Here is a 69,981-nt window from a genome sequence, read left to right as displayed (position 1 = left end):
TTTCTGTCATGTTTTGCTTATAAAGTGCAATAGGCTGGCTGGGATGGAGCTGTAGTCTGATACCCTTACTCACGAAACCAGATTGGTAATATTGCCAATATTAATGAAATAAATTAACACTTATGGTGACCAACATTAGTAGAATTTGGCCTCTTGTTCTACATAAAACTCAATTTAGGAGGTAGAGGAGTAGAAATGCGTAAATTATAGGCTTTGAACAGTAAGTGGATTATCCTCTATGAGAATTCTGCAAAGAAATGAGTTTGAACTTGTCATGGCTCTTAGCAAACTGTTGTAATTCATGGGTCTCAGCCCAACAGATCCTTTAGGCTTTTATCGGTGTCAGTTCTGGCTCCTGTCTGACTGTCCCAGAGCAGCCTCCATGACTCTGAGCTTTGCTGTGAGCACAAATAAGCAAAGCCGTGGAGCAGGCTTTGATTCCCGCTGTGATACCTGCACAGTTACTAATGAAATGCAGAGAAGTTTATCTGGATTTTCACTAGTTTAAAGAAAACAGCTTTGGTTCTCTGCTCCTCTCTAAGCAAAAGGAGGTTCAACACTGCAGCTGGAGCTGCTGGGAAGGGTGTATTTTTCTTCTATATTCCTAGAGAAAACAGTCAGCCACAGCTGGATTTAGAATCCAGAACTGGCACCGTCCAGCATCGTGACTTAGTCCCAGTTTAAAACTGTTTATCTAGCTATAACTAGTTCAATAGATGGAGAAGCTTCTTTGAGCCCACCCTGATAGAAATGCAGGGGGCGGGACGTGCAAGGTGCACCACCTCGGCCCAGCCCAGAGAGCTCTGAAAATGCCCTTTTGGAAGAAAGGCCGGAAAAGATCCAAAGATTATGGATCTACCACTAATCAAAATCCAAGTAGAGAAATGATAGTATATCGATCCTTTGATACTGAAATATGCTGTTGTACAAACACCAGACAGCTTAAAGATACCTCCAGATAATATGCCCTTCAACCCTCCCTCCGGAGGGAAGGTGGGATTGTAATTGCTCTAATGCCAGGTTCCTGTACAGGGAGATTTCATCTGTGCCTTGAGAAAATCAAAGACAGGACCTGAAGCTTTAGGCACCTTCTGGATTGTGTTTGTACCTAACAGGTGATGTGAGAAATATATTTACAGTGCTCCTCTATACACAAGGGTTTTCTGGTATTACAAGCATGGAAAAAAGGTGGGTGTGGAAATGGGAGAGGTAGTCACCCAATGAAACGAGCTACTCTACCGCGTTAGCAGGTCTGCTGCGCAGCAGCTCTGCTGAGCGCAGTCCCCTGTAACCCTGCTACGTCGGGCTCCAGCCCGGCTGCCGAGCGGCGCGCGCAGCTCCGTGCCCTGCGGTGAGGGGATCAATGGGCAGCTCCACATTGCTGCAGCTCGAACACGACCGTGGGGAGAGCCGTCAAACGATGTCTGGAGAGCAGCTCCTCACACAGCCTCTGGAAAGGCTTCTTGAATGCTTGTTTACACTTTTCCTTAAATTTTACTGTCATAGAGACCTGTAGAGAGTCCTAAATGCTGGTTACATACATCAGATGTCTATGGGATTCCCTGGTGTTCCCTAGTTCCCATGGCGTCTTCTCCCTTTTCTGTTGCATGAGATGATATTTGATACAACATGCATATCACTTCTGGCATCTGCTGTTCACCAGTTATAGCCAAAAGTGTGTTCGTGTGTGACTTTTATTAGTTCGACCTAATGTCGGACTTGGTTACTAAAGCACTTGGATAAGATGGTTTCATCCCCTTACCTCTCTGAGCTGCATATGCCTAAAGGAGACTGTTTTAGCAGTTATCAATGGGGAAAATAGAGTATTTCTGACTGAACTGAGCTCGATAATTTGGCACATATTTATAGCACTCCATTAATATGCTTCAATATTGCCTCTAGCATTGATAAACAGCTAAGACAGATGGCTTTGGAGACCAAATTTGGATTGAATCCAAAGTATGCGGAGAGCACACAGGAAGATAGGAGGTCTTTGCTATTGATAAATGTGAATGCATTTGATATTATTATGTGACCTTTACGCTATAATCTCATATAGTGAAGAGATGGCGATGGCTGAAATGGAAAAGCAGGTGACCTGCTTGCTCCTGTCCTTCTCTGTTAAAGTTCTCTGCTGACGTGTGGGGTTTATCACCAGCTAATAGGAAGTATTTGAGGGGACTCCTTAATAAGAGGATGCCAATAATGTTGGCGTTGCGTCGCAGCCTCGTTTTTGTCCTGGCCTGGCAGTACCCGAAGCACAGCGGAGGCGGCGGGGCCTCCCGCGCGCGGCGGTCGCCGTGTGGCTCTCGGCCTCGGGACGCAGCCACGTCATGGCGAATGCGCTTACCTGGTTCTGTTAGATCCAGGGTTGAGTTGTGGGTGCCAGACTGAAACAGCCAGTATTTTGGTGCCAGGAGAATCCAAACAAAAACAGACAAGTTAGCCTTCCAAAAGAGTCCAAGTTCCAGTTCAGGCATTAAAGGAAGCAGTGACAAAACCAGTAGAGGAGACCAGGAGGGACTAGGAGACCAACTGCAGTATATAAAGTCTTAAATTAATTCCCATTTGAAGTCCTTACAGTTCCCTGTAGAAAGCTTGGGATGGGGGCTCTTTTGGAAGAGAATTGCTCTTCAGCCAGGAAAAACAGCAGTTGTCTGCCTTCAAGGTACTGTGAACTCTGCTAGGTTTCATGGTAGTAGAATAGGCGGTTGTTCAGCCTGTTGTGTACTGTAGCTTATCATAATATCCAATCTCAGGATTCTCCATATTCTTAACAAAAAGCCTGGACTCAGCATGTCTTGTACTTTATAAAGAACTTAGGGTTTCACAGCAAATAAGGCTAGAAAATATTTTAATCTGAAGACCAGATTCTCCTCCTATCCTCAATCGTTTGCAACACAAATACAATTAGAAGCCTTGATTGTTATGCATACAGGCAAATGTTCTGTGCCTGACACCCTGCAGCACAGATGGGAATAAACAAGCGGAGGGAGCGCCAGTGCCTAGAGTGCACCTCCTTCCTCGGGCTGTTGCTTTTTGGGTTCTTGTTTTTGTTTTCCCCTTCTGGCTGATGATCTGATAACTACGGTTTGCAGTAAGACCTTGTGCTGACTTCAGAGGGAGCTGCCCCAGTCCCTGCCCTCGCTGGTCTCCTGTGGTCCCAGCTGAGCTGTGTCCTGAGCCGTTTCAGGCTTTTGGTTTGGCCCTGCGGGTCACGATGGCCGAGCGTTGGCACCACCAAGGCGCAGCAAAGCGAGCGGGGCGGCTGCCCCCGGAACTGGCCCGTCTCGCTCCACGGTACCCGAGACGGTGTCAGCAGCCCTGCGTGGGCTCCACTGTGATTTTGGCATTACCATGCCCTTAGTCACAGCAGCCTGCTTTGAGATGCTGCTGCGTATTCCAGTTGGATAGAATTTAACATGTAAATTTTTAGCTGAACTTAACATCCCTAGAGGCTTTAGAGTTTTTTTTTTTTTTTTTAAACAAACTGATTCCAGACAAGCAGTGTTTTCCCAGGCCGTCTGCTGACGATGCGGAGTGCTGCACTCTGCTTCCAGTGCCCTGCTGAAGCATTGCACAACTCGGGGCTGAGTCTGCGAGGAGACCTTCACTATTACTCAGCTGGGTAATGGAAACTATTTAAAAACTTGGCTGCAACACCAAAAAACTACTACTTGGACACGTGCGTGCACGCACACACATATTCCCCAAACAAACAAACGAAAAAACAGAGCCAGATATATTTTAAGTTAAAGGCTCAATCCCTATTTATATCAGAACCATGAGTAGCCACTTGCTGATAAAGTAGGCAGGGCAAAAGTATTTTGGCTGATGTGCCGTGAGTTGGTCACACAACTGCATCTTCACTTTCTTTAGTGAGAGTCGATCACAACTATGTTTATTATTCTGAGTATGGAAGTTTTGCCCTTCAGACTCCTGGAAAACACTCAGGCTTTGCATTCTGTGCAGGCAGGGTTAAAAGGAAACTTGCTGCTTGTTAGGAACAGCCCATCCCAATTCCCTCCACAAGAAGCTAAAATCTCTGAATCATCAAAGCCAAGCTGCCCCGGCAAGGGAAAAGAGGGAGAGTGCTAAATCCTGAGAATGCACGTGCAGGATCGGCACACGCTGCCAAGTGAGGAACTGCAGCAAGCGAAACACTAAGTTCAGTGCAGAATCCCACGCTTGAGTGTTGCTGCACAGCCCTGTGGAGGATGTGTTAGAGTGTGTGGTGGGAGGTGGATGCACAGAGTCCCATCGCCCACCAGCGCAGCAGGGATGGAAAACCCTCCTGTTGTTTAATCCAGTCTTAACTACATGTTCATCCCCACTCAACAGAAAAATGTTACTGAAAAATGTCCAAATGTGCATAAAATACACAGTAAAATAAGAAGGGAGATAGAAGTTAAGGCATGTACAGAAATGCATGTGCCTGCATTTACCCAGCTCCGCCTGTCCTGATGCCATGGAGCTGGGTCAAGGTGGTGCAGTCTAGGGGAGCGTTTGTGGACAGTGCACGGTTGCTGTGGTTTTCCTTGCATCTTCCCAGGGTTGTCTGTTTGAATTTTCCCTTACAGGACAAAATGAACATTTCTGTGGGTCGTTCATTTTGATTTTAGTGAAAAAAAATCATAAGAATTGGGCTTAAACCTTCAGACTCATTGCTGAAATGCTCTGAAATTATTTCTCTTACCATTTAAAGGAAATGAGTGCAGAGATAGAAATATGCTCAGTATTCACAAAGTCAAGCAGAGTCTCACATCTTACCATATTATAGCATATTACCATATCCCATCATTAAAAACACAGGTACGTTTGGGCAGGGGGTCTCTAAGTCTTCTTTCTGTGCATAACCTCTGAAGTTTTGACAGGCAGTCATCCACATGAAAAAAGCAGGCAAACCTCTTATAGAAATAGCTGTTCTAAGTAAGATTTCCAAGTTGCAAACAGAACACACGTGTTTATTAATGGTGAAAACTAATCCAGTAAAGGTGACTGATCTCATAGAGGGCTTTCCTGTGACAGGGAGTGCTCTCATTTGGCTTTTTGAGGGTCTTGTGGAGGTGCAGGACAAACAGCAGCTGAATGTTAGATGCATTTACAAGAGACCACAGCAGAAAAACAGCTTCGGGGGTTTTATTGTTTTTCCTTGCAATATTTCTGGACAATGTGACTGGGTAAGTTTAGAACAGAACAGTCATGAAAATTCCTAAATTTGTTAGTAAACTTTCACTATCAGATTCCCTTGAAGCTCAGAGGTTGTTTATTACATAACTCACATCTTTTAAGTCAACAGATAAAGGCAATAATAAAATGCCTGTCTTTGTGGGAACCTAATCAAGGCAGCAACAGTAACACTAACTTTTGAACTTGGGCTTCTGTTTCTGTTTCATGCTGTTAGCTGAGCAGCCAGTGAATCGTGTGATTATGCCGATATGTGATCCCTGTTGAGAAATCATGGATGTTGCTCTTGAAAGTGGGACCTGAGCATTGCTCAGATTTCCTCCTAACTTCGCAGCAGAGAGTGATGCAGAGAATTACAAAAACCCACTGGTAGCTTTTTGTTTAAACTGGATGTTCAAACTGAATCTCCATTGTACAGCAACCTGGAAAAGAAAACTGGATTTTGAGAGAGAGGGAAGAAAGGAGGAGGGGGCTTATTTTATTTTGTCTGCTTCTTAAAAGGATTTTAGCAATAGCTAATCAAAAGAAGCAAATAGCTGGTGTGACAGTATTAAGTGGTTTGTCCTATGCATTCTATTAATACAGGTGATACTTGCAATAAGTTTTGTGTGTGCTGGGGAAGGGTCAGTGTAGGAACTGCAGTGTGTGCAGACCATGTCTTTCCAGCCTGGCTTGCAGATCTGCATCTTCACGAGGCACCGTGATGGGCCAGAGTGCAGGGCCTCGGGCTCAAAAGTTCCGTCCTGCTTGTGTGGGGCGTGGAAGGAGCTTGACTGCCAAGAAAGGATCCAGGACTCCTTAATGACGAGGGATCGCGGCTCCAACAGAGCTGGTGCCAGCTGAATTCATGCACTCGCGATTGCTTTAGTCTTGATTTTCACTAGGAGGATTTGGCTGGATCCCAGGGAAAAATCAGAAGCTGCAAAAGTCCCCACTGCCCTGCAAAGCCCCCAGCAGATTTGGCTGCAAGACAGGGGCTCCTGGAAACGGGCCAGCGAAGGAATGCGCGGCCGCGTGGGGAGGAAACAGGGAGCCCTCTGTGCGCCCCGCTGTCCAGCAGCGGCTCCCGCGCCCGGCCGCGCTGCGGGGGGATCGGCGAGGACAGGCAGCCCCTCTCCACGGCCTGCACATCCCTCTCCTCCCGGGGAGGACGATGGCAGCTTGTAACGCTCCCACTGGGAGAGGGCAGCACAAGGGCCAAAGCATTTAAATGTTTTATCTGCTTTGAAGAGGATTTTTAAATATAAACAATGCCATTTTCTTCAGTAGTAAGAAGCAGCAAGTGTAAAATAAATCCAGCTGCTCACAGTAGTTACTCAGATGTTGTATTAAATCTCTGAAGATACAGATTTCAGGGCTTGTGGAAACATATTGGAATATATTGCATTTGTTACCCAAAATGAAGGAGTACAAATGCTCAAATTCTTCCCTTTGTGTTCCCTTATCCCATAAAAATGAATTCTGACCTTGATAAGTTGCTTCTATATCTTATTTTTAGCTTTAAGCACTCAATCCTTGTTCTGAGTTCTTAAAAAATGCATTTTTAACCCAACACTTAAATTCAGGAGCTGACAGGAACATATTGTTTTGCTTTCATCAGTCAGTATAGTAGATTTACCTTTTAATTTCTAGGTTTGTTTATTTATCCCTCACATTTTGTATTTCAAGTAGAAGTATATTATTTGATTAGTGGAATTAAAGCAGCATATTTACTACACAGCAGCTTCTTCCAGGTGACACCTGCTTTAAGGAGCATTTAGAGCCAAGATGATGGCTGTTTCAGTGCCACGGCCTGGTCTTTTTGTCACTGGCTCTGCACTGCTGCTGTTGAAGGGGGAAAATAGACAGCAGTGATGGGAATCGCAGGACCTGCAGCGACCGGCGGCTGGAGGGTGAACCAAGAGGCCAAGATTGAAAGCTTGAAAGCACCTGAAATAGCACGTGAGTGTGTGGTAAGCCTTAAATAAAGCCCTGTTGGCTGGATGCCTAGGTGGGGACGTGAGCTGCAACTTGAAAAAGCCTAATGCTGTAAACATGGATAGATGTTTCAGTCGCTGTGTATCTTTGTGTGATTGTCAAAAAAAAAAAAAAAAAAAAGAAAGAAAAAGATGTTCGTAACTGTGTGTTGAAAAGGAAAATTCAACCAATTGCCAGTGAAAACAAATTGCAATACAGTGAGATAAAACTTCTGAACTCAACTTCCCTCTCATTAAGATTAATTAGTTGCTGACAAATACATCAGGGAACAGTGTGCATAGGCTGAGTTAGGTCTCCAGGGCACATGGAAGCATGAAGGGCCTATATTCTGTGTAATAATTTTTATTGACTGAGAAAGAATGTTTTTGTCAGAACTGTGATCTGCCCTTTCTAATGTGATGGCTCCCCATGGACTTCTGGGCAGTTCCTTGCATCAGTCTCGTTCCACCTCCTCTGAGGACAGGATGTGTCTCATTCCTGTCTCTTTACAAACATCTGGTTGGAACAGACAATTCTCACGTTACAGCAGTAGCTACATCATATTTTCCCAGTTCCACTTTAACAGTCCATTTATTGACATGTGTTCAGTGACTCCTTTGCACTATGAAAGGTAGAAACTGCTCTGTACCATGATGTTCCTCTAAAGCACCTGAATGTTCACAGCTCCAGCGGCTCATGCACCCTTCTGACACTATAAACTGGCAGCCAAGGAGAATGCTAAGCTTTGGAGGGCCTGAGTTTTGCAATAGTCATAAATTGTGGATAAGAGAGAAGCAACTGGTCATAAAGCTTTCAGTGATGAGGCAAAACTCATTTTTCTCACTTTTAAATGCAAGTTTTTTTGCAGAAGCAAGTTAAACCCAGCAGAGTTGTACCCGGCTCTCCCCTCTAATAAAACTTTACAGTGCTCCTGAAGTAAGTGGAAAATACTGGTTTGACTTTGGTTTGCTGAATATAAGAAATACTGTGAAGAATGCTACCTAGGTTAGTAACTAATAATACACTTAAATAAGGTGTCTGAGTATTGCTTTATTTAAATTGTTACCGGCATTTTTTTTACTTTAACTTGTTTGACCTAGCTGCTGTCATCTTTCCTATTAGTTCGTTAAGGTAATCCCCTATTATGCAGACATTAGCAACGGCTTTTAACTGAATTAGGAAAGAAGACAGGTGTACAAAATATTACTGCTATAATTATTACATGAAAGGTAGGCAAGGTTCAATTAGAATTATTGCAAGACCAAAGCACCATAACATTAAAAATGCATAAGTGTGTGTGTGTGTATTAATAAGGCATCTCCGTAGGTTTTTAATTTGTGGGGAGTTGTCTAATTGCCAGCAGTAGAAAAAGAGCTGCAATCTGTGAATGAGAACTCATCAAATGGGGCCGAGTCTTTGATTCTTGCTAGGTAGGTTACTTGTGGATCTGAAAGGGAAAAGATGGAAATCCCCAGGGGAACGGAGCAGGGTGGTAGCTGCAGAATTTGAGGTATGGTGGAAGGTACCTCAGTCACTCGACGGGCCAAGCTTGTGCTTGAAGCAGGGCCCCCGCAGCCGTTAGACGAGAGCGGCCGTGGCTTCGCCCAGCAGAGGCTGGAAGCCTGCAGAGACCCGAGTGTTGTTTGTGCGCGGAGCGATGTCCCTGCTTGTCTGCCCTCTGTGTGACCAGTGCTGGCTGATGCCACCCGCAAACGTGTGCGCTTACAGAGGAGTGCGGTAGGAACAGGACAGGTTTGGCCTTTATGAGGTGCAAAATACAAAGTTCTGTGAGAGGCTGGGGAACATTAACCCTACTGAAAATCATTTAGGGTAAAAGAATGCCTAAGGAAACAGGAAAATCACCCTTGGCCGTGAAGAGTTTAATGTGGCGCAAGCTGGGAACAAAAGCATGAGGGAAGGCAATCTGATAGCTAATATCAATATAAACTGAATACTAGAGAGGAATGTGAGCCACTAAACATGTATGTATGAAGTAATCTACTCTGCCTGGTCCTTGTCAGAGAATATTTCAAACAGTCCAAACTCTGCTACAGTGTGTGAATCCCGAAAAGTGGCGAGCGCGTGGCGGGGAGAGCAGCTGCTTCCATTTCTATTTCCAAACAGCAGAGGATTATTCAGCAGAGGATGTGATGCCGGGGCCTGATCCTCCAGAATACTGTAGGCAGGTGAACTTTGCCTCTTTAAAACTTCAAGGCGAAGAATTGTCAGGAAAAGGCTATTGAAAGGTCTGGAGCCTGCATAGGCATTAGATGACGCTGTGACTGCAGGAACTAGCCCAGGGAATTAACCTGTGCTTCCATCAGAGCTGTTGCACGTGGACAAGCGTGACCCCTTGGCGCTTCCCTTCCACGTTGTGCCTGTTCACGAGGCCTCGTGGCAGGCTGAACAGGAACGCTCTGGAGAGCTGCAGCGAGGCTTGTTTGCATCTCCTTTCCCTTCCCTTCTCCCTTATTATATTTTTAAAAAGCTTAGCCTATAATTGCAAGCTGTTTGGCATGTCTCAGTGGATCGGGTCTTTAGTGGGAGGCAAGCAAGCAACACGCTGTCTGTTCACTTGCAGCCCTGCATTCAGTGGTGCTTTTCATACCACCCTGGGCACTCAGGTTCTCTTTCCTCGTTAGACTTTCACAACTAAACATAGGTGCTCGGTGTACAGAAATGCAAATCTGTGCTCTACACTGGGGCTCTGGCATGGATTTACCTGTAAAGAAATTAAATGTAAATAAGACTGGACTCCATTTCAAGCCATAGAGGATGCACAGGAGAGTTTGAGATGTGGCCAGATACAATGAACCTTAATCAAGGTTTACTTTTCTGAAGCCCAACTCTTGTGTATAAGCAGAATTGATTGAGGGAATATATCCATAGATCTAGGAACATTTTCCTAACTGTCTGGATAAGACTTTTTAAATTGCTCCTGCAAGCAAACCTGATACTAACTGTGACAAAGTCAATAGTGTCAGTCTGGAAATAAAAACAAACTACGTCTGCTCTCTGTCCCTGAGCGCGATGGGTGTGTGTCATTTTGGAGGTTTTCCTGCCAGTGCTGCATTTCTGCTCTGTGCTAATGTGTATGGGGAGAGTTTGTTTATGATTGGGAAGATATGGGAGGCAGTTAGGAATGTGGCCTTGCTCTCCCAGATTCCCTGCAGAGCTCTGGCGCTTGCTCCGTATTCGCCTTTCCCATTAGTGCGGGCTGTCACTGCACAGCCCGGCTTCTGGAAGCAGCGCTCATGGGTGCGGGGATCCCAGGGGCGAAGGTAAAATTGCAGGGCAGCAGGTTGCAGAATTTGTCAATAAAAGAAATAGGCTCCTAATCTGCCAGTAGAAACACGGGAGAAGCGTTATTCACTTATCAAATGTACCTACGTACTTGCACATCTCACGGTGCAATTTAGAAGCTGATTTTGATTTAAGGCTCTTCCAGCTGAGGAACAGAAGCCCTGGGAGGGCGGTTTCCTCCGGCCTGTGGGCGAGGCAGCGCAGCTGGGATTGCAGAGGAGCGCAGGGGCCGTGTGGGATCCCTGCTCCCACCGCGGTGCGCACGGACTCCCAGCCTCGCCGCGCTCTCCGCATCCCCGAAGACCAAGCGCCTCGGCCTCCGCTCGCCCGGCTAGGGCGGCCCCGCAAGCGTCTTTTGCTGCGGGGAGGATGGTCGGGGGAGCTCACCCACTGCTCTAGGTAAGAGCAAGCAGCAGAGGGCTGCCCTTGAGGAAGGGGCCATTTCAGGCCTGCCAGGATGCAGGGGGCTTCAAGACGCTCCCGAGACGAGACATGGGTCCTGAGAGGGCACGTCTGAGTGGGGGATTCAGGGCCTGGCTGGGGTGTCAGCACACCGAGGAACTGGCTGGTATTATTGCCCTGATGGCCATTCCCCTTGGGGCTGTGCGTGCGAGCAAAGGAAATTCCCTTTGAAATACAGCCAGGGCGAGTCTCTGGCTGCTGCTTCTGCAGGGTGATAACCCCACGGGGCACCGGGATCCCCTGCCCCTGGCAGAGGGAATGCAGACGTGCGGGAGAAGGGACGATGCCGTAAGCATGAACCGATCACGGTCGCCTCTCAGCCAGGGCGCTGCTGAGGAGCTCCGCAGCTTCATGGGCATTTCCCTTTACTAAAATACAGTACAAAGTAATCTTATGTTAATGGGGATCAATGTTGGATTTAGAAGGTGATCATATATACAGTGGAGTTGTACCTTAGCTCTTAGCACTTGCATCTTCACCCATTCACACTGATGGAGTGAATACAGGTTCAGGGCCTGTAAAGACATTCTGATAGAACAGAAATTGGGCAGTGTGAGCCAGAAGCAGAGAGAAGAAATTTTGCTTCTTCAGAAGATGCTGAGCTCAAGACCCCCTTGTACTTAATAAAGCTACTACAAGCCACAGTCAGTCACATACCTGGCTGCTGCAGAGGAGCACACGTAGAGCAAGCCAAAGCAGAAGGAATCTTTTGGTTTGTTTCATCCAAGATGAATGTAGGCATAAAAGGAAAGCTTTCTAAGTAGCAAAAGTTAGGTTTTTTTGCTGAAAGTTGCAGTAACAGAAGGCTGGAACACGCTGCTCTGATCTGTGCAGCAGACCTTGTAATCTCGCTAGTGTTTGCTTGCTGAAAGCAACTTTTTTTTTTTGTACTTGTTTTTAGTTGTTGGTAGTTGTTACCTTCAGCTTTTAGAGCTCAGCAGAAGGACAAACTGCAGCTAAGGAGGGCAGGTGGCCGGCCAGCGAGGCTGCCAAGCCCCAGGTACCACCATTAGCTGGGCAGCTCTCCCAAACCTGCGCTGGGTTCAGCACTGGTCTAGCATGGGCCCTTCAAACAAATCCTAGTGCTCATTATAAATGGAAAGTGCAAATGTGGACAAATAACAGCGTTTCTTTTGCTTTCCACCTGAAAGTATCAGCCTGAGAACTTTGTGGTCACAGCTAAGCTGTTCCCCATTTAGGATAGTTCTTAATACTTTTCCCTGATGCAAATCTCTTTTTTCCTTTTAATGCATGATGTGATACACCACGGCGTGGTGTAGGGTGAGCTCTGCAGGTGGGAGATCTCCAAGACCTGTAGAATAGTTTGGTAATGTCAAAAGCGTGAAACCATCTTCAAACAATACCGATCTCTCCTCCCTCTTCCTCCCTCAGTTGTGGATTGCAGGACAGCCAAGAAAGCATTCACAAAAGCTCCCCTCAAAGCCTGAATCGTTCACAAATCTGTTTTAACTTCTTTAGCTGATTTCGAATAACTTTAGAGATTCTCCATCTGCCAAAGAATATATTGGAATGGTTCATATAATGTGCTTTTACAAACGTTTTCCACGTTTTCCTCTCTCTCTCTCTTTTTTCCTCCCCCCGCGCCTCTTTTGATCTTGCCTGTAGATCCTGCATATTTCCTGCATATTTGAGGGGGAAGGACTGAGAAAGTGATATTGTGGCCACAGTATGTGGGAAATGCCATGGGAATACTTGGGTTTTTCTCTCAACAAAACAAACCTTTACCAGTGAAAGAAGCCAAATATTAAGAAAACTGAAAACAGAGACCTATGGATAATTTGCAGTAGGGCATTTCCTGCTGGGTCTGGGTAAGGTTCAACCTACTCTAAGGATTTGATCCCTGAGGGTACCGTAAGTATAGAAGAGGATTAAGGTACCCCAAAATCTCCTGAAGTTTTGAATTTCGGTAGAAGGCAGTTCCAAACACCCCACACCGCAAAGTGTCGTTCGCCCTCATAAACCTATTGGCAGTTTTGACCGAAGGTGGGAGAGACCGGGAGAAGGAGGATCAAGTTTAGCATCGTGTCGGGCGAATTGGGTGTGGGAGGGCTTGCAGGTGCTTGTGTCTGCCCCCCGACTCGCCAGGGTGATTTCTAGCCACGCTCATGCGCGCGTGTATCTAGTGCAGCAGAAAAGGCTCCCGCGGGCAGCTCTGCGGAGGGCTCATGCCTTTGGTCTCAGCGCCGTGCGGCAGAGCAGGGGCTGGTTCCTGCTCCTGCTGCTTCCTCGGCAAAGCGCGTGTGCCAGGGAGGACGGGACGCGGCCCCGTCCGCCCGCCAAAGCATGGCCAAAACATGGCTCCCGTCTGCCTGTCTGCCGTTCCCCACCCAAGGAAGTAGTTCCTGTTGAGCCTGCCCGATAGCTCGGGACGAGAAACAAGACCTGCGAAACGCTGGCTGCTTCCTGTAGCTGGTTGCCGTTAGGAGGGCGATGGGTGATCTCGCTGCGAGGGCCGGGCCGAAGCAGCGGAGCTGCCTCAGGGCCCTGCACGTTTGTGAGCCTGGCGAGGAGCGTCCCGCGCCCTGAGCGTGGTGTGCAGCGTGTGCTTCCAAAGGGATGGCAGTCACGGAAAACGGGCAGCGCCTTCGTGAAACCTGCACGAGAGCCGCCTCCCAAATCCGCAAGGCCAGGTGAAAATCTCCTCTAAACTATCGATGGGTTTGTTTGCCAGGTGCTCTCCAGATGAGTACGGTCAAGAAAGAGAATTCTGGCTCAACACAGTCCCTTAGATTCATTTCATATTCCTTTTAAAACAAATCTCCCTTTTTTAAGGAACAGGAGGAAAAAGTTGATAAGAGAAGACTTTTTTGAGGGAAGCTTAGTGTAAACAGCATTGGATAGAAACATGGTGCATTTTAGTACCAGACAAATGGGGAAGGCTTTTGGCTTCCCCAAACCTTTGAGATGGCTCAAGGCTTTTGGAGATCCTCAAGAAGATTTGACTTTATTTTTTAAATAAAAGTGTGTTAGCTTTGCAAATGTGGAGGAATGTTCTGTATGTGAGAAGCCCGAAAATAATAAAATTGGCATTTTAACTACTTGCTTTGTGTACTTTTTTTCTGCATTTACTGTGTAAGAAGCCACTTGTTCAGTGCACTCTGGGAAGCAAAAATGGAAACAAGCTCCTACTTTGTTTTCTGTTTACACCCTGACATTTCTAAACAGGAGAAGAATGCAGAATACTTGTGGAAGAAACGGTTTTCTCCTAGTTCGCAAGAAATAAATGAGAAGTTTGATTATGATGATCCTGCCACAGTAATCATACGGTTCATGAGAAAAGTTCAGAACTATTAGAAATTCTTATAAAGCCTTGTAGCTAGAATAAAACACATTTTTTTTTCCTCCCTCTCCTGACTATCCTGAAGCATTTTCTGTGTGACAAACTGCTGCATTGGCATTCAGACTAGTGCTAAACTCACATAAATCTTGGAGGTTGAAGGGGCCTGGTGGTAGAGGAGATACAACCAGAGGGAATTTAGCTGCTCCTTTGCTTTCCCCTTGTGTCCTGGCTGGAAGTGGGACCTGCCGAGGTCTGTGGAAGACCTGCAGAACGTCTCAACCCGCAGCATCCTCGGGCAAGACTGCGGTCCGGTTACCGTAGAGAAGCAGAGAAGTAAGAAGCCAGGGAGGACGTTACAAAGGCCCTGGGTTTTGCAGCAAGGGTGCTTAGCAGGGCTGTATCTCGCTGAACAGCACATCTGGACTGTATCTCTGTCAGTGCCTAAGAGTGAAAGATGGGAATATTATGTAGCTAATGCCGTCTTTGAAGTTCCTTTGCTTTATTTCAGAGGCAAGCTGAGAAACGGAGGTCACAATTTCTGCAGGCTGCCATTGCTGCATTCACTGGGCAGCTGGAAGTGCCTGCTGCAAGAAGGAATTTGGACAGCAAGTATTACACCCTCCCCTTGGACTGCTGGGTGGGATAAGGTTGGGCAGATTCTGTTTGTTTCCTCCTGCCTCTATATTGCCAGTGTACTCCCCCTCACCCCCTCTTCTGCTCCTAGGTCCAAGCTACTCTTCCCACTTTCCATGAGGTCAGGGCCTTTCCCACCACCCGAGTCTTGGTGAGCAGCACATCCAGGTGTTTCTCCTCACGCAAGAGGCTCCTCTCCACTTTCCGTGCTCTGGGTGGCAGTCACTGCTCGCTCAGCCGGGAGCACGTGCCAGGCAGCAGCCAGGTCGTTGCGTGGCCCCGAGCCCTCGTGATGGAGAAAAAATGTTTTTTCCATGGGGTAGCAAAACAATTTGATTCGTGACTCTAAAATACTTCTGCCCTTCTGTTAAATGAGTTAGGTCCCGGCCTCGGCACCTGGAATAAAATGAACTTGCCAACAATGCTTGTGAGCAGCTGTGGAGGGAAAGCTAAGATTTGAGTCTACCTCAATGTCAGTAAGAAAACTACAATTTTAAAAAGCATCTACTGCTCTTTGGAATAGAAAAATGAATGAAGGCCAGAAAAAACTATCCAAGGTCCTTCGTAGATGCAACTCTGTAATAATTTAGAGCAGACGTGCTGTTGAGGACACTTGCTGAGCCAAACAATCTTACCTCTGGTGGTTTTTCCATGGAGAGGAAATGTAGCCAGTGTGTTGACAAACACATCTCGGGTCTGCGGCCGGCTCAGCCCTGAGCCACGGAGTCATTCACTTGTGCTTTGGGATCCTTCTCTGCTCAGGAGAAGGAAGCAGGTCAGTGCTGCCCCTGCGGCCTGTACGTGTGGATCGCTCCTCTTAGCCGGAAAGAGGCACTGCCCCAGCGAAGGGCCTCTGGGAGGAGGAGGGCTGGGCCCCTTAGGGAGAAAGGTCTCTTGCCAGCGCCGCAGCCTGTCTGCCTCGCGTTTGGAGACGTGCTCACATCTGCTGCGGTTAAACCACAGCTCTGGAGGTGCCTCAGCTGTGAGAGCTCAACCAGCCCAGGAGGGAGGCTGCAAGGGGCTGCGGGCCTTAGCCTCGCGTCGGAGCTCGTCCCGTGGCTGGGGCTCAGTCCTGCTGGAAGCTACTGCTCCAGTGCTGGGTGCAGATGGCGCCTGGCCTGCCGAGGACGCCAGTGGTGTGGGGCCACCCCAGCTGGCTCCTAGCGCTTAGTGCTGGCTCGTTTTGGAAACTCCCAGTGAAATCTTTGAATTTCCGTCCTAAGGATGGAATTAAAGTAACCTTGAATTGGGAATGGAGAGAAAAACTCTTAACCACTTACTGCAGATCTCTGACTTCTGGCTTGTTCTTGAAAAATCATTTTGTGTGGGCACAGTGTTAAAGACGGAGGATTTTGTTTGCATTGGTTTAGTCTGCATTTTTGTTGCCACGTTTGGAGTGGGGGTGTTAGTGTAGTTTGTTTTGGGGTTTGTTTTTTCCCGTTTGTATGTTTCTGGCAGGGGTGTGTCTGTGGTTGCTCCTAAAGCTGACAGTGCTGTATTCTCAAACGCAGCCTGAAAGGAAGGGTGAGAATAGGTGCTCTTGGTGATGCCCGATCCTATCCCGCACGCTGGTTGGCTCGTGCTATTATAGAGGGTCAAGCTGTAGTGGGTTGGGGTGGGTTTGGCACTTGCTTTTGGCATCTCCAGAGTTGCTGCAGACAGGCTGGGAGCAGCAGGATGCGATAAAGCGTCTGCCTCCCGATAGCAGCCAGCGCAGCCTCCTCCAAGGAGCAGGAGTCCTAACACGAGCACTACCTGGTGTGGAAAAGGGAACTCTTCTGTTTTGATGCCTACACTTTTGAGCAGAAATGCAAAAAGCAAAGAGAATCCAGACCCTAAAAAGAGCCATAAGCAGAGACAAACACAGGCTTGGAGCTCCTTGAGGCTACTGCAGCTTCCACCTTCGGAGCTGATGGAGAATTATCAGGAAAGGGACTAGGCTGTTGCTACGGGTCCACAGGCACTTCTGGAGCTCTTCTAGTCCAAACAGCCTAAGCTCAGACACAAAGAACATGAAGTTGTAGCAATGACCCGCCACATGCTGGGGAAGGTCTCTGGTATGGGAAAGAGGATACGCAGCCTGACTCTGATTAAGTGACTTCCAGGCAGTCACCCAAAACCTGAAGGAAATGGTCTGAAATCCATAGGCCAGAAGTCCTTAGTCTCTTGGAAGCAGGCCAAGGGAGCTGGCCCATTGTCATTGCGCTGCCCCACAAGCTGGTTGCGAGACGCTCTGCAAAGCCACCTCCAGGCGGGAGGTGCCAAGGGAGATGGTATTGCAGGAATCTGCTCCTTCTGTTTATCCTTGGACTTGTCACATCGAAGGTTGTTCCAATAACAGCAGAAAATTCCAGGCTTATTGTAAATAAGTGGATATCTGTCCTGAGCCTAAGACTCCAGAGCATGCCGGGTCTTTCCACATCTCCTTATCTATCGGTTTCAGCTGTCAGCACTTTAAGCCACTAGTTATTGCCCTGCAGAGGAGAAGCCGAGGTACTGAGGCCCCTCTGCCTGCACGAGTCTCTGTGGCTTTCTCCTCTTCCCAGGGACGTCATATCCAGGAATGTTCTTTTCTCAGTAGCTGGTTCTGAAGTCCTGCATATTGCTGACGTCAGAAGTCTGTACCTGCCCCATCTATTGCTGTCCCTTCCCCTTTGAACGTTCCCTGGTCAGAGAGCTGTGTCTGAAGGCACCACGTGTCCGTGCTGCAGGGCTCTGCCTGGCTGCGGCAGGTCTTGGTGCAAAGTGATGCCCTTTCAGCAGGTAGATCTGACTGCAGAAACTCTGCTCTCAGTGTCATGAGGGCAGGAATGGCGCTTCCCCTGTCCTGGGCGCAGGGAGGATTAATGGACAAGGGCATGCCAGAGAAATTTGCTAGTTGTAAATCCTAGCGCTTAAACGTGCATAGATGGAAATCAGGGAGATCTCCAGGGCAGGCTAAAATGCAACTGACCCGGGGGGAACTCAGTAGCAATTCCTGTCCGTGAGTGCTTCCAGCCGAGGTACAAAAACCAGTGTATCGTTTGGGGCTGTCTGCTTGGCAGGTTTGCTGGTTTTCCCACCCAGACTAACGTTTCCCCCTGACAATGACCTGTTCAGCAGCAAAGCGCCGTACGTTGTTGCAGATTAATAACCAGGCCAAACCTCTCCGCCGTCTTCCCCAGTGCTTATTCCCCGCTAGACGATGGAGTCTGGAGTTTTTCCTTGCAGAGAGCCGACACTTCAGCAAAGCTCCATTGTTTACTTGAGCGCTTATTGTCCATTCACTGTTCAGGACACAGGAGGCCTCCACTGTGCCAGAAGCCTTCAATGGAGTATATTTTTTGGAATATATTTTTAAAAGGCACTCCTCCACTGGGGAAATAATACATTCATGCTCAGTACTATCCACAAAACTAATCAGGCACCAAGAAATTTGTACAGATAAACCCTTCCTTCCTGCACACTAGAGGCTTAAGTCCCGGTTTGAAGTTTTGCAAGGGGATGCAGGTTTTGTGATAGGTGATCTAGGGCACCTGCTAGCAGTTAATTACTCATTCCGCTCTCTTTGCGCTTTCAGACGCAGCTCACACGGCCTCCCCGGCTGCAGTAGTGTGCCGAGGCTCCGCGGAGCATGGCGTGGTGTTTTCCAGGTATGCAGTTAAGCTGGAGAGTCCATCATTTCTGAGCGCTTGCTCAGCACGCGGGAGCGCATGTCCAGCGCACCCAGAGGAGGCCACACCAGGCACACAGCACTCGTGGCACTAGTGCCCAGCAGCTCCTCCCCGAGCCTCTGGAATGTGTATTTATTTTGCTGCAGGAAGCAGCAGTTTTGGTGTGACGGGAAGCAGGAGGGAGAGGGCTGGCAAGGACTGCCATGGGAGGGAGGTGACGTGGGGACACACAGCCTGGCTTCTGTAGCTCCCAAGGTGAGGGGCAGGGAGCACAGAGCAAGTTCCTTGGAAAAGGGAGCAGCAGCAGCCTCGCAGGCCGAGCTGGTGGCAGGCAGGTTGCAACACGGCTCTGCAAATTAAACCAAACAAGCCTGAGCCTGCAGGAGTGCAGCCAGCTGGGCGAGCGCCGCGGGGAGCCAAGGCTCCGGGCGGCTCTGAGCTGCTCTGTGGAGGGCATGGGGAGGCGGCAGCAGCAGCAGCCGGCAGTGCTGCTGCTTCGGGAGGTGCTGCAGCCAGCAGCGGAGCGCAGCGGTGGCTGCAAAACCGGTACCCAGCCCTCGGCAAACACTTAAGCGGTTGTGTTACTGCATGGGCTGAAGTCGCAGCAGCAGCTAGAGCACAGAAGTAGCGTGAGCAGCCTGGGCATTGGTGGGGCTGGAGCTGCACCAGAGCTCAGCAGAAGTCCAGGCTTTTATGGAGACCCTCCGCTGCATCGGAGCATCACGTCACTGTGCACAAACCAGGGCGAGAGAGGAAAACACGCTGAGGAGCCCTATTTCCATGTTTACTTTATTTCCCGCCTGGTGTGTTTGCACAGGCTCGCTGCTCGAACGCGGCCGATCCTGCCCAGAACGCTCGGGGTCACGTAGACATTTCTGGCGCCGTGTCAGCGCCGCGGCCACTCGAGCGGGAGCTCCCTGCAGGTTGAACACGCTCCCTCTTCGGCGCCTTTCTGCAGTGACGTGGCCCTGTTGTTTCTGAAGATGAATCTTTAGGCAATGCCCTCCCCTTCTTGCTACAGTGCCTTAAGCGCGCTAGAGCATTAAGTGCCTCAGACCCCTGCGCCGTCACCTCCCGGCCCTGCTGCGCCAGCTCCGCCCGGTCCTGGGGTAAAAACTTGGGTGGTTTCTGGAGTTTGGTGGTTATGGAGGTGCGAGACTCGCTTCTCCACCACCTCCTGGCTGCGCTTCACTGGGTGCCCTCTGGCCCGGGGATTATTTCCACTCTTTCTTTGGTTTCTGTACAGCCCAGCTCTGCTGTGCTTATAAATGCTCGTTTCACAACAGCAAGAAATTTCCCACCAGAATCTTGTTTATTTACACATATTTCACTCCTGCTTTTTCCATTTTTAAAATTCCATCCAATCCCAGAGGTTTCTGCAGTTGTAACACCCCGGAAAACACCAGCTCTCAGCTGGCCAGAAGCTTTGCTGGAGTAGCACAGGTCCACCCTGGGTTAATCACTCCCGGTCAGGATGTGTATTTTACATAAGCCTGACTTTCCCTGCTTTGCTGTTTATAAATTGTGAGAGAAAATTCAAACAGAAATTCCAACTACTGCCTTGTCTCTTCTATGTATTTGTCTAATAGTGATGCAGGAATGTTATCTGTGTTTTTGAAAATAAAAATATAGGAGATCAAAGGACATCATAGGAACACTGGATAAACAGTGATGAATTTCAGTTTAAAAGTAATCAAAGCTATAAAATCCAAATAATCAGGAAAGTCTTTCTTTCATGGAAAAATATTTAGACCATTCTGACCCGTGTCTTATTCTTACAATTAAATTTTAAATAGAGCTTTTCATACAGGATGATTTCCAGCATGCCGGAGGCCAGCGAGCCGATCTCGCCTGGTAATGCTCATAATGGAGCCGGTGGTTAATCCTTGTTTGGGGATGAACAGCAAGTTCTTACATGAGGCAGCACCGTAATTCAGTAATACTGAAATTTCTACTGTTCTCAAACACTTCAAAGTAACGTGCAGTGGAAGAAATTCTGCTAGTTTACATTCTTATAGATTTGTATTCTTTATTGTACAGTCAGAAAATACTTATCATTGGCTATATATTTCTCATTGTTAGGACTGGTTTCAAAGACAGCTGTCCCCTATGTTTCATATTCCTTAGGCATTGCTGAGGCACTCCAGACAGCTCCATCTCCAGCAGATTCACACAGTGCTAGATGGCCGGTTCAAGTTTCCATTCTTGCCTGTTACTTTTATGGGGGAGAAAAAAAAAAGATTTTTTTTGATCCATTTAAACTTCAGAAAAATTCCGAATGTTATGAAAAAAGTGCAAGTCTCTAGCCAAACTGCAATGTCATTTAAATGTAATTTTCAAACCCACTTTTGTCTCCATAGTTAATATTCCTATTTTGTCTCCTGTTATTCACTCCATAACATTCTGTCCTGAAAGCATGTGCCAGATCTTCCCCACGTGAGTAGTTCCACTGAACACAACCAGTGACGCATCTTGACTGGGAGCACCACTTACAAATTCTTTGGGACAGGGAGTCTCATCTCTACAGGACAAATTCTGCTTCCTTGCTGTGATTAAAAAAAAAAAAAAAAAAAGAAGCAGGAGGGGAAGATAAACTTCTGCTACGCTTGGGGAAAATGAGTTCTGTAATCAGTAACTTCAAGACACTGAACTGGGATTATCATTAGTGAAGACTTTAGATCTATTGTTTTCTTGTTCTGTTTGAAGATAGAGTCCATAAAGTTTTATGAGCCATAGTTTAGATAATGCTAGGAAATAGCTTGTCTGGAACTAAAATTATCTCATTGTTTGAAACAGGCAGGGACAGGTTTTAGTCTCTTCTGCATTAGTATATTTGCTATAAAGCAGATTTTATCTTTCAAAAATCGTCGTGCATCTGCTCATCAAATTTCTGTTTTCATATGTGGAAATACTTGTTGTCTGTGGTTGCGTGTGAATACGTTAAAGAATCTAGTTCATAAGAAGAGAGATCTACAAAATAAAGTTGAAAATGTTTATATTCTCATTGTCAAAGAGGTTTTCAGGTTAACCTGTGTGATTATCCGCTTTTTAGAAATATGTTTGCTTTGATATTTTCAAAAGTTCTGAACACAACCAGAATTAAGGGCTATATTCTGGAGGTGACATGTGAACGCTGAAAGAAGTGGCGGAACAAGACTACAGTCCAAGGTTTTGTCTTTTCCATCTACCTTGACTCTCAAGTAGCACACAATGACTTGTTTCTCCATCATTTAAAACTTGCTCACCACAATTCAGCCTTTTCGGGTTTAAATAATGTTATCGCCTTATTCTATGGAAGTCTCATCCTTCTGCAGGAATCTGAAGAGTCCGGTTCGTTTACTTTCTCAGAGAGGGTGATTATTATCAAACTCAAAGTGCTGCATGTCTAGATGTCATTAATGAAAGATGAGTGGGTTTTTTCACTGGGATAACATTACCTGGTATCCTCTGTCTGTTATGACTAGGGAAGCAGATGATTTTGTTCCCTGTTGTTATTTTTGTGGTGCTGGGGAGCTGCTGATGGGGAACGTTGTTCTGTGCCCACACAAGGACGGGCTGGCAGAAAGGCCCCACGCGGTCCCTGGAAGCGCCTGGTGTTAGGCGGTCGCTCCTGGCAGGTGTTGGCGCTGCTCGCGCGTGTCGTTCCCCACGGGTGTGAGCTCTCCCCCTCGCCTAGCAGGGACCTGCACGGCCCGGCCTGGCTCGAGGGGCAGCTCACGCGAGACGTGTAGCAGCCTGGTTCAGCGTCTCCATCCCCGAGCCTCCAAGGTTTCAAATGCAGGATTTCGCTTCTGACTTTTCATTCATGTTGCTGGTTCGAGGCAAAGATTTCTCATTTTTCCTTCATGTCAAAAACTGATACTAAAATTCATTGTTCTTCAAAGTGCCTCCCTTCTGCTATGTATTTCTTAATTGAGTTATTGGCATAGGAGGAGAGAAACTATGTCTAGCTATTGGAATAGCTGTGTGAACTGGGAAAGCCTCCAGCTTTTAGAAGTGTATTTAAAGATTTGAAGAAGATCCACGCTTTCAAATAATTTTTACTGCTCTGCTTAGTTAGCTGTCAGTATTTGATAAATAAGGTGAAACTATCGTCAATATTTAACAGCCCAACACAAATATTTATTCTATATTTATTGTAAAAATAATATTTGCAATGGAAAAGTGAGTCCCTTATTCTACAAAATTCTGTTTTTGTTTCCCCCATGCAGTTTCGTAGTAACGGACTCAAGTAATAAAATCTCCACACAGAGGCAAACAGGGAGGAAAATGTTACCCGTGGTAACGAGAAACGGCTCCGCGTGAGGGTCCTCCCCGCTCCTTCTCAGTGGTGGCTGGGGCAGGAGCTTGTGGCGGGTGTTTCAGAGGAAGAGCAAGTTACTGTTTCTGCCTCAAACCAGCTCCCAGGGAGGCCTCCAGGACCAGCTGGCCCGGCAACACCAACCAAGGGCTCCTCAGTTTGGAGGCGTCAGCGATGCCCCTCTCTGTGGCGGGGTAGCGCGAGAGCGGGGGCTGAGGCGGCACGCGGACATGGAAGCAGCTGATCAGGTGTTTTTGGTTTGTGTGTTTTTGGTTTGTTTTTCACTGTGTAATAGGATAGAGTCAGGACCAGAGACAGGTTTTAATCAGGAAGGTAATACATATTTCTTCAAACACTTGCATTTCTCCAGTTTTTTAACTAAGGCTTTGAAAACCTGGTTCTAGTCCCACTTCTTTATCTTTCGTATCAGTGGCAGTAGAGCAAAGGTGCCGTCTTTGTTCCTGAAACCATTTGAGACTTACTGGTGGTTAGTTCGTATTTCTGAGTAGTTAAGGCCCCCTTAGACTTGGACAAATATCACAAATCACACACAGTTCGTATAAATACACAAGAGTCTCTTCAGAATTACTTATGTGAAAGACTGAATTTAGAAAGAAAAGAGAGGTAGAGATGGAAAGATTCCTTCACCATCGGCTTTAGCCTTCGTCAGTTCAAAGCAGAGCACCAGATTTAGCACCACCAGGAAAGAGGGCTGAGCACTTATATTTACGCTTAGCTTTTCAGACAAGGATTGAAGCACAGATACCCTGAGCTCCTACCTGCTGCACTGGACTTGTTCCGTGGGGAGTACAGAGTGCCAGGCTCCCTGGCTCAGTAGCCGTAACTCACCTTCCTGTGCTGCGGGATTTCTCTGCTTATTTCCGTCGAGTTTTGTTCTCTTGGGGGAAGTCTGCTAACTCTATTCCATGCAACAACTGCAGCTGACAATGCTAAATTGTCCCAAGGACAAAAGCATGGTATTGATTTTGGTTTGTTTATTGGATTTCACTATTAAAAATAATAATAATAATAATAAATATTTCCTTCAGGATATATTCAGCAACTTTTATGTTATTAAAGAGGTGAAAGGCTATTTATTGCTTCAGACGTAGCCAACCAGCCGCGGGCTGCTGGGGAAGGTTTTGCGCATGTCCATGCACTTCTTATCGATGATGAAGGAGTTTGTCTTCACAGACAGTTCATGCTCCAGCTTGGATTTGTTGAGAACCAACATCTGCAGAGTATCGTGGGCCTCTCGCAGACGTTGCTTTAAGGTCTGTAAGGTGTCATCTATAGCAAAAACTTCATTGACAAGCCTGAAAAAAAAAGAAAAGGAAACAGGTTGCCCAAATAACTTTAGCAAAGAGCAGCTGCAGGTCTGGTTTTCAAGCAGGCTTTGAGCAGTACTCTTGGGCTGGGCCAATATGAAAACTATTCTTGGCCAAACTTGCAAGCTTAGCAGCTGCAAGAAGCGCTGATTTCTTGCTTGCATTGACCTTCAGCAGAGATTAGGGCACTCTGATCTTTTATCATTCTAATTGCAATCTCATCCGCTTGCACCCTGCCCATTGTACGGCCTTCCCGGGGTGCTGAGTGATGCCGTAGCAGCCGTTCGGGGAGGCCGTTGTGTTGATGTAGCTCGTGATAGCTTGAACCTGCGCAGCAGCATGTGCCCAAGAGTGCAGGTGAGATACAAGCACGTTAGGAAAGGCCAACTCACCCAGAGACCTGCTGAGCGTGGAGCTGTGAAATGGAGTTTTCCCGTGAGCTGATACTGGCCAAACTCGTTCCAGTGGTCTATGTAGGGAGATGTGCCAAAGCTTCACATGTTCTTACTGAGCCCTTGAATACTGAAGATTTGTGTAGAGATAACCATCCCCAAAACTGTTCACCAATAAACTCAGACAAAATGCAGTATTCAGATTCACTTTGTCAGAGATGGGAAACACTAGCAATTTTTGAAAGCCCAAATTTATTTTCTAATACAATGCATTTTCTGAGTATAGAAATCTTTATGTTACAAAATTAATCTGTCTTTTGCACTGTTTAAAATGGGTTCCTCTCTAGTGTCCTCCATTTTCCAAAAGTTATTGGTTCCAGCACAGATTCTTGCTGCAGATATCTGGGATTTCTGGAATGTTCCGGGCTCACTCGCCTTTTTTTTTTTTTTTTTTTTTTTTTTTGGTGATCTTACAGATTTTTCTAGTGAGATGTGTGAAGGAGGTCCCTTCCCACCGCAGGAGGCTGCAGGGTGCGTGTGCCGCGGCCGGGCTGCAGCTGAGCACCGCAGGGTTGCACCTTCTCAAGGATTCATCTTCTAGGATCCAGCCACTCTAACCTCTCTCAAGTTGCTCTTGCCCTGCATATGCTGCCCCAAAACGTTTTCCTGAGCTAACTGGGAAGTCTGCAGGCTTGAAACTGAAAGGTCTGCAAACTGAAACCATAAAACTGAAATCATCATTGGGCTGAATGTGAAGCTAATGTATTTAAGGATCTCAATAACAGCTAGTAATTTTTCTTTCTTGCTCTAACCTGAATGTGTTGAGTTTTACAAGTGATGTCAGACGTAGCCTCTACTTATCTACTGTTCTCTTAATTGTTCCAAGTGCCACAGACTGCAAAAGATATTGCTGTTTTTTTTTGTTTTTTTTTTTTTTTTTTTTTGCCAAAATCCACCTTAACTTGTTTTGCGGATAGTCCCTTTTGTTTCAGAACAGCACAGAAAATCCAGACTTCATTAGTTTGTTTTCTGTCCAATTCCTTCAACTACAAAGTTGGCAGCACACACAGTGGACCAGCGCCAACATCAGCACTTCCCTTTCAATAAACAGCAAAGCCAGATAACGTTTGCATGTTACAAAGAAGGGGCTCATTTGATATTTTCTTTCCCCATTATAGTTGAGCTGTTGGATTGAACTCCTGCTTGTTTTAAATACACTTAATTTAAAATCAAAAATCCTTAAAAAGGAATTTGACAGCAAATGGTTTTGCTTTCTCAGATAGGAGCTCATCATGTAAAAAAGAAACAACAACAACAACAAAAAAAGATTTTAAGGTGTGAGCTCAGCCAAAAACTGAGAGTGAAAAAGTGGTCAAATTTCAAATACCTTCTGTCAAAATTTCCATCTCTAATTGCAACAAAAGATAGGGATTTTATTTAAAGAATCTGAAGTAACCTGATCTGAATTAGGTTTGATTGCAGAAAGGACAATGTGATGTGCTCCTTATCTGTCAGTATTACTACACCTACTAGAGAGTGTACTCGTATAAATATTTTGGTTAAGATATTAAAAATATGTGATTTTTGCCCTTCACTCCAGTTCAGGAAAATATTCAAAGACATTTGGACATGCCAGTGATTTCAGATGAAACTTTCAGCCTTTTTCAGGCAGGGCTCTTGAGAGTCTTCAATGCTGAGATTAATACTTTTGCTCACCCGATCAGTGGTGAGTGGCTAGTGGAAAAAACAGACTGACTCCCACAGCAGAGGTAATTGCTCAGTGAATGCAGCAGTGGCCATATCAGAATTGTCATCTTTTTTTCACAGCTGAACTCCTGCAGCAAGAACAGGCATGATTTGTGTGATATGAAAAGCCACAGAAATAGAATTATCTAATTGGATATTAAAGACTTCAGATGCAAACCAATATTTTGTGAGAGAATGCATCTGGAGAGCAGAACATAAAACTGAAGACATATAACATGAAGATACACCAGAGGAAATGCCAGTGTCTGAACAAGGAGGTAAGAAACTGGAAAAAAAATGTATTGCATTGTACAACTTATGGGTTAAGGAATTAGAAGAAAAAGGGAAAAAAAGAGTTCAGTGAATTCTGATTCACTGGCACCTCCCTGTTTTGATAGAGGCTTTTTGAGCTAATAAAACACTGTTTAAGAGAATTAATAATCGATCTAAGCACTCTGCACCTCATTAATCCTATTGTATGTGAAGCTGTTTTTACACACTAGGATCTTGCTGGAGATGGATATCAAAGGGGAATAGTTTTGTACTTCTCATAAAAAGTCTTCAGAAAAATCTCTTCTGGAGTGGCGTTCACAGCAGGTACAGGAGGAATCCTGATGCAGTAGCCCTTGAGAACCCCCCCAGAGAATACTGTGAAGAGAGCATTTGGATGAGATGTACGCGATCAACAGGGTCATCCTGGAACCTGATACGTTCCAGACAGATAGGGAGAAGCAGAATTCCCAAGATCTGCCTTCAGTCATTAGAGGAGACTAATGTCTCAGATGTCTCCTCGTACATCCAGAAAGATGCAGCACATCCTCTGGAATGCAGCACAGCACAGGGATCACCGGCTCATGCCCGCGTGAGCTGGGAACTCCCCACAGGTGTAGAGCCAAAACCGATGCCAGCAGAGCTGGCCTATGCAAAGCTGATGTTGGAATCACAAGATAGTTGGGTAAAAGTGTTGAAAATGAGTTCAGGGAGTAAAAGATGCTGCCTTATTCTTATTTCCAGTAAATTTTTAGAGCTTCACCATTAGATAATTTTTGCATAAGACAACAGGATTTTATCTTTCTAAAATTAGGAGACTCCTGAGGTGAAGTACTGCTGTTTTATACTGAATGAAATTAAAATCAATGCAGAAAATCCAGTTCGGGCATGAGCCTGAATCCCCCTAAACATATCAACAAGCAATTGATCTCTTAACTGACCCAGGAGGAGGATTCTAAAGGGAATTAGACACACAGGACATCAGAAGTTTGGGGCCATCATTTAAATATAGCTACTTGGGCTACTTGGGTTTTAGCTCTTTCCTCCAGAATTTGTATAATCAGCAGCATGCATTGAATACAATTCTAATCTTAATGAATTAAGTAACCCCGTTAAATTTTATGCTCCTTAGTGCCTGACTGAGCAAGCACGTGGCTGTCCAGCCTCTACTTACTGAAACTGAGGTGCATCTCGGCAAAGCTCTATATTGGGGCGCTTGGTCCTTTCCTCCAGGCGGGTCTGTGCCACTTTCAGGGGACTCTCCTTGGCCATTATAGATTTCTCCAGTAACATGATGGTATTTTCCGTCTGGAAGATTTCTTGAAGTGTCTGAACAGAGCAGAGCACATTTATAAGCCTCGCGTGCATACGCCCCTGCTTTAGGCTCTCCTATAGGAACTGCTTCCGCGCTGGCCTGTCGTTTTGCTCTGGTGCAGGGGAGGGAGCTGCCTATGGCCTCGCAGCCGTCGGGGTACTCGTGTGACGAGTTGCCTCCGTCGTGCCTGTTCTCTAGGAGGCCCCTGGGAATCACGGCTCTTGGCAGGGCCAAAGGGAGGGGCCTTACGGACGTACATCAACATTAACACATGTAGTGAAGGTGTTGCTTCATAAAAAAATGTAGGCAAATTGGCATATAAATGTTTTACCACCAGCAGACAAGCACACTGTTATTTGGGGTGGGGGGAAATTCCAGCTGTGCTTTTGTGTCTGAAGCCATTTCTGAGCAGGCAGACTTTATAGCTCTGCAAAGATCTACTTTAATTTTGCTTCACTATGTTTTCTGCTTAATTAAAATTTGCTGCTTGATCAGGAAAGTTCTGCAGAGCTAAAATTCCAAACGAGCTGTCATTTTCTTTTAAACGTTCACTCAATTCTCACTTCCATTTGCTTCATAAAAACAGAAAGCCACCTAATATGTCCCCTCTGAACCTCATGTGTGCTCCAAGTGTTCTGGTGACATCAGTTCTTAAGACTGAAAAATCGTAGGAACACAGACATATTTGCTCTATATGAACCTGGAGGTAAATTTTGAAGGTTTTGAAAGTACCTCTGGGAGCTGCGAAGGGGAAAAACAACTTGCTTTAAAGACTTATTCTATTTAAGTGGAGATGGTATGGAGTGAAACACCGATTAAAAGGAGAGGTCCATGGAATTAGAATAGCAGTTTTTAGTTGCAGAACATGTTATCACAGGTTCATATTTTCCCAAGTGGCCAAGCTGTAAGAGAAAGACTCTTTCACTCAGCCTGAAAAAGGAAGGGTGAAAATATTCAGGTAATGTTTCCCAGTCAGTTGGTTGTTACATTTCCTTATCACAGTTCATTACAGCCAATGTTGAATGTGTTCAAGGTTTCCTACAGACAGATTTAGAATGTTTGTAACTAACACAGTTTCTCAGCCAAACTAAGATCAGTGCTACCTGAACTTCCACAACCATGCGAACGGTGTGACGCAGCTTAGCGTGTGCCGCTGCGTAGGTTTTGCCCACCTGCAAGGGCCTGCCAGGTTAGCTAATGCCACGTGCGGCTTGGAGGATGAATTAGGCTCTGTTGCTCAAAGGTTATTTACAGACAAACCGAAGGGTTTAAGGGTGCCAGGAGCCCGCACAGCTCTCCGGATCCTTAAGGGCTGGTCCAGGCTGTGTGGTAGAATGAAGCGGGAGATCTCCTGGGCAGCACCGTCCGAGGCGGCTCAGCCCCTGCAGCGCGGCCGCTGCCCGAGGGACGGGTCAGCACGGACCGTGACGCAGCGCCGCACGCGCCTGCTGCAGCCCGCCGGGTGTCCCCTGGGACCAGGCCGGGTTCTCGCAGAGGTGGACGCTTGAGTCCTTACTGCCTACAGGCATCAGGGAACAAAATGTCATGAAGGGAATACAGTGTGGCAGAAAGTGAAGCTGAGAGTGGGAAATCTCTCCTGAACGTTTCATTTCTCAGTGGTTCTTTCTTAACTATATAATTTCTGTAAGTAACTCATGTTTTACAGGAAATATTTATGCAGGTAATCCAGTGCACTTTGTAACTATTTTGCAGAGAAACTGCTTTATGACAAGATAGCATTATTAGATATATAGCTTTATATTCAGTTGTGTATATTTACTTCTACAGATAAAAAAACAAGGCAGAGAGACTTGATGAATTTAGCCACCCTCATTAGGCAGAAAGTCCATATCCTTCCTACACCCTTGTAACACAAAGGACTTCGTTTGGGATCTTCTGCTCAGAAGCAGAGCTTTGCTGTTGCCAAACTTGGCTATTTATAATGTTGCTGGCGCAAAGCGCACGTTGCTAAGCGGATCCCGTGTGTCTGGGGTGCTCCTGGCCCACGAGGGCCGGCTGCGGGGCAGGCTGCTCCCCGGTTCCCCGTGTACAACAGGGCAATTTCACAAGCCCCGTGCCTTGCTCCCACCGTTCACCATTGCCAAGCAAAACAGCAGCGCGCGGGGACACGGCACGGCTGTGAGGGAAAGAAACGTGCAGGGCTCAGAAGCTCCCGCCGCTTAGCAGGGCCCTCCTTTCCTGTGTTTATGTTACAGCTTCTGTCCCGGCTCTGGTGTCTCCCTTCCGCAGGCGAGCGAGCCAAGCTGTGTGCTGCAGCGCTGCTGCTGCGCCGCTGCACGGCATCGCCAGGGTGCTCACCTCTTGCAGCAATTCCTCGTGCAGGCTGCTGTTTGCATTTCCCAGTAAAAAAAAAGACCTAAAACCAATGAAAGCGGCACACATCTCTGCGCAGCAAGAGCTGTGCAAAACTGCTTAAGTTTTGGAAAGGGATGGCAGGATGTAGGTGGCTTCGTAGGGGACTTGCATTCTCAGATGAGCTTGAGCAGGAGCTCTGTGCTCAGACTCGGAGCTTTCCTGCTGGTCGCGCTTCCCTCTTGGGCAGCCCATGGAATGGAGATGCACCTCTGCACAGGGAATCCATCAGGGCAGCAGTTAAAGCAGCTCAGAGCATTTGGCTGGAAATGAACCGTGACGGTGAAACCAGCTCCCCAGGGCAATGGAACAGTTCACAAATATGCTCATGTAATGGTAGGCATGGAATGTAATCACTGTGCTGATTTTTATGTTATATGGCAATATGAATCAAAATAGTGCCTTTTGCAGAGTGAGTGCAGCTAGGCTACAGGCTCTCCCACATGCTAATTGTTGTGATTGGGTTGGAGAAATGTAAGGAGATGAACTGAACAGCTTCTGTGAGAAAACTCTTCTTCCTGCCCCCTCTGTGAGTAGAAGCAATGCAGGTGCCTCAGGTTATTCCCCACCAGGAGGAAAGCAGTAAGTTACCAAAGGGAACTGGCAAGAGCACAGAAACACACACAGGAGCATCATGCAAGTTTGCAAGAGGACCAGGGAAGCAGTTTGACAGTCATTGGTATTTCAGATAACAGGGCCGATCCCCATGTGGGCTACTGTAACCCGTGGTAATGCCAGTAGTCCATGGTGGTGTGTAATAGCTGGGTTCCCCTTACTCTTCTTCACGAAAAACTAAATTACATGTCAAATATTTTTTAAGATGTAGAGGAACAGGCTGGACCTACTAAAGACAATGCTGAACCCACTGGGAGAATGGCACATGTGAAACAAGCGTATAAAGTGTTCCCTTAGCGGCACCGCAGCGGGAGAGCGCTTTGCCCTCTCTATCTGGGAAACTGATACATGCATTTTCCTCATATTGGCATGTAACTGATACAGGAAAATAGTTGTATATCTAGAAGCTATTCAAAGTATTTAAATCTTGCATGATATGAATGTCATTTCACACAGTGCTAATGTTGGAAAGAGACCAGCTCATTCCAGCAGTCTAATGAGAAAATGCTTCTCTGTATTGGCAATCAAGTGCTCACGGATGAGGAGCTTTTCATCTAAAGGGCACTGAAAGCTCAAGCTTTTCTGCCCAGCTTTTTTTTCTGCTTGTACCACAAGCAGTAAGTGCAAAGCCCACTCAGGCCATAGGATTTCTGCAGGTGCTCTGGGGTCCTGAAGGCAGAAGCTGTCTGTAGAACAGTGTGCACAGGCAGGCCGCCCAGCAGGGCTACCGAGCAAATCCTTGGTTAGTCATTCCTAAAGAAAAATAGTTTAAATCTGCCTGTGAACTCCAAATTCAGATTTAAATCCATGCAGCCATCTCTAGGTACTGCTTGGCTACATTTAGGTGGATGTGGTTTAGGTTCATTCTGTGCTCTCAATTCTTCTATTACTTTTTTTAAAGCACTATCATTTAGGGCATACGGAGCAAAACGTCCTCGGGGGAACTGCTTCCAAGGCAGAAGCTCTGCAGGTTCCCATTACTCACCCTGGCTGTGCATTGGGCAAAACGATTCAGATAATGTGCTCTACATCGATGGATTGGTGCGGAGAATCACCAGATCGTGTTGCACCAGCCTACGTCAGCCCTGGCCGACCTCCAGCAAGGAGGGGAAAACAGGAACCCCGAGCAGCCCGTTCAGAGCACGCGGCCACGGCCGGGCTCGGGGCCAGCAGAGCGTGGGGCTGGGGCGCCCTGCAGAGCTGATGGAGCTGCCCCCGCTCGCTCGCTGCCCCGCGGCCGGGTGCTGCCAGGGCAGGAGGCAGAGCTGCCCGAACCGCTGCTTCGTCACGGTGCCGTCAGGGTAGCCTTACACACCCCAGAAGCATTTTGAAAGTGCTATATCAACCTGCAATTAGGGCATCTTTTCTTGTGCCACATAGTTTTTAACGTTTCTTTATGTTTAATTTTTAGACTTTCCATTTAATTTTTTTTTTAAGTTTTTCATCTGTTTTCACATTTCATCCAATATATTATGTGCAAACTGTCATACTTAAAATGTGACTGATTTCATAATTAGTTTTAGGGCATACGGGCTCATTATTTCAAAGTATAACACAAATCTGTAATCCGAATTAATTTGGACGTGATGGTTTTTACAATACACGTATTGCAAAGGTCTGTCCAACACAGATTCAAATGTAGGACCAGGGACCTTGGGCCTTTCATTTGTTACCAACAACTCAATGATAATCCTGGTACTACTTCAAGCTCTGAAATCAGTCCAGATAATTTCACATTTATATGCAATCAGTTTCTGTTTAACTTTTCCATTGGTCCTCAAAATATACAAATGCTTATTTTAAAATAACATTATTATTATTATAATGGGAAGACCATTTAACTTGGCCTGGATTTTGACTTAAAAAAAAAAAAAGAAATCTATATTTAGGGATACATTTGATTTCGGTTTTCCTTTAAACTACTTTGTTAACTTTTTAGTGGGTTTGGATTCTTTTCCATCACTTTGCAATACCAAAACAATTGGTTTCATGGGAGACGATTTTTATGGCTGAATTTTAAACTCCTCTGTACCTGTTTCAAAATAACTGAGGAAGTCATAACTATATGCCAGAAAACGCTTAACTCTTTGCATACCCGACTGCCACACATTTAGCTGCTAAAGAACAAGACCAAGCCTGCAGACTGCTCTACTCGCCCCACCTGAGGCGCTCTGCTGCGCTGGGTGCTGCAGGCCCAGCAATCTTGGCGCCCACTGCAGTACCCTCCAGCCCTCCTGGAGGGAGCGGGTGCCAGGCAGCAGCTCTGGCTCCTGCGTTGCCCTTTGCTGTCTGTGCCCGGTGCGGGGAGGTTTTTGCAGGGCCCTGGCCCCAGTTCCCCGTCGCAGGAAGCTGGACCGGGGCTGGCGCAGAGGCGGTTTGCCTAGGCCACCCGCAGGGCCTCGTCACGCCGTGCAGGCGGGTCCCGGGGACGGCGCTGGCCACGCGCAGCCCCGCACAGCCAACCAACCAGCTCGGCACACAGAAATCCACTTTGCTCTTCACCTTCGTGCCTTAGTTTGCACCTGTAGTTTCTCTTGGTTTGTAAGTAAAACTCTAATGTTTATATATTGCCAACTTAAATAAATATTTCCTCATTCAGACAGGTTTTTCCAGGCAAGTTTGAGCTGCTTATACTAGCACACACCTTCACAACTACTTCTGAGTCACTCTTCATTAATCACCTGAAAACACTCAATAGTGTTGAAATAAGTTTAAATATTAAATAATAAGATTAACCGTATGCTCAGGCACCTGGAATGGGCATGAAAAACTGCAAATGACCAAGAGTTTAAGGCAAACAAAGAAGAAGGGGGGGAAAAAAGACAAGTTTTATGAGGGTACCTTGGGGTTATAAACTAGTTATAAACTTAAGAAGGTTCATCCCCTGAATTTTATAAAAGTTGTTTAAGCATAAAATGCATGCAGTATTTCCTACAACCACCATATAAATATATTCAGTAGTTAATAATTTTTCAATATTACAAATAATTTAATAATAATTTGGGGTTAGCGAGGGCATGAAGGATGGAGACTCTTGGGGACTAACTTAAAAAATGGAGTAACTTGCTGTAACATAATTCTGTAGGTTCTGCAGGTACAGAAAATGAATGCTAAATTTCCACCATAAATTGATGAAAGATATTTTTGCACCCTAGTGGAAAAAAAAGAAAAATCAGAGCTGTTTCTAAAACATGCCTGTCTTCAGTGAATTCCGTGGAAAGTTCGGAATCATAGCTGCTTGCTGATTGGAGCGCTGGCTGTTTTTCCCTCGTTCCCTCGGCACGTGTTTGTTTTTCTAACACGTTTCTGGCCCGTTTGCTCAGCGGAAGGGCGGTGCTGGGCAGCTCTGCCCCAGAGCGCGCGGACGCTTGTGCCCGCGGTGCGGGTGCTCTGCCCTGCTGGGCTCATCTGCTGCCCAGGGTGCGAAACAAGCACTGGGCTGTGCAAACACGGCACTCGCTGGCGGCTCCCACTGTTTTCCAGAGCTAACGTATGTAAACATCGTGTGCTCGTGGTTATTTTGAGGAGAGTAAAGCCAAGGTAACTATTTATGGTAACTGTAACTTTAAGGAAGAGGTGCTAACACATTAATGAGGGGCTGCACCATGATTAAAGGTTTTCCTTCTTTTCCTAGCAAACTGCATACATTTTACATCCCTAATGTTTCTTGATGTGAACCGAGCGTTTCTTGCAGAGAGGCATGCAGAAGACCCCATACCTCCATCTTCTATGTTATATGAAGTAGGTTATGTTTTTCCCTAACTGGCCTAAAAATCTGATTTTGGGACCAAAGCCAGAATGTATGTTCTGTTTAGAGTCTTGGACAAAATGTGCATCCCTACAAGACCACATCCTCTCTCAACAGTGGGGTTCCTAGTCTAACCCTTGCCAAGTATTCAGCTAGGTCTCCTTGGCTTTGAGCCTCCAGCACCTCATATGTGCAGGGTTCTGCAGTCCACATTCAGGCTGGAAATAAGACAAATTAGTGACTTGCCTCCTTGTGCAATTGGAATGGATTTGCAGATGGGATTGTGCCAATTGTTGGGTGGGAAAATAGTTAGTTATAGTTACCTGGCCACCTGCACTGTGTGCAGGTCAACAGTCCATCCTGTAGGAATTCCTGTTTGTAAGGCAGCGTCTGTAGAAAGAGCAGAGCTTTCCATGGAGAACATGAATCTTGATTTCATGCTTCTGGTGCTAGTGAAGCCCCTGTCTGAGGTAAGATACTGCAGCGATGCAGTATGTGCTTATGCTTCCCATCTGGATGGAACTAGACTTCTAGCAACTGATTTTTCTTTTGTCTTTGTCTGCTCAAACTAAGGGATTTCTATAATAGTGGTTTTTTTCTTTCACATAGGTGCTTGCTGATTTGGTAAGTTTTCTGTGCTTATCTTGAATCATTTCTTTTAAAAGCAAATCAAGTATTGTCATCCAGTGCTATTAACATCATACTCCTCAGTAGGCTAAAGAAAAGGTTGAGGAACTCACTGTACCAACTGCCTGCTTTCCAGGCCTTTAAAACTTCTTGCAATTGTGATAACCTGTTGGCTTTGGAGTTAGTGTAGGAAATGCTTGATACCACATCCTTGTTCCCACATACACAGCTGGATTGCCACTGTTAACGACAGCAGATTGACCTATCCTCTAGAAGAAAATCAAGCAAAAGTTGGCAGGGAATATTCTGCTTAGAAGCTCTGCAGTGACCTGGACAGGGAGACTGATAAAGTAGGGTTTTAAGGAGAGCATTTCCCTTACACAGTTAATAATTCCCTGTTCAGCCTTACAAAAGCAATTTAGTCCTTTTTTAATGCTTCACACATGCAAATCCATTCCCAAACTTCTATTAGACTTGGGGATTGTCAGCTTCACCAAGCATTTTTTCCCCAAAAGAAGCAGCAGGCAGGAAGAGCTTAATAGCAGACACTGAAACGCCTAAAGTAGACAAAATTCAAGCAGTTTCCCAAATATATCAATGGGGAGGGCGATGCCAGATCAAGTAATAGCGAGAACAGACAGCAGCTGGACTGAGAATGCTGAGAAGTAATTCTGAGAAGGAATGCTGCAAATTACTGACAACCTGTGTTTTTCTGAGACTTCCCTAATGATGATTTGGAAACCTGATCTGAATTTAGAATCTATTTGTTACTGGGATCCAGACCAGGTATCTGCTGAAATACAGAATGAAAACACAGCTATCTGCCCCAAGACATCTTTAAATTCCTAAACTGTCCCTCTAACCAAATGCGACTTTGTGAGGCTTATTAGTAAAAAGTAAAAAAATGTGGAAGGGTTTTTATATATTATGAAATAATAGTACATGTATGTTTTCATGCTGTGTTGTTTTTTACTATTTTCTCAAATCTGTTTTTCAGATGCATACCAGGAAAAGTTCTTAGGTGTATCCCTTGGTCTTGCCTGGATTGGGGAGCGCGTATGGTGTGTGTGTATGGCAAACTACATGAAATCTCTTTTTTTTTTTCTGAACAGCACACCTTGATGATGTTTCAAAGTAGGATATTCTGTAGGGGCACATTGTGTAGCAGGAACCTAGCTCAAATTAGGTGACAGAACTTCAGTCACTTACAACAGGAAACTCCAGGGGTCTTTTTAACAGCAGCTTGAGGTAAGTGTTGCAGGAACACTGCACAGGCTGAGGTATAAATCCCCAACAGAGCTAGTAGCAGGCAAAATGCTTATAAAAACAGACAGATTGTTGTGTAGTTATTGGTCTGAGACTTGCACAGTTTGTGACCTGGGATGGAGACATTATGTCATTGATGGACAAGGTCCTAGCAAAACTCCTGGCATAATGCTTGATAGAAATAAAAACAGAGCAGTCCTTCACTACATAGATGCCTTCTGTGTATGTCTTAAATAAATCATAAATAGTGCAAACTTGTCTGAACACAAAGGAAGACAATGTTCTGGAATAAGCCTAAGCAAAATAATAATGGATCGCTGTTTCTCCTTGTATTTTGTGAAATACAAATCTGGAAGAGGAGCTGGAAGGCTTCATGTGTAACTTGTTCTCGCAGAGCCTTCAATAGCTTGACTACCATCAATTACTTTTGAACAAGAACATTGTTCCAGTGACCTTCCCCTGAAAAAAAGTTCTGTAATGAACTGTTTCAGACAAAAGCACTCAAGAAAGAGAAAGTTAATGATACAGAATGAGTAAATGCCTAATAAGAACATCTCAACTCTGAAAAAGTAACAGGTGGCAACCTGCAGGTGGAACAAACCACAGCTTGTTCATTCCTCTATTTTCATGTCAGTTAATTCCTGGTCATTCTAGTGAATTTTGACTAAGAAAGGTCTTCAGAATTCCTTAATATAGAAAAGATACTGGTAAATAAGAAGTATGAATAGGTTGAACGCTATTAACAGAGAAACTGAGGTAGATGCCTTTGGTCTCCTGCTTTCTTTGCTACCACTAACTGCACTGAAACTTGGTTACACGTTGCCTTCTAAGACACCTCCCATGCACTGGTTTTGGTATTCATGGATTACACTTCAAATTCAAACCAGTATAGTTTTCCTTGACTTTTCTTAAAACCACCACTGTTTTGGGGTTTGCTACTACTTTTGTAAGCAGTGAACAGGAATTGATAAAGCAGAAGACAAGTGAAAGAAAAAGGCATGAAGCAAAGCAGATTTGAAAGGACAAATGTGATCTCAGGCTCCAGTAAAATAACCTGTTGATCTGTCAGTACTGCAGCCTTGTCATGCTCTAGTTCTTGTCCAGATCCCTCGGAGCCTTTTGAAGTTCTAGGCACCAGAGTTTTTCCAAGCAAAAACGTGTAGATGAGTAGCACAACTCGCACGTGTGATACAACGTTGTCTTCCAGCAAGGGAAAGAATGGTGTTCGAGTGCCATGATCCAAGAGTTTTCCAGCACGCAAGATGAACAGACAACGCACCGTTCATTGATACACCCCTTCCTATTCATTGATGTATCCCTTCCTATTACTGCTTTTCAGTCTAGTGTAGCCACATTTGGACTATTTTTTGCTTTCTTGTGGTCCTGTCTCTTTGGTAGAAAGAGGCATTTTCTCTCTCTGCCGTGTCCTTACGGACAGAGTACGTGCTTGTAACATGGAAGCTGTCCTCACAAGGCTGACATTAACAGGATTCTGGCAGAAACAGGGCTGAGAACTAACTGTGCCTTCGAGTTTCCCATACTCCAAATGGAGACTAGCCTCCTGCCCCTACAACCTTGGCTTAGGCACATACAATGTGGCCCCCTTTATCTTTGGAAAACAACTGTGGCTGCTTTATGTATTCAATGCATTGTAAAATGGGACATGTTTACGGGCTTAAATCCAAGGTCAGTTCCCCTGGCTGTGGGTGGAACTGGTAACACGTGCGTGTGTGAAGCTCAATGGAGATGTTCTCTGTGGCACCAAGACAGATAAGGACAGACAGCATCTTGAAGTGGCCAAGGAATATAAGCAAAACACCTCTAATGTGACAGGAGATTTTCTTTTTTAAAATAGCAGTAGGAAAATAAACAGGTTTCCATATGGAATAGGTATTTTTAATTGAGTCAAAGGGTGTGATTAGTTTGCTGATATGCACCATTACGCATGCATATAGGCAATCTAAACTGAATATGGAAAAGTTCTGGTCCAGGAAAAAGATTTTAAGTACACGTATTACAAATGCTAACCACAGCATGCAGCATAATCATGACCACAATATCGAACACAGACACTACTATAGTGCACTGATTCCAGAGCTTACCGGTCTCGTTAGATGAGTTTTTTAAAAAAATTTAGTTCCAAAGGAAAACAAATTGCATCCAGAGCCACTAGATAAAACCCACAGCATTGGATAAAAACTGTCCCATCAGGTGCTCTGTGTTTTTAAAGAGCAAGCAGTGGCGACAAGCCGAGACATTAGGCCTTTGGTTTGTAACCTTAACAGCTGATCCTTTATGTGTAAGTGACGTAAACTGAAGAAAATTTGCCAGTTCATCATGGGATCATTTTTGGGTCATCATACTCACAGTATTTACTCTGCTGTATATTTTTTTTTATTCTTTCCTTTCTTGAAACACTGGTTTTAGAAACAAACAATTGGGAGAGGTTGGCTGCATAGTTGTTTATTTGGAAGAGATTTTGCTGCTTTGCAAGGCATAAAAGTATTATTCATTCAGAAATGCATTCCAGACCTCATTAAATAAATAGCTTTTCCTGGTTCCAAGGTAGCAGAGCTTTTCTATGCTTGTTCTTCTCCCATTTCATGGAGATAGCCTGCCTAACGAGGAACAGAATTTGGCAGAGGGAACGCTAGCTCTAAGAGCAGCAGTCATTGCTTGAGAAGTTAGTGCAGAAACAGCCTTTGAAGCAATGATTCATTTTTCAACACCAAAGTGAAACTTGTCTGATTGCTATTAGATGTGCAGGGAAGCAGCACCGTAGTAACGGCTTTGGATTATAATCACATCCCAAAGGAAGAACAGAAGTGCCGCACAGCCTAAGTGCAGAACAGTCCCCTAGCTACTTTGTTGGCTTCCTTTTTAAAATAGTTCCTAGGGATTTTATTTTATTTGATGGTTACACTCTACTGCAAGCCTGGAGCAAAGAAGAAATGGTAGTCTGTTACATTTAGCTGTAGAAAACTGGGTGCTCGCTCCTTACTCACCCTTGCCCTCGTTTTCCTTCTCATTTTCTGTCTTTTCACAGTACAATCATGAACAGGGGAATTAATAGGATTTCTGTCCCGTAACATCTGCTACATCTTAAGCACCAAGGCTATTCCATTTTCCTTTTCAGTTATTACATGTTCTTGGTTTCTACTGCTGGGTGTAAAGCTGTAGGCTGAGACGGAGACTCAAAACTGGTCTCCCAGAGTAAAGCACAGGTACTGCTAGTCTAAACAGTCCCCTTAGCTATCGTCTGTTACTCAGAAATACCAGCCCAGGGAATGACAGCCACCTATGGAAACGACATGGTGGGGGAAAACAAAACCATTACCTTGCATCCCAAGCTGGCAACACTGACCAGCCTGAATTCTTTACTCACAGGCCTATGCAGTTTTCTTCTATCCCAGGATTTTGTTATTCTGCATTATGTTCCTGGGGGTGTGTATATGATGAGTAAGGTATCTCTGCTATGGAAGTCCTAATTGTCACTTTGTATGTCAGCATACACAGCCTCAGGAGTTCATAAAGAGAAAGAAAGCACTTACAGATTTTTCTGTCTACATGATGCTTTTTTATTCATGTATTTTATTCATGAAACTAAGTATTCTTTCTATAAATAAGATTATGCAGATTCTTCAGAGAGCTTATTACTGCAGTCGAACGGTGTGATAGTACAGGGGCACAAATCAGTTTTTCTTCCATTATATTACAGTTATCAGAAGTCATCTCATTTTACCAGTCAGACTCTGACCCACTCTCTGGTATTATGTTGATACCTCACAATGCACTTTGTGATTCTACACTTTGTGCTACCTTATGCTTTAAGGTCTTTTATAAAGGCGATACTCAGAAGCATTAGAAAAAGTTACTGGACAACGTGAAGCAAGTGTTCAGAGATTAAAATCCATGAGAAACTTGTATGAATGGTCCAGTATAGGGAAAAGTGCTGTAGTTACCTTTAAATAAACTAAAAAAAACTTCAAGTACTTAGAGTAAGCAGAATGGCAGGAAAACACTTTTGTTTCCAGATGTGCATTGAGATAAATAAGTGAACCTGAGTAAAGCCGATTTATTTCATAAATGCACTAGGAGTTTGGATATAGAACATTATCAAACCACTTTAAAGCTTGACTCAAAGTTATTACTGTTACTGACAAGAGGAATGAACTATTAAATGAAATTTGTCACCATGTTAATACATAGTTGGTTTGTTTTTTGTAAAAAAAAAAAAAAAAAACTTTTCTTAAATTATTCATCTTAGCTACTACAAACTAACAATAGAAAACAGATTTAGTTAGTTTGGGGTAATAATGGAGGTATGAAACTGGATTCTGAGCATTTCTCCTCTATGTAACTTATCCCAGGTAGCAAATGAAAGAAGCCAAACAAAAGATTCTGATCAGTGCTGCTTTTGTCTGTCCAGACAAACTTTCTGAATTTCATTTAACTTGAATATTTAGAAATAAAATTTGAGTTAATGCAGGGTTCTTTCCTTGTTGCTGGGAGATGAATGTGCAAAAACTTTTAGCCTTCCCCTTCCAAATGTGCTGCTGTTTGGAGGACTTATCTGCAGTTTCCAAAGTTAGCTCATTATTTACAAAATAAAATTAAATTATTCAAGTAATTGATGTCGCAAAATGGTCAGGAAATATCATTAACAAATATAAAATTCCTAAAAAATACCATCCGAGAACTTTCCCCACTGTTGAACTATATGTTGCAAAAGAATGTAATCAGAGTAAATCTCCACATAGGATTGCTGTTGTTGAGTGAGCTCTTCTCACGTGTTTTTGTGATTCTAATACACTGCTTGAAGAAATGAGCTATACATTTTGGGGAGATGCTCGCTGAGGAAGCATTTAAACTGCATAAAAACCTGCATGTATTTTAAGATAATAGGCAGCTTCGTAATTTCTTACCTTGGCCAGCTGTGCTTGGAGTTTGTTCTTCGCATCGGCTACCTCGGAGATGCGCCTGTTGAAAGCCAGGTTGGTGCTCGTGTAACGACTCCACGTCTCCTCAGACGCCGTCTCCAGCGCAGCCTCCGTCTCATCGTGGAGCCTCGCGGAGTCGGCCCTCGCGCGCTGAGAGGACTTGATATTGTCCTCGCTGAACTTAGCCCATGTCTCAGGAACTGAAACACTAGAAAGGTTTTTTTTTTTAAGAAGAAGAAATTAAAATTAAAGCTTAGCTGAGCTAGCTTCCATTTAATGATAATTACAAAGTGTTTTTTTACTGTGTTGCAGTCTTACACATAAGATGACTTTAAGGGTTCTATACTGGCTATTTTCTATATCTTTGTTTCATGCAGACCAAAGACTTCTGATCAAGAGAACTGTTCCGTCAATGGAGTTCCTATGGTTTGCTTAGCTGCTGCAGTAACTAACTAGAGTATAAGTAAATGTAAGTAAAATAACAATAAGAACCCCAAAATACAATGAAGAAGAATGAATAGCTCTACTTCCTGAAACAAAGGGCAAGTAAACTACATTAATCCTCAACAAAATCTTTGTTTTCTAGCCAGTGTTTATATAGCTGCTAACTAAAGGTCTTAATGCCCTTGGCATGAACTCCAAAGTAAGCTGATTTAGGTATTGCTATGTAAAGAGTGACCTGTTCTTCCATACTTGTTGCATATTTATACTTAAAAATGCTTCAGGATCAGATATGCATGTCAGCAAGATAGCTTCACTCCATCTTTAACAGACTAGGTGGTGGTCTGGGTTGATACCTGCTGTATTTCAGCTGAAATTTGTCAAGTTCTCTGTCAAGTTTCCAAGTGTTAATGGCTTTAAGGGATTATTAGGGGATTTAGCATGAACAACTGAATACTGCAGACCATCAAATTAGTTTCAAATCCCGTATATTTTTGCAACTCCAAAGCCTTTCTCCTAGGCAGAGTTGTGCGTCACCACCGGGAGGCCCCACCGCAGTTCAGGGATGATGGGCAGGAGGCGCAGCGAGGAGGATGGTGGCTCCTGGGCTCAGACCATCCCTCGCAGGGGACGGGAGCTGGGCCCTGACGTGGGGGCTCTGACCCCCTGGGAGGCTCCCTCCTCAGAAGGCCCCGCAGAGCAGGCAGTGACCTGAGCCAGCACGCCCAGCACTGTCTTCTGTGTGTCACTGGGAGGAATTCCCACCTCTGCCCTAACTTGCAGGCTATTACAGCTAAGCTTAGGAATATCTGCAAAGCATACAGAAATGGCTCTGCTAGGGAAAAGCCTGGGAATACACAATAAAACCAAATAGAGGGCTCCTGCACTGAAAAATACCATGCACAAGGGTTCCTCCGCAGGGTTCTGTACACACCCAAACTTTGGGCTGTTTGATTTCACTTCCAAGACTCACAATTGGCCTTTGTTATCATTATTCATTGAATTTAAAACCCAAATTCATTTTTTTTTCAAACTGGGAGCCTGTGCAGCTTTAAACCTGCAGCCTGAGCCCTCTCTTTGCCAAAAGTTTGAATCTAGATAATGTGCTTTAAGAGCATGGAAGCTCTTGGGAATATGAAGGATGGACAAAATATGTCTGCAGGTGAACACTTTTAATCCCAGCCAGATTTGGCCTTTAATGCCAATAAAGCCATTAATCTCTGCCATTTATTTCAAAAGACATATCCTCTCTGCCTCCCTGGACTTCTGATGGTCATTTCAGTGCATCCCTTTAACCACAAACTGCTGTTTATCTTATGGTGTTGCTAGTGTCTAGTTTGTCAAGAAAGTTTAGCCAAATCTTGTTGTTGTGGTGTCTTTTAAATTATTAAGGTGATTCATTCTCCTTTTCAAAGGAAAAAGAAGAGATGAAAACCTCACAATTTCAGAGTGAGTAGGAAGTTGTGGTTGCTTTTGCAAGGGGATAACCTGTAAATTTAATTTAAAAGAAAAAGAAGCTTGTGGAAGGAGGGGTGACATTAGGAAAGCTGCCCTGGGTGTGACACGATGTGGAGCATCCTCCTTGAAAAATGGTGAAGTGTAAGCTAAATTCACCTCCTTCTATAATGCATGCTTATCCTCCTGGATCACTTCTTCCTTCACCCAGAAATCTTTAGCATATTTTAGGAAAAGAGATGGATATTTTACCTGCCAAACTGGAAGGCTGAGACAAACTCTTTCAGGCATTTAGACCTCTTTCGTCATACAAAACTTCCCCTAAAAGCTATGCCCATAGGTTAAACTCTGCAGGAACAAGTCACTATTTTTGAGTTTAACATTTGCTTTCTTTACATTTTAACTGAACACTGAGAATAAATATTAAGGCAATATTTTCAGTACTTCCTTTCTTAGTGTACAATTTTCTTTTGTACATTTTTTTTTCTTTTGTACAATTTTCTATAGGGCATTCCTCTCTCTCTAAATTAAAATACTGATCTTGCTAAATTAGAGGATTTGGAATTCCTTAGTGCTACATATTTATTTGGGCAGTTGCTCTGAAAAGTTTCAGACACCCAGCAAGCCATCACAGAAAAGAGCAAAAATCAGCACAGTAAATATAACCTGACTGTGCTTGCAGCTACTGGTCTAGATAATCTTGGTGTACTTTCTGGGAGGGTTTCTTTTCTTGTTGTTTGCTTTCCTCTGTGGCCTGATGGATTGTATACTTTTTATGATCATAAAATAAGCTTCTAAGAAGGTTTCTGTCTTGACTATCTGCAATACTTAATCTGTTTTTCTGCATTGCAGTTCCAGATTTATTTGGCTGTCTCCATTGAACGATTCAGGCAGAAAAACACCTGCTCTGCTTTGCTCCTGAGTGCTATAGGTATGTCTCAGTCCGACAAATGACTTCAGCAAAATGATAGCGAAAATTGGCACTGCTTTGGATACCGGTTGATGAGAAAGGGAAAAGGCTGTAAAACTTATTCATGTGAATCTACTTTTTTACCAGAGTTGGTACAAGAATATTCTTATTCAGGAATAATCGTAAAAGTAGGTGTTAATAGTGTTGGCAGATTGCCTGCCAGTCTCTCGGATATGCCTTCACTTCAATAGCGAATGAAAAGCAGAAATAAGTAAACAAACAATATTGATTCTTCCTTCCTTCCAATAGAACAAAAAGGGGAACACTTGAGATTCTGGAGTACATTGACCGTTCAAATACTGCTGTGCTAAGGAGTGCTAAGGCTACTTATCAGTGATTAGCACAAAAACACTGCCCCCTATTGCAAGTTGGGTTTTTTGTCTGCCATTGCTTTAGAACTGGATGCAGCTTTTCACAAAGCAACTATTAATACACAGTTTTTAAAACTGTATATAACTTGTTCAGGCAGTAATGATAAAGGTGTGCCAAATATTTTTGGTCGTGCTGTTTAATACACATGCTGTTTAATTCTGTGTAGCTTGATGACCTAATTTCCAAGTGGTCCAAGCTCTTTTTATGGAAAATGCATGAAGTCCTTGGTGTACCTTTACGTGCTGTTTACAAAATTGCACCAAAATGCACACCTTAGCTTTTCACATTTTTGCTTTTATTGGGTTTGGTCTTGAAACCAGAAGGCCACAAAACTGCATAAATCAAAACCAAAGGAGCAGTCTGCATAAAGCACTCGATCCATTCTGAAAATAACAGCTCACTGCACACTCAGTATTGTGGGTGCTGCAGACTAACAGCCTGGGCTCCAACAGGGGCAGTCACCAGAAGGCAGGGACATAGTGGAGGGTCTTCTCAAGGAAAAAGTGCCACGCTGAGAGAGAAGCCACTTCTTTCTGTATCACTTCTTGCCTACAAGCTTGGGGCTTGTTGTGCGGTAATGGGGCTCACATACAGCAAGGAGCTCGAGACAGAAGGCTGCAATAACTGCTCATACTCACGTTCCGTCTATTTTCTCCACTCCATGGTAAAAGTTGATGCTGTCTGACGTGTTCCTCAGGTTAAAACACTTCTGATCAATAAAATGGGCTGAGTTTTTGTCAGAAAGATCTTGCTCCAGTGCATGCTGCACATCTCTGTTGATACTGTGAAGAACAAAGTCTTTACCTAAATATGAAGCACTTTTTATATTTTTGTGCAGAACAGCTAATTCCTTCTATTCTGCTTCCCCCAATACACAATTCTATAGTCTGTTGGCATTTACACCATGGCAGGGAAATGCTCTGCACTGTTACTTAGCTAGAGGGAGCTGCTATGTCATTCACGCCTGCTCAATTTACAGCTCCTGGAGAGTATTCCCGAAAGGCCTTTATTTAACTCACTGCATTTAATGGAGCTTGTCATTTTGATGATAGCTACGTGAGCAAAAGGGGGAAAAGGAAGGGAGAGTTGTTCTGTGCCATGAAGGAAAACCTCAGAGCAAAGGGGAGGAGGCTTTTGGTGGTAACCTTCCTGCCAGCAAAGCTGCAAGAGAGAACGCCAAGTGCAGACCGGCGTTCAGGTTTCCCAGGTTTCCAGACCAGGGGGAAATGTCATTTAGAATAACTCTAGTATTCATCACTAGAAAGAAAGTCTGCTTAAATATTTCTGCTCATCTGGACTACTAGGAGAAAAATCTATTGCTCCATCTCTGCTTCAAATTCCCACAAGATGACTTTGGAATAACTTATTTTCCTTTGGCTCTGCCAGAGTCTGACATTGCTTCTTCACTATAATGGGAATAATATGGAATCAAAATTCTGCTTTCCAGTGCATCAAGGAGACTGCAAACATTCACTTTTTCTGGAAATTGGCTGGTTTTGTGATGTGCCTGTCAGCTGGCGTTAGTACCAGTCTGCCTGAGGTGGTCACAGAACTGAATCAAAGGTAGCTCAAAATCCCAGACAAAGGAGTTAGTTAGACAAAATTCAGGGTGCTGAGTTTTTATCTGATGATATGCTCAGTATAACACAATAGTGGGATGAGCTCCAGAAATGCATCTGACATATGAGAGTGCTATTAATCAGAGCAATCATTTACAAAACCTGCTTCATGCCATTTTCTCACATCACCTAACAATCAAGTACTGCTGTTCCTGTTTTAGCTTCCTGATCCCTGAATGCTCGTGCTCTCTCTGTCAAGTTTTTTGTCATGTCATGTTGTACAAACATGACTTTTTCATCTGTGTCTGTTCTGAATGCAGCACAGAGTGTGGAGTTTTACTTAATTAAATGTTAACATTGCTGTATAATTTGCTCTTACCAAGATATTTGCATACTGTCAAATAAGTTAAAAAGCTTCCCATAACATGCATAAAAATAATTTAGATTCTTTCCATAACCTCACTGATAAATAAATACCTCATGATGTGCTTAGGTGCCAATTTATCAGTATAATTTTCCTTTCAATCCAGTTTTGCAAACAAAAAATATTCATTTCCTTCTGAACTTCTCTCCAGTGTGACACATAGCAACATTGACATAATTTCGCTCTAATACTGTTGTCCCTTGTTTTAATGAAGGATTTCATCTTAAAAAATGACTTTTAGAATGAAGTCACAGTCATGTTTGGGAAGTCTAGTTCAATCACATCTACCTTATGCCATTCGAGAGCCTGCTGCTTCCTCACTCCGTCGCATGGCAGCTCTGTTCTTAGCACTCCCCAGAACAGACCTCCACAGTATGGAATGTCTTGTGACACTGGTTGTCAGTTCTTATCAGATGCTTATATTATATTCTATCATCAGTGAGAACTACAAGTGGAGGGCAATGACAGAGTAAGTCTCTTACTTTGCCTTTGCTGTTTTCAATCTGTCATTAGATTGAGTTAGCCAGCACTGAATGCAGTTTTCCTCTCTGAAAAACAGAATGCAGATTCTTACCCCAGCTGTTGATTGATTCTTTCTGCAAGCTTTCTCATTCTTGCTTGCCAATCCTTGAGTAGATCGACCTCCTGCAGTGGAGAATACCCATCTGTCAGTCCTTTCATTACACTTCATTTGTTTTAGGGAATTTATACTTTGTATTCTTCATAATCCAGATGTTGTAACCATCTCCCATATCTCTGATGTGGATCAAGAGAGGATGTGTTTTGGTCCCTTTCTTCCTCTGTGCTGTCAAGCATGTTTATAGACTTCAATAATTTAATAATTTTCACCTTTAGCATAAAGCTAACCTCTTGCTAGAGTGCATAAAGCTTAGTCATATGTGAGTGAATTCCAAAACTGTGAATAAACTGTTTCTAATAATTTGGAGGTCATTAACACACCCCAAATTTAAAAAGAAAAGTTCAGTCTCCCCACTTGTGCAGAGTATGTAAGAGTGAGAGCAGCTTCAGAACAGGCTCTCCTGACCCTACTGAATGAGCCTCTGTCCTTTGTGGCTGTCTCACTTGGGAGGTAGGGCAAATAGTTCTTATTTTTCGTTTTGAACAATTTTTTTTCTTCTCTTCATGTGGAAGAGTACTAAGTATTTTAGCCTGAACTCTCTCCCTGAATTAAGTGCTGAATGCTTAGGATAAGCTCCTTAGTGCTTCATGAAAAACTCTAAAACTGCAAATTGCAAAATATAGGCTCTGAACAAACATCCTGATTATTTAAGTGGCTGAGACATATTTCCACCATCTTCTAATCCAGAATAATCCCTTGATGTAATGGCAAAATGACAATATATATGTATATAATTTTTAGTCTAAATGATTTAGCAATCACTTATTAACCATCTCACTTCCTTTGTTTAGTAAGATTATATATTGCAAGACAGTAGGCCAGCCAGACTTCTGAAATTTTATATACCAAGGTGTGGAAGATAATCTTGAAAAATATTTCTACATTATTTTCTAGGATCAGAGAAGACAGAACTGGATAAGACCTCCCTCCCGAGGGTACTTGCCTGTTCCTCTTGGCTCTTCCCACAGTTTGAGAACAATCTCAGAACTTGGATCCTACCTTTATGAGGCTCTTTTCCACATCATCATGGACGAGGTCGATACCCATGCGCTTCTCCCGGTTGTACAAGCACTCCAGGGCAGTCTGCAAGCAAACCAAGGACAGGGGCAGTCGCCTCAGTGCTGTGGGCTGAGCTCATGCTTTGAGTTGTGCTGAAGGGGCCACTGAGCTGACAGCTCAAGTAACGGAGCGGAGGTGGCTCCCTCACACGCAGCTCATCAGTGGCTTATCCCTACCTGCTCAGATGTACTCTAAGGAAAGCACATACTGCCTTAATCTCACCCCCCTTGCCTCGCAGGGCTGAAGCTTGAAACTGTTAAACCTCTGTAAGGGGATGACTGCACAGCTGCAGTTAGTGAACGCAAACTCAACCAGCCTGCTTCAGCACCCACCTCTACCCATGCCCCAAAACGGCCACGAGCTAAGCAGCTCCCGCTAACCAACCTTCAGCGGTCCTTGCATCTCGTCTGCAGCGCACTCGAGTCGCTTCTTTGCCGTCTCCAAGGCCTGGCTCTCTGTGAGCAGGTAGTCCAGCTCATAGACCAGCTCCGCTCTCCAGAAATCCAGGCTGGAGAGCCTCTGTCCCAGGTTTCTCCTGCTGCCTTCCTGCATCTGGTAGGTGAGCTGGTCCTTGTCCTGCATCAGCCGCATGGAATCGCTGTTCAGCTTGCCAGCCCAGCGCCTGGAGGCCTCGGAGCCTGTCAGCTGTGCCACGGTTGCCTGGTGCCAGTCGTGAGGGCTGTAACGGGCGTGCAGGGCCGACCGCAGCGAGGGCAGCACAGTGGGCAGCCGCCTGGCGGGGCTGAGGCGCTCATCGGCACCGGACGGCACCGAGGAGCCCTTGCAGAACAGGCTGGGCCTCCAGGAGCTGAGGTAGCGGTAACCGGGCAGGTAGTAGGACTGGTAGCTGTCCTGAGTGGTGCTGGTGGGAGCCGGGTCGGGGAAGAGGCAGGTCCTCCGCGGGCCGCAGTAGCTGGCGGTCTGCGTGGTGCCCAGGAACTCCATGCTCGCACGGCAGCCCGGGCGCAACGGGCCGCGGGAGCCGAGGGGGCTGCAGCCTCTGCGGCTTCTGCGGCGGCGCCCACCCCTGTGACACAGCCCCGGTGTCACACAGGCAGCAGATTCCGGGATTCTTGCCAAAATAACTGCTCGGAATGAGGTATTTCCCTGGCCTAAGGAAGGGTCCTGGAGTCAGGGCTGGTGGTTTCTGGGTTGGTGGCTGGACAACGACAATCTTCTGTTCTCCGGATACGTGACTATGACATGGCTTAGCTTATTCTTCAGTTGGAGCAAATAAGAAATACATGTATGTGTATGCACTACATTTCAGCCTATTTTGTCTCAGGAAGCTAGCGTAACGTTATGGCCTGGAAAAAAAAAAAAGTAATTTTAAATAGACGTCATTATAAATGAAATTTATCTTGTCATGATGTTTGAAATATGCAAGAAGGTAGGTGCTAAATGTAGGAACAGGGGGTGCAGGCAGGAGAACCACCCTGATCTGACAGGCCATGGACTGAGCTGTATAAACTGATACACACTGATACATGGGGGAAACCCTCTTCCTGGAGTAATTGAGCAAGTTAATTCCCAGCAGCTGCCCCTGGGATCACGGTACATTGTATGAAATACCCTTGTGAGAAGGGTCCTGCTGGCTCAGCAGGAAGAGACAGGCTTGGACCTTGTGGCGCTTTTAGTGGGAAATGCTCTGAATGCTCTCAGAAATGGAGGAAATGATCTGTTGAATCTGAAAGAAAAATATTTGACCACGAATCTCATTTTCATATGTGAAAAGTCCTGAGGGCATTGATAAATCTAATCCATATGGCTGAAAGGAAGCACAGAGCATGAACTGCACTGTACTGAATTTTACTCTAAAATAGAGCCATTTTTTCACATATGGAAGGTGCAGTGTAATCTTATCAGACGTGTCCCTATAGCCAGTTCCTCCCACTCCAGACATTTAAATTCACAGAAATACTACCTTGTAATGTTTTTCGTTTCATTATTTTACCATACAGGCAGAAAATAATCGCAGAGCAATAAATGGAGAAACTCTGCAGCTATCAAGTGCTGATGAGCGTTCACCCGAAATGAATATACTTGGAACTGAAAATACGTAGCAGATTATTTAGGGATGACGAAGGAGGAGACTGGAGTTCTCAGCTGCTATCTTTAGGGGAGGCAGTTTTACAAGTGCACATCAAACAGACAATTCCTCATCAACGGTGCTGTCAACTGATGCTGGGTGATGTGTAAGACAGGGAATAACCACCACTGCTCCAGCCTAAATCAGATGTTATGATTTTATGCCTACAGGAGCGAGCGAGGCCGCGCTCAGAGACGGCCCTGCGGGCTGACGGCGCCAAAGAGCCGTGTAAGGAACAGGCTGTACCACAGCGCGGTGCCCCAGCAACGGGAACCAACCCGCCAGCAAGGCGCAGGGGCAAACGGCCCCCAGACCCATGTAACAGAGCCGCCGCACTCCCTGCCGCGACAGCCGCTTCCGAGCGTGGGACCTGCCCCACGGCTGACGTGGAGCCCGTCCGCTCCGGCGCCGCGTCGGCCCCGCGCGGGACCCGACAGCCGCGGGACCCGGCAGCCGCCCCGCCCGCCCAACGGCCTCTCTGCGCGACAGCCCCGCCCAACGGCCCCGCCCAACGGCCCCGCCCAACGGTCGCCCCGCCCAACGGCCGCAGGGGCAGCGGATGGCGCATGCGCGCGACGTCCGCGGGCGCTCGCGGAGGTGACGCCGCGGCGGGCGCCATGGCGGAGGTGGCGGCGGGGCCGTGGCCGCAGGGTGAGGGCCGCGCGGCGCTACCGCTCCGCCCCGCGCTGCCCCGCCGCCGCGCTCCAGCTCTGCCTCCCTTGCAGACTGCCCCGGCACCGGCAGCGCCCAGGCAGGCAGTGCCGCCGCCTGTCAGGGATGTCCCAACCAGCGGCTCTGCGCGGCCGGCGCGGCACCGGACCCGGGTGAGGGTGGCCCTGCGGGGCCGGGGGGCGGGCGGTGCCGCTGGCGGTGCCGGTGCTGACGGTGCTCCCCGCAGCGGAGGCGGCGGAGCTGCGCGCGCGGCTGCGCTCCGTGAAGCACACGGTGCTCGTGCTCTCCGGCAAGGGCGGCGTGGGCAAGAGCACGTTCAGCGCGCTCCTGGCGCGCGGCCTCGCGGCGCGCGACGACAAGCAGGTGGGACGGGGCGGGACGGGATGGGACCGGGCAGCGGTGTCGGTACCGGGCAGCGGTGCCGGTACCGGCAGCGGCGCCCGCCGCTCGCCCGCGCGGGTGGTCGCGTGCCGCCCGTGCGAGGGCGCTCCGCCGTGTCGCCCCTGCAGGTGGCCCTGCTGGACATCGACATCTGCGGCCCGTCCGTGCCCAGGATGATGGGCCTCGAGGGGGAGCAGGTGGGTGGCTGCGGCCCGACTCGGCCGCGTGCCTTGGAGGAGCGAGTTCATCCATTTATTAATCACCCATAGCGATTTTCTTGCCCAGAGAGTCAAGAGTTACAGTGAGGTCGCAAGTCAGGCTTGCATGTCCACCTGGGCAGATTTTACTGTTCCCTTTTTAACAGAGCTCTGGCTGCTACGTGGCTTTTCATTGTGCTGTTCTAATGAAACGTAGTAAAGTATTGCACCTATAGCTACATTTTCATCGCTTTTGACTTGCATTGCTCATGTCTTACAGAACATTCGTTTTTATTTCTGATTTATTCCATGTATTGCTTCCAATGTTCAGGTTCATCAGAGTGGCTCTGGATGGTCTCCTGTGGTAAGTTGGTCTAACTGTTGAAAAGAGAGGCTTATGGGCTGGGGACTGCTTGCAAAGTGGTGGGGCAAGCAGGGGACAGCTTTGTCATTTTTTTATCCAATGACAAAAATGGCCATATTCTATGCAGTCTGGCTGCAGGGCATAGAAATCAGAGATTTAAGTTACTTCTGTTAATACTAACACTGTATTTCCAATATAGTTTTATTATTTTAAATGTATTTCCCATTCTTACTATACCTTGCTAGTGTGGGCAATAAATACTGGTTATTTCACTTCCTTATTTTGGGTAAGTTATTCTTCAGACAGAAAGATAGTATTTTAAACACAACTAGGCAAAAAAAAGTTAATCTGCAAAATACAGGGGGAAAATATCAGGTGATTTTGTTGTTTATAGAAAACATGCTAAAGATAATCTTTTTTTTTTAATAAAAAAAAAGACAGATAAGCAGACTTGATGGTGAGAGGGACGACTGTTTTAGCCTTGGCACAACTAGTTTTTTGTCAGCCCATGAGTACAGTTGGGGAGTTACAGCTTTTCTCCCATTCTCTGGTGTTACTGGACTAAGTGTAGGAAGTCCGACTGGTGATGACAGAGGGAGGGATTAGCTTCTCAGCCTTTTTGAAGATATACTTTTTTTTTAATTGTTCTGAATGACAAGTCCATTTTTCTGTTAAAAGATGGCTATCATTAGATTAGTGAGTGTTGCATAAAACCCTATGTAATTTCCTTTGATAAAGGGGAAGAATAAGGCTACCTGTCTTGATTTTTCTTAATGTCCTTTTTTATTCCCCCTCTGAAATAACTTCTTCAGTGAGATCTGCCTGTTTAGGATTGATTTCTTTAAAATTCTCTCTTAGTATGTTGAAGAAAACTTGGGGGTCATGTCAGTAGGATTCCTGCTCAGTAGCCCTGATGATGCTGTCATCTGGAGAGGACCAAAAAAAAATGGTAGGTGTCTCATATTTAAACCAACAATTGCTCTGCTTTACAGATGAAGTATCAGTTGATGGATTTAATTAACATAAAACGCACGGAGTGAGCAATGGGGAAAAGCTGAGAGAATAGTCCAGTTGCACCAGAAGTTAATTCTTTGGCATTGCAGTTTGTAGAAACTTTTAGTTTCACTGAATGCGTATGTTCAACTAGAGAAAATAAGGACTTCGGTCACTCTGAAACTCTAGTACCTTTTTTTTTTTTTTTTAAATTCACGTTTTGTATTGCCTTTTTTTCCTCTTATTTTACAGTTTTTCAATAATTTGGTATATTATATTCCCAGAAATTACTGTTTTACCGCAGGGTAAAAACAGAGGAAAACTGGAATAAGATGTTTAAATTTAGTCAGACTGCACTAATAGAAAATATAGCGTATGCATACCTGGATGTCTGCACTTCACTTTAATTGTAGTGTGTTAAATTAAACGTATTTTCTAAGAGGAAGAAACTCTTTTAAACCATAAGGCTTAAAGTGAGAGGTTTTTGTTATATTCATACTATGTACAGCACTGTGTAATTCTGTAGACAGAACTATAGCTCCAAGCATTTTTTCTTCTTGCTGTGCATAAAAGTAGCTTGTAAGCTACTTCTAACTAGAAGTAGTGGAGTCACTTGCTGAATGGGCTCAGGAGCTAGATTTTTCTTTTCTGGTCATTTATGTGGAATTGACAAAACAAGCTTTTTTGTACTTGAGCTGACAGTATTCAAGAGACACGGCATGCTTAGACTTAAAAATTTCAAGTGTGTGTGCATTTGTATGTGTGTATGGATTTTCCTGTTCCACATTTTCATGCTTTCTTTCAGGATTGATCAAACAATTTCTCCGTGACGTGGACTGGGGGGAAGTCGACTACCTCATCATAGACACTCCGCCAGGCACGTCGGACGAGCACTTATCCATCGTGCAGTACCTCAGCGCCGCACGCGTAGATGGTGCTGTCATCATCACCACGCCTCAGGTAGGGAATGCGGTATCCTTTGGCGTAGCACCGTGGCTGTTAGAGCAGATCCTTGGTTTAGAATCTCTGACTTCAGAGAAATGACAGATTCTAAGCAAATTGACTGACTTGTTTTGTGCCTATGGATGGCTGGTTTGTGTGTGAGCTGGATGTGTCGGGACAGAAGAGGATCTAAGTGGCCAGTTGCAGCCTGCAAGCCACAGAGCAGTTCACAATGCTGTCATGAAGTGAAATGAAGGAAGCTTGACTACCATCTTCAAGGGTAGAATTGACATTCCTGCAGATTTATTGTTTACTGACCAATGTGTTAAATGTTCAGAAGTTAGGAAAGCTTTGGATTTAAGTGGTGGGATGTGTGCTGTTTGACAGCAGGTAAAATAGCCTCTTGCCTCAAGACTGTACAATAAAAATCTCTTGCTTAAATTGTTCAGAGAGAAGACAGCTTTAGGTAGAAAACTTACAGTATCAAGGAAAGCCTGACTTGTAAGTAGGCAGTAGACAACTTGGTAACGTGCATTTTATAAAAAGAAAGATCAGCCCCTGCACAAATGAAATGTAAAATTAATCTAATTCAAACACAAATTTAATGTGTGGTTTGGAAAGGAGCAGGAGATGAAACTAGTGGAAGATGCTTAGTGTTTCTAAGAACAGATGAAAGAATAAAACACAAAGCATGTCAAGTGGTTAGGGTCATGGAAGATAGGTGATGGGGGAAGGAGAGGCAAATAGGACAACTAAATGAGATCAGGCGTATGTGAGAAAAACCTGAGGAAATGGTAAATTATTGCTAATTTTAATTTGAAAAGAAATAGTGCGCATAAACCTGGTGGTTCTTGTCTTTCTTTGCTCTGTGGAGAAAGTGAAGGGTCTTACCGTTCACTGAAAATGTAAAAAGTTCCATTTGAAGAATTAAAATGCAAGATTAATGTAAAGGACAAAATATTAATATGGCTAAATTTCCACAAGAATAAAGTCAAATTTCAAAATAGAGCCATGGTCAGTGGAGGACTATAGCTGTTTTATCTGTTCATTGCTAGTCATAACTTGTCAACAGACTACCCAACTACCTTGTTTTTCAAAGAAAAGAAGAGGAGCAATAATCCATTATAAACTTTCTTTAAAGTAGCTCTAAAGATATACTCCATTAGGTTCCCTTTATGGACCATCAAAATAACACAGTTTTTGTGTCATTTGTAGGAAGTATCACTTCAGGATGTTCGGAAGGAGATTAACTTCTGTCGTAAAGTAAAATTGCCTATCATAGGTGTTGTTGAAAATATGAGTGGCTTTATATGTCCAAAGTGTAAGGTAAGGTTTTTGTTTTTAATTGCGATGTTGCCTATATAAAACTGCTTCTAAAATGTCTGCTATCAAAATTGGTTTTTGTTAACTCTGATTTTCGCGTTGTCACAGAATGAATCTCAGATCTTTCCCCCAACTACTGGAGGTGCAGAAAAGATGTGCCAGAACTTAAATATTTCCCTCCTGGGTAAAGTGCCTCTAGATCCTCAAATAGGTAATGTGTCACACATACCACAATACAGTAGCGAGCTGTGCCTGCTATCATCTTGGTTACAGTAACAAGTTGTGCCTACTATCAGCTTAGTTACAGTGCTCTTAGTAATGTAATTGTTGAAAGATCCAGACTTGGACACTCATAAATTAGTCTGCAAATACCCACTTTTACATATAACTTTTATTTTCTTTCTTCATCAAGTTTAATCAACCTGTGACAGGGTTTGTCATGAAAAGAGAAAAGTGGCAATTTCCTTAAACTGATATTTAATTTTGGCATGTCAGCTGTGTAATTGTCTTCTAAATACATTTTATATTTTGGGTATGATCACATGACAACACAGAGTAAGACCACAGCACTGCCAGAATGGCATCTTGCAAACATTAAGCTTTAGAAGTAATATTTTTACTTTACCACGCTGCTTACAGGCACTGCCTGAATTCCTTTGTGGATAAGGGGCAGCTGTGGGGGAAGAATCAATTTTGCAGTTAATACTTTATTTAACGTTGTAAAGAAACAGGTCAGTACTTTGAAAAGAATGAAGTGTTTTGCTACCAGTGTCTTTGGAAAACTACAAGATCTGTAGCTCTAATAATATTGTTAATGGAAGGACATCTTCAGGGGAATAGAATCTGTTTGTTTGGAGTGGGACAACTGGAATAAAAGTAAAATCAAGATGAGCTCATCTGTTTTATTGCTTTGCTTTCATAAAGTTTTTCTTTGTCCTTCAAGGAAAAAGTTGTGATCAAGGCCAGTCTTTCCTGGCTGAAGTACCTGAGTCTCCAGCTACATCATCTTACCAAAGTATAATTCAAAGTAAGTCTGAAAATCACTGTGTGAACAGACTCTCAGTGCCGAGCCCCTACTTTCTACAATATGTGATGGTGCTAAACAGAGTTACTTTATTCTGCCACCAAAAATGCTGTGTGCTGTGCAGAGCATGTGCAGAGCAATTAGGAAACCACCGTACGCAACTACCATATTTACTTGTGGGAGTCAGTTATTGTAGGCTTAGTTCCATGCTTGGCTTAAATCATCACTTTGAAGAAAGACGTGGGTATCTTTGCTTTCACAGACGCTCTGAAGGAGGTCTACTGAGGGGCTTTCACTATAAATAAATATAACTGACTGATTTTTGCCCCTACTTCTGATAGTAATGACACAGAAAATATAGAGTGAGTACCTACAGAGCAGATGATGGGCGGGCTTTAAAATGCATACAGCCGGGAACGTTTGAGAAACATTTTGGCGGTGATAAAGACCCAACTTGTGATATTTGTGCTAATAAGGGACAGACTGATGCACCAAAAAACAATCATGTGCGGCTGAAATACTATTTTTTTCCCTGTCTTTGCAGGGATCCAGGAATACTGTGATCTACAGCATTCTCAAGAAGAAAAGACTGTATAATCAATGAATGGAATAAAAATTTAGTTCACATCAATTATAGAAATGTAACTTATGCTTTGAATTAATAAAGAAACAGATCATTTTGTATATTGCAAATATAGTCTTAATATTCTTAAGAATTTTATTGCAAATAAATTCTTAACATTAATGTTCTTGCCTTAGTTTTTTCCATAGTACTTACATAGTGCAGGTGGTCAGAAAACTTGCAGGAACTTTTATCTGCATTACAAGGATGTGCTCTGCATCAAATGGCATGGTGCTAGTACTGAATATAAGGTTGGCTTCTGAAGATGTACACACAAGGCCTTATTCTGGAACTTAAATATGAAATACATTTCACTGATACTGGGGCATTATATCTAATATAGCTAATTTACATGTCTATAAACTTAACTAACTCACTAAATAGTAGGACTTTTTTTGTACCTTCTTCACTAACATGAATTGCACTGTCCGCGCTCTTGCATAGTAAGTTCATTGAGTATCTCCTTTCAGTGGAAAATAACTATATTTAGAACAGAATTTTCAATATGGTTTTTGTCCCCTTTTTTAAATCGGTCTCACTTTTAAAATAAAAATCCTACTAGAGTTAAGGCAACTTATGTGCAGATACAGTATTAAATTTATTACAGGTGTCAGAATAAGATTAGCTTATTTTAATATAGGTAACTGGCTGCTTCACAAAACAAGCACTCTGTGAACTTGCAGCCTAATTTCATATTGTTTCTACTTGATTTTAAGCCTGAACACTTAAATAATGAACAGTTGGTATCTTAAGTGACCAAGAGGCTTTTTGTGATTGTAATTCCACTTATTATTGAGAAATCACTATTGTGCATGATAAGGAAAACCTGTTTTATTTATTCTATTTCCAAAGTTAAACAAATAATCATTTCTTTGATTTTATCCTAGGTCTCAGGATAATCCAAGTTTCACACAGGTTTACAGATGTATTTAAGTAAGCTTTATTTCCTTGCCTATACAACCTGCCTTTTGATGAAAGTTTTAGTTAAAGTGGTAGTGGCTGCAAACCGTTAGAGTCTAAAGCCTCTAAAATATAAATGACAGAAAATGTGTATTTAATGCAGGCATCTGTCTAGAGAGCTGCACTTCAGTATCCCCACATGAGGAACAGCTTTTGGGATGCTTTTTACTTTGTCCTTACTTGATTATCTACTCGCTGTGTTTCCACGTTCTTCAGTGCAGCGTTCTGAAATTCCCCTCTTCCTTCCTGCAGCAGGAGCACATGAAATGTGGCTGTTCAGCTTATGCTGTAAGAATCTTCTATAAGCAGGGGAGGCAGCAGCCTTCGGGGTTTGGCAGGAATAGGGAAGCAAACTGATAGGGGGTACAGCCCACCACGAGAGTCCCACAAGAACCGTTTCTTTGAGGATCAGACAAGCAAGAAATGTATCGAAATTCAAGAGTTAATAAAACCTAGAGAGATTCAAAACCAACAGCATGCAGCAGGGCGGTATGGTATTTTATGGGCTGTAAGGGACAAGCCAGTTTAGTACTTACTCGTGGAGCCATCTGCTGCAACAAAAGAAGTTGTTCTGCTGATGCTTTTTTGTCCCCCTAATTTACAGTGGATGTATCCATATAAATTAGCAGTCTGAAGTGAGATTCCAGCTATAACGAGAGCCTATGGACAAACACAAGTTTAGCCTGGACAATTGCAGTGCTATATATGAATTGTATATACAGCTGCACGCTTGTATACAACTGCCATAAGAATGAATGTTCTCAGCGGTAAATGAAAACGTCTGCGTAGTCACACTCCATAAACAGGAGTCCTTTCCTGCAGGACTTGCTCGAAATTCCTTTTTCATTTTGTAATAAAATGTAAGCTTTGCAGTAATGGCAGTAATGTATTATAGTACAGCATGGGTGCGAGACACTTGCTTTTGATCTTTCCAAAATTTTTAAAGAAATCATACAGCATTCTGATCTAGCTTCTGATACGATACTACATTTGACAAAATGAATGGTAATTATTCAAGTGTTAGAATAGTTTACAGGGGAAAACACAAACATTTCAGAGACAGAAAGCATCTTAGGATTATCCTGAGGTAAATTTCTTCTTTTACTATTTGCAGATAGGTGTAATGATTTTCTTTTCTTTCACAGATATATGATGAATTCAGCTATAACTACCGTATTTATAAATCCAGATTTTTAAGCACTATGATAGTGGTTCTTTCAAAAGGGAATGGTACCAGAAATCTAAATAACATTCAAGTCCTAAGGAAATGTGTAAACTTGAAAAACAGTACCACTAATTTATTTACTTTTTCCTTTCCATCACATAGTTTCTTTTGAATGAAATAAAAATTTGGGAGTAAGTTACTACAGTTAAAAATGAGGCTTTAATATTGCTGAACAGTAAAGATGTTCTACTTTAATGGCAATAAGAAGTTGAAAGCTGGTAAGAAGTGGAGCTAAAACTTATAAATTAATTCCAGAGTGCTGAGATTGACTGCAGAAAATTCCTTATGACTTGAAGCTTAGTGAGTTGTTTTAATGTTGAATTTTGGTTCAAAGGCTGTTACAAAATTAACAGATCAGAGTTTCTTCTCCACTGGCATCTGTCATTCAGCACCCCAGACTTACCAGCCATTTCAGCTTCAAGGAAAACAAGGTGCTGAAGAAAAACACTGTCCAAATAACTGGGCATATAATGAGACCAAGCCAAAAGATTTGAGCTTCAACTTCACTAGAGGCAGCTACTGTAGATACCTTGAAAGAAAATTATTAAAGCTTTTAGTCAGAAAGACAAAACCAACAATAAATAACAAATCAGCAAAGGAGGAGGAATGGACAAATCTCTTTTTTCCCTAAAATTAACTTACTACGCACAGGTGGGGAATTCAATATGCACGATGCAGTCCTGTGCCACGTGCTCTAGGAGACCCTGCGTGTGCAGGGGGTTGGACTAGATGACCTCTAGAGGTCCCTTCCAACATTAAGCATTCCGTGCTCTACTTGTGTAAACAAAAGCATCAAGGCAGGTTGCAAAAAGCCCTGGCTGCCACCTTTTCCCGGTAACACAACCATACGTCCTCATGTGCAGTGAGAGGTTTTTGGTAGTTCCCAACACTTCAGAGAAACTAAGGAAAGAGAATTATTTGGAAGGTTCTGATCTTGTTTCTACAAGATCAGAAATTTCTCCATCCATTGCATATTAGACAGACTATCACATCCAACTTGTAAACATGCTTAAGTCATTTTAATTTGCCCAAAAAGATCCCTTAATTAAAAGCTGTTTCTTTACATGCACTTTAAACCAATGACATTGCAGAGATCCAGAGAATAATGTGATTCTATGCCATCATATTACAGAAAGAAAAAGAAGTTCTCAGTCAATAAAAGGATTTACTCTCCTTTATCCAGAATTACTTATAAATTATTCTGTAATGACTTTGCACTAATGGTAACTCTCTGGGGGGTGGGGGGTCAATATGCATGAGAACTCTGCACCTGAAAGCCCTAGTTAACTCGATGAGTGAGATTACAAAAGGCTGTGGTGAAGGAAGAGGAAAATGAGGGAGCTGTGCTGTTTAGAGAGGGAATTGCTGGTCTTCTAGCAACCTTCAAAAGAAAACAGGGTTTCTAAGAGAAACTCTGTTACTGCAGCAGCAGACCAGGAATCAACAACTTATTGCTGGTGAGTGATGGGGATAGTTTTCTAAGCAAAATCATCCTATCAAGAGGTCTGAAAAGGCTTTTAGAGGACTGATGGGGAAGGGAGAAACATGGGATATTGCATCTTGCTGTACTGGAACATATTTCATGCATAATCCATGACCAAAATGTAATCTATCCTATGGATGAGCTATTCCTTGTAATACAGTGATTCTTATGTTAAAGTATTTTTCTTCCAGACTTTCTCAAAGGCTTAAGTCTATATAGTAAGTCAGCTTTGTGCTTTGGGGCCAGAGCTACCAACCTGCAATGCGCAAATTAGGCAACGAGCTTCCTCAGCTTTGAGGTTAGGAGATCATTTTATAAATGATGTAACTTTAGGTGTATGAGAGCTCTTGCTTAGTGTCTCAACAGCACTAAGAAACTTGGGAGGTCTTCTAGAGGCTTCACCCTCATCCAGACCCTGCTGAGCCCTCCCTAGAGGGGGTGGCTAGGAGGTCCCAGGGAGAAGTGCGGTGTCCGTCAGGCTCCGGCAGCGGTCGGACGCGCTGTGCCACCCTCCTGCCTGCTGCCGGGCTGCTAGAGGGCACTGTGTCCCTTCGGAGCGTCCTGCGCTGGTCTCCCTGCCAGCCGCGTGTGCCGCCGGCCGTGGTGAACAACTGCTTTATTCTACCAAGCCCTTCCCAGAAAAGGGCTTGCAAGCAAAAGCCCCAAGGAAATCAAACAGCAGAATTACCAGAAATGATTTGTAACTACAGTAACATCCTTATTCTGTTGATGCAAATCTTACAAGGAGAGTTTTCCACTAACAAACTCCAGGATGCCATAACTCCCATGTGCTTGCAAATCTCTTCATTTGGAATACTTAAATATTTTATATTTTTATATTTATATAAGTATAAAGTAAATATAAAGTGGCTGTTAGAAGGGTGCTGTCCAGTTACTTTATTTGAGCATCAGGTTTACCTTGTGTCTACTTTTATTATTCTCACCTCTTTTGCTTCAAATACCCAGTGGCTTTTTCCATCTTCATCAATTTGGTTCCGCCAACGTAACCCAACCAAGAGTCTTCCGGTCACATTCTAGTGCAAGAAATGGTTATTTATGTTAATTGGCTGCAAAATTTATTTGCTGCACTCTTATTTTAAGAGAAATGGCAAGTACATCTGAAAAATCACATTTTTCATCAAACACTAAATGAGCTCTGTAAGCTATGCCAACTTGGACACAACAGTCATTAAGAATGCGTACGCTAACAGAAATTCAGAGGCCTGTTCTCCTCTTCTAACATGACAACTGGCACACCAACATTGATTCAGAAGGGAAATCACAGGAGGTACCTTTCTCAAGTCAGTTAATGGGGAAAAATCCCCTGATTAGCAAATTAGCACAGGAAGAAAGAATATTGAAAGAATAGAAAATTAATTATGAGCCAGTGAGCTGCAGTGGAATCGAGGAAAAGGATTAAGGAAATATTTTTGCTATACCCTTGTTCCACAGCTGGCCTCTGTGCAGGCCAGGCCTCGCTGCCTGCAGGGCTGGGCTCCCAGGGGTGCTTTGCAGCTCCTGCATGTGCAGTGCAGCCTTGGGCTCCTCCAAATCCTGTCTGAAGCCTAGTGCAACTTTATTTCTTCTAAGCGCAGCACACAGGCAAACTAAACCTACCTAAGAAAAGGCAATGCCTCTGCTAGTAACCAAGGCAGTAACTAATGTGTCTAAGGGTCTTTTCATCAAAATAGGCTTCATGTGTTAACATCTCGAGGTTTTTACCACTTTTTTAGTTCTCAGAATATATATTCCCCCTTTTTTATTTAATGGCACGCATGATATTTTCAAAGGTAATTATTTTTCCAGGGTTGTCTTACCTTCACTGACCAAAAGTCAAAGGATAGAAGAAGGAGAATAGTGACAAAACAGGCAACAAAGCTGTTGCTGAACCAGTCACAGAACAAGTAGGTAACAATAGCACTCCCTCGGAAAAACAGGTGGAAAAAGGTGGCCAGGGGGTGCCTGGAAAACAATGCAGATCACTTAGGCAGGTACAGGATGAGAAGAAACGTGGTGGCATTTGTTAAAGCATAGCACAAAACTTATGGAATACAACAATTTCCAGGCTATAATAGTATCTCAGTTTGTAGCAGCTGCTATTACTTTGTGTGCTGATTGGTATCTTCATTATCAAAGTGATATTTCTAATAGCTATGCTTCAGTCTACCTCCTAAAAAATGTGCTGCTCGTGTTAAAACATTTTTGAAAGCAGAACAAAGTCTAGATTCCTCTGGCAATTTCTTTGGTACTGCATGAAGGAAGCTAGTGGCTTCATTCATCACCCTTACCCCAAGTTCATCATCACTTCATGAAAAAAAAAATCAACAATGCAAGGCACGAGAGAAGTGAGACTGATCTTGTGTCGCTGACAGTTGTTTGGACAACAAGAACAGGAACTTCAAAATTAAATATATACACACACACACACACACACCTATCTGTTGGGTAAGAGACTGTCAGTGTTTACACGGGAAGATTAACTTTAACCACCTCTTCCTTTTGGAGGAGCAGAATTTGGGAAGCTAATGGTTCTTGTGAACAAATGCTTAAGTCTCCTCAATGCTTGTTTTGCTGAAATGTCACTTTCAACTAAGCATTGGCCATAACAAAAATAAGAAGTAATTTCAGTGGAAGAAGGAATTATACTGACCAGGATAGTGGCCTATACAGAAGGAAAGTGGGGTTTGGAGAATGTTGCACAAGGTTAAATTTACAGATTAACACACCAAGTGAAAGACTCTATTATGTAGAGTTGTGTAAATCCTAACTAGTTTAAAATGACTGTTAACCAAAAGCTATTTCATTTAAGCTACTTCTTCCTGCTATAAAGCTATAGTCAGTGAATAAAACTCATTTTCTGAACAAATTAGTTGGTTTTTGTGGGTCAGGAATTGTCTACCTGGAAATACTTTTTTTACTTTTTTTAAACATTCTCTCTCTGTAAGATAAGTTATGGTTAATTGATCAATACCTCTAATAATACAAATTAAAAAAATGAAGATTTAAAGCAATTGCCTAGATGTGCTAGTCAGGTTTCTGCAGTAATTAACTGTTCAGCACAAGCAATATTGTGCTTGTGTAGTGGATATTTGACTGGAAAGGAACGACTGAGACAGAAATGAAGCTTGCACTCGCTCCCGGGCCTGCCCATGCTAACCCCAGACTGCTGGCCTGCAAGTGGGCATGTGACACGGGAAGGGAAAGGGGCTTTTTCTTGCATCGCCCAGCGAGGGGGTGGAAGAAACAGTGTGAAGCGGCCAAAGGAGACGCTGCCCTGGTGCTTCAGGTGTCAGGTGCGAGTTTGCACCGCCGTGGCCCGCGCGGCGTGTTGGGGCGATGCCTCTGCATTGTGGATGGCAGCAGGGGACAGCACGGGGCAGCCGGGCTTGCGGTGTCGGTGCTCTGAACGGGAATGCAGCTGCGCCCCTGGAGAGGTGCTGTTTTATCTTGGAAGTTGGATGCTGAATTAATGTTTGGACACTGTTCAGTTTACAAAGGCTGAAGAGTTTTTAATGGATAAAATGTGTCTATGTTTACTAAAGCACTGAATACTTTTAACTGGCATTAGTGAGTATTGGTCCTGGTGAGGATAGATTTATCCAAGCCAAAGCACATGGATTCCCAGGTGTTTTCCCAAGGGAGGAAAAGATAGACACATCCCAACTTGCAACCCCATTTTTGGAGGATTCTCTAAACCTCAGAAAATACCCATTTACTCACACTTTACTGGATTCAGGCCTTTTTTAAAAAAAAAAAAAAAAAAAGAAAAAAAAAAAAAAAGGTTTGTTTCCTCATTGAGCAGAATGACTGTGCACTTCCCTCATCTCCAGCCAGCGCAGGATGCTAACAAATCCATGAGGGAACCAGCAGCTGCTGTTATAAGCAACTAACGTCCTGTGGCTGCAATGGGTGCTCGCCAAAGGGGTGCGGCACGCGCTTATGGAGCACAAAACCTGCGGCTCCCCTGCAGCCTTCGCCCCCGGCGTGCGAAGCCCGCGCAGGCCCCGGCTCGCCCCGGCGCGGGGCGGCCGCGGGCGGGCGGCGCCGGTACCTGATGGCGGCCGCCGCCTCCTCGGCGCCCGCCTCCAGCGACACGTCCTCGGTGTCGTCCGCCGGCGCCCGCGGCGGGAGCCCCCCACACGCACCCGCGGGCAGCGCGGAGGAGGCACCGGCGACCGCCGCCCGCGGCCCCCGCGCCTCTACCTGCTTCATCCCGCGCGGCGGCCCCGCTGCTGCGCGGAGAGGAGGGAGCCCCGGCGCGGGGCTGCGCGGCCCGGCGGCCGCCTCGCCGCGGGCGGCTCCTCCCCTGGCGCCCTGAGGCGCCGCGCGGGCCTCGGCGGCGGCTGGAAGGCCCCGGCTTTGGCCTGGCCTGGTGGCCTTCTCCCCGCGCTGTCACCACCGGGCCATCCCCGCCGGGCCGCCGGCGGGCGGTGTTGCAGCCCCGGGTGATGTCGTGAGGCAATGGCCATGCTGCGCGGGCGTTCAGTGCCTTCCTCCATGTCTGTGCGAGTTCCCTGCTTTGGCCGAGGCCGCCAGCTCCGTACGCGGCTGAGCTGGGGTGACGTGAGGCAGCTGAGCCTCAGCACAGAGCAGGGCTGATGGGACAACCGTTTGGGTCCTCGGCGTCACCAAGGGATGTGGTGGAATCAGGAGGTGTTGAGTGCGGGTCACGGAAGATTTGGCGTTTGGGTGTCTGTTGCTCTGACTAATTCCAAGCACCAAATCAGCCTGCGAAAGAACTCATTAGTTTTCTCTGAGGCATCTAGCTAAAACTAGAAAGTGTGTTTTGAATAGGAGTTTGAGTAGGAAGGAAGCTCTGTGCGAGACCTGCTGCCGTAGTCGGGCAGTGCCCTGGGCACACTGGAGCCGTGTGCGGCAGTCTGCAGCTGGTGTAGGAGTTCTGGAGAGAAAAGGTGTGTTTGATGAGTAGTCATGGTAGTACGGGGAGACAGTTATGTTGGCTTTGGCAGAGCTAAAGCATTTTGCAGTGTTGTCCTGCAGTAGATACCCTTCTCAGGATTTACACTACACACCTGTACGGGCTGGATGTAATTCCCTGGGATGAGGCTCATGGCATCCTGCAGTGTTAGAATACTTAATTAGACCTCCACTCCCAAAGAAAACATCTCCTCTGAGAACTTTCACGAGATACAAGTAAATAATCCCATACACATGTGAAGCTGCCATATATCCACTTTGTTTATTCCTGCTCACTAGCAACGTGTTACCAACAGCAGAGGCAGCGCAGGGAAGCCGCTCCTGCAGCTGCAGTGACGCAGTGCGGAGCAGCACAGACCCGGCCTCTTCGGAGTCCTGGATGATCCATGCGCACTGTGGGAGCCACCCTCTCACCCTGCGCTGCGGTTGTGTCACAGTCAGACCCACCTAGGGCACAAGAAAACACTGACTGCAGGTTATGCTTGTTTCCAGGTTAGACTGTACTTGCTTCTGTGGGGAGCAAGTAACTGCAAAAGAAGTGGACATGTAGCATGAACTAGTTTAAGGGAGTCACTTGCTGTTGTACAGCTACACTTGTTCCGTGTCCGGTCCTGTTCCCAGACCAAGCTAACGGCATAGAGCATTATCAGTGCTGTGCACTGGGTATCAAGCCCTTTCCCATTCAATAAATAGAACCTCCTTTAAGAGTGATATGGTGGTTTTTATTGACTGAGTTAACTGCAAGTCAGCTGATTTCTCTTTTTCGTTGGCGTAGTGCCCAGCATTTGTACTGGCATGAATTCAGAGACTTGCCCTTTATTTTTAAACTGCACGCAAATGTTTTGAACATCTCGGTAGAAGTTGTTCTGATTTATGTATCCCAGGGGAATTTACAGTTAAGTACTCCGCTCTTCTAAATGTTAGAAAATATTGCTAATCCTAGAGTAACTATTACCAATATTTTATTAGATTACAAATTTTGATGGTACTCCAATTTAAAAAAAAAAAAAAGTTGGCCAAATTAGAGCAAGAACTAAAACATTGTGTTTTTTATTGTCTGCTACTAATTTGTGAAAGATGATTTCTTCCTTTGCACCAAAGACTAGTTGTATGGAATTTCTTGGCTGTATATATCTGAACAGTTTGCAAATCATCAGTTCTGTATTACTGGAACAGGAGATGCAACATTTGCTTGATGTAGATCAGAATAATTTCTTTCAGTTGGGTGATATATTCTCAAAGTAGAGCTTAGGTTCTGCCACCAGTACCTGATCAGTCAGAAATGGGCATCTGAAATGCATGTCAAAGCTGAAGAGATTGCGCCCTGAATATAAATAGAGTTAAAAATATAAATAAAAAAATAAGTGAAGGTGGTATTGATCCTTCAGTGAGTTACAATGAGAAATGAAAAATAATTTTAATATATATCAAGAGAAGTGTGTAAGGAAATGCTATTACATAGTAACAGGTTTTCTTTCTAAAATGAAAGTGTCTAGTATCTATATTGGTTCTGGTGAGAGGAAAAAAAATCAAGAAAAAGTACCTAATTTCATTGATAACAGAAATGGGCCATTAATAAGTAGTTTGTTTTAATCTTTTGTATCCACTGTGTGGCTTTAGGCCTGTGGAATCTTTGGTGCAGGGAGGCAAAGTACTTGGCATTTATTTAGGAGCTTATTTCAGTATCTCTTTCTGACGCAATTGTACTATAGTCACTAAAAACAACTAAAACGAAGGTAGACCGAGGCAAAAATGTCGACTGTCTGCCAGCTTGGGGTGACGCCTGGAATCGCCTGGCGCGCGGCCTTTTGCAGTGTGTTTAGCTGGATATGTCTCCTGATGTGTTCAAAGCTTCAGTCATTTTCAGCCGCAGTTCTTGGCACTTGCTACTTCTGCAAAACCTCTCATCTTTCTCAGTCTGGGAACGCTAAAAATAAGGAACTAGAGCTGTTTGGATAACTTTCAGAAGTTTGGTTTAAGTGACTTCAGCTCTGTGGTGAGCAGAGATAGGATCCGCTTCTCCAGCGTGGTGGTTGTGGGCTCTGCCCAGCAGACCTTTTCCTCCTGCAGTGCAGCATTAAAAGGCCTGTGCACAGACCTGAACACCTTTCCCGGTTTGAGCCAGTCCTTTGCTGAGGAAAAGCATCTGCAAGTAATTTAACCTACTTAGAAAATATGCTAAAGAGAATTAAACACTGAGAAATTGAGCGCAACAACAGCTGGTTAGTGGAAAAAAACAACTATGTACAATTGCTTCTACTGCTTTATGCATGCAAATTAAAGGTGCAGTTATTTGTAAAAGTTGTAAGCTAATTTTTCGGCTTACATGTTTTCCTTGTGGATAGTACAGCAAGACCGTGTAATTCTGCTCAAATTCCGGAGGTGCCACTGGACAGTTCATCAACCACCGCTTCCAGTAGCAATGTCTGCTTGGTCTTTGTTGGAGAGGGGGTTTTGTTATGTTTGCTTCCATTTGTTGGTCTTGGGTAATGTATTCTAAATTGGTATCTGCTTGGGGACGCAATACATTTCTGAGGAAAAACAGCATAGAATATAGACAAAACACAGAAAAGAGAAGTAAGAGAGGGTTCCTAAACTGGTGATGCAATGAAGGGAGAAAACCAATTCTTTTGAGGCAGATTTCTTGATCAGGCACTTGTATCTGCTTTTATAGCTTTTCTGTTTAATAGTATCTTTCTTTAATCTATTAATACTTTTTTTCTCCTGTTCACTGAGTAGATTCAGATCCTTAAAATTCCTAGTACTCAGTCACAGGGGATTTGAAAAGGCAGTTGAGGAATTAAAGATCACAAAATCCTTTCTGCTTCCCTAGACACCTGGACCATACAAAGCAACAGAGTTGCTCAGGGTGATATTTTAGATGTTTGGCCCTTACAGTAAGCCACAGAAGGACTGGGTGCCTTGGCCTGGGATCCAGCCCATTGGCTGCGTGTTCTTCTGAAGGTGCACGAGCTGCTGCTTGGAGATGATTCCTTCTAGCTGCAGGATACTGCTCAGAGCCCCCTGGAAGGAGGGGACCATGCTCTTTTTATGAAAATGAAAAGTAATGTTTGCATCTCTCTCCTAGGCCCCGCCTTGGTCCTCTGTGTCCAAGAGCAGATGGCAATTTGCTGCCCAAAAGGTGACAGATGGCAGCCTCCCATCTGGGAAGAGGAGGCAGCCCCCGGCTGTGCCCGAGGCCCCGGAGCCAGCCCCTGCAGGCTGCTCTGCCTCCCTCACCAAACAGTGCCTGGGACATTTGTTTCTTCTGTGCATGGCATGAGCCACAGATTGCTTATTCATAAGTCTATTCATAATCTCCAAATAGAAATATTGCACTAAGCCTTGGAAGAAGGGCTAAACCTCACACCTATGCGTTTCTCAGAGGGTGCCCTAATCATCTGGCTTGTAGCTCTCTGTGCATGGGAGGGTTTGGGCACCCCCTTCTCCAGGACATCCCAGCCCAGAAATGGCACTGCAGGGATGTGTGAACATGGACTGGAAGCCCCTAAAAAGAAGGCTTTGTAACTGTCTGTGATCATAAACTTTTCTGGTTGCAGTTACAAGAAAGAGCACCGATTTTTGGAATGAAAGTAGTGGTAAGTGCTTGTGTTATTAAAGTGACTAAAGATAGAGGCACTGTAGCAGACGTGTGAATTTTAGGATCATATGTGTCTAGTACGTAGCTGAGTTGATAAAAAACAGAACTGCTGCAGGGAAGCCCCTAAAATACATGATTTCTCCAACTGTCACTATAGTGGTTTTGTCCAGTTTTCTGACCTCCATCATTTTGAAACTTGACACAGAGCTGTGGTTTTGCATGTCCTTTTTCCTTGTCGGTTTGGGTTTGCATTGGTATTTCATTTCCAATTCTGGCCCTAATTTATTTCACTTTAGGGGGAATTACAGATTTGACACGGGTTCTAGTGTACTGGATTGATGATATTAGTTATGAATATTATAAATATGATTACGAATATTAGTTTCTCAGCTTTTTAAAATATATCTTGGTTTTCTTTTAGTTACCCAGAGCTATTGGATAAATGACAAGTCCATTCTCCTGTTAGCAGGATGACTGTCACAAGCTATTGGCAATGAGATCTTCATGTTTACAGGACACTTGCACACATCTTGAGACCAGGAGGAAGGATCTCACTTTCTCTCAGATGGCCCTGGAGGACAGGGAGCAGCTGTGTGGTGCTGCAGCCTTCGTACTCAGCGTAGTCCTGCAGAGAAAGCAGCATCCAGCTGCTGTTGAAAACTCTTCACACTCCATTCATGACTTCCTGAAGGAACAGCTTGTCTTTAAGGTGCGTTTTCCCTGCAGGTGATAGGCGATGTATCTTACCCATAAGGTAAGTATGGAAAATACCCCTCTATATATAGTGATGACTTCCATATTTTGGGAAGTTTCACAGTTCCTTCGTTGTTAG

The 69,981-nt window shown here is 44.6% G+C and overlaps 3 protein-coding genes across 3 annotated transcripts; 1 reads left to right on the top strand and 2 right to left on the bottom strand.

The window, feature by feature from the left end:
* Positions 1-23,897: 23,897 nt before the first annotated feature.
* Positions 23,898-49,305, bottom strand: TEKT5 (tektin 5). Its single transcript, XM_088524600.1, has 7 exons — positions 48,720-49,305; positions 48,276-48,359; positions 47,211-47,281; positions 45,292-45,435; positions 41,401-41,623; positions 27,706-27,860; positions 23,898-24,111 (listed from the first exon to the last, which is right to left on the bottom strand). Exons 1-7 carry the CDS (start codon positions 49,278-49,280, stop codon positions 23,898-23,900), a joined length of 1,452 nt encoding a protein of 483 aa, XP_088380726.1. The 5' UTR covers positions 49,281-49,305.
* Positions 49,306-51,038: 1,733 nt separating this feature from the next.
* NUBP1 (NUBP iron-sulfur cluster assembly factor 1, cytosolic) lies at positions 51,039-56,967 on the top strand. Its single transcript, XM_088524589.1, has 11 exons — positions 51,039-51,075; positions 51,150-51,248; positions 51,323-51,459; positions 51,606-51,674; positions 52,006-52,038; positions 52,897-52,987; positions 53,837-53,991; positions 55,189-55,299; positions 55,405-55,507; positions 56,240-56,323; positions 56,865-56,967. Exons 1-11 carry the CDS (start codon positions 51,042-51,044, stop codon positions 56,915-56,917), a joined length of 969 nt encoding a protein of 322 aa, XP_088380715.1. The 5' UTR covers positions 51,039-51,041; the 3' UTR covers positions 56,918-56,967.
* A 1,119-nt stretch (positions 56,968-58,086) lies between these two features.
* Positions 58,087-64,822, bottom strand: TVP23A (trans-golgi network vesicle protein 23 homolog A). The gene is made up of 6 exons (XM_088524606.1): positions 64,662-64,822; positions 62,428-62,572; positions 61,555-61,644; positions 59,531-59,656; positions 58,439-58,562; positions 58,087-58,148 (listed from the first exon to the last, which is right to left on the bottom strand). The coding sequence occupies exons 1-6, from the start codon at positions 64,820-64,822 to the stop codon at positions 58,087-58,089; spliced, it is 708 nt and encodes a 235-aa protein (XP_088380732.1).
* Between the last annotated feature and the right edge of the window lie 5,159 nt (positions 64,823-69,981).

This window comes from Tinamus guttatus, unplaced genomic scaffold (assembly GCF_059628265.1).
Source record: "Tinamus guttatus ecotype Peru unplaced genomic scaffold, ASM5962826v1 Tinamus_guttatus_pri_ptg000212l, whole genome shotgun sequence".
Classification (NCBI taxonomy): domain Eukaryota; kingdom Metazoa; phylum Chordata; class Aves; order Tinamiformes; family Tinamidae; genus Tinamus; species Tinamus guttatus.
This window is presented reverse-complemented; position numbering and strand designations above follow the sequence as displayed.

What these genes read in the sequence shown, in the direction of transcription:
- TEKT5 (XM_088524600.1), bottom strand. Translation starts at nt 49,280, where the DNA reads ATGGAGTTCCTGGGCACCACGCAGACCGCCAGCTACTGCGGCCCGCGG. An exon ending in GTGGAGAAAATAGACGGAAC is followed by an intron (nt 41,624 to 45,291) that starts GTGAGTATGAGC and finishes AAACCTTTCTAG; the next exon opens with TGTTTCAGTTCCTGAGACAT. An exon ending in TCCAAGCACAGCTGGCCAAG is followed by an intron (nt 27,861 to 41,400) that starts GTAAGAAATTAC and finishes TGCTCTGTTCAG; the next exon opens with ACACTTCAAGAAATCTTCCA.
- NUBP1 (XM_088524589.1), top strand. Translation starts at nt 51,042, where the DNA reads ATGGCGGAGGTGGCGGCGGGGCCGTGGCCGCAGG. An exon ending in GCTCTGGATGGTCTCCTGTG is followed by an intron (nt 52,039 to 52,896) that starts GTAAGTTGGTCT and finishes ATTCTCTCTTAG; the next exon opens with TATGTTGAAGAAAACTTGGG. An exon ending in GCCTCTAGATCCTCAAATAG is followed by an intron (nt 55,508 to 56,239) that starts GTAATGTGTCAC and finishes TTGTCCTTCAAG; the next exon opens with GAAAAAGTTGTGATCAAGGC.
- TVP23A (XM_088524606.1), bottom strand. Translation starts at nt 64,822, where the DNA reads ATGAAGCAGGTAGAGGCGCGGGGGCCGCGGGCGGCGGTCGCCGGTGCC. An exon ending in GAGGCGGCGGCCGCCATCAG is followed by an intron (nt 62,573 to 64,661) that starts GTACCGGCGCCG and finishes ATTGTTTTCCAG; the next exon opens with GCACCCCCTGGCCACCTTTT. An exon ending in CCTTGAAGCTGAAATGGCTG is followed by an intron (nt 58,563 to 59,530) that starts GTAAGTCTGGGG and finishes GTTTGTCCATAG; the next exon opens with GCTCTCGTTATAGCTGGAAT.